At 49.4% G+C, this 72089-nt stretch overlaps 3 protein-coding genes across 10 annotated transcripts in view; 2 read left to right on the forward strand and 1 right to left on the reverse strand.

Annotated features, from left to right (window-relative positions):
• Positions 1 to 13727: 13727 nt before the first annotated feature.
• On the reverse strand, positions 13728 to 24606 carry LOC133357989 (small nuclear ribonucleoprotein-associated protein B'-like). Its single transcript, XM_061576241.1, has 7 exons — positions 24454 to 24606; positions 22027 to 22178; positions 19668 to 19779; positions 18334 to 18486; positions 16954 to 17083; positions 16128 to 16250; positions 13728 to 14233 (listed from the first exon to the last, which is right to left on the reverse strand). Exons 1-7 carry the CDS (start codon positions 24454 to 24456, stop codon positions 14199 to 14201), a joined length of 708 nt encoding a protein of 235 aa, XP_061432225.1. The 5' UTR covers positions 24457 to 24606; the 3' UTR covers positions 13728 to 14198.
• A 1821-nt stretch (positions 24607 to 26427) lies between these two features.
• LOC133357977 (myelin transcription factor 1-like) lies at positions 26428 to 43094 on the forward strand. 8 transcript variants are annotated; one of them, XR_009757001.1, is made up of 5 exons: positions 26428 to 26540; positions 31479 to 31789; positions 33334 to 33583; positions 35717 to 40731; positions 41084 to 43094. XR_009757001.1 is itself a non-coding variant. In XM_061576216.1 (5 exons), exons 2-5 carry the CDS (start codon positions 31499 to 31501, stop codon positions 36067 to 36069), a joined length of 846 nt encoding a protein of 281 aa, XP_061432200.1. In that variant the 5' UTR covers positions 26428 to 26540; positions 31479 to 31498; the 3' UTR covers positions 36070 to 43094. The 8 variants fall into 8 exon arrangements, 7 of the variants coding, with proteins under 7 accessions (XP_061432200.1, XP_061432203.1, XP_061432198.1 ...); XM_061576216.1 differs by having other exon boundaries at positions 35717 to 35807; positions 35856 to 43094; XM_061576219.1 differs by having other exon boundaries at positions 33334 to 33508; positions 35717 to 35807; positions 35856 to 43094.
• Positions 43095 to 61173: 18079 nt separating this feature from the next.
• Positions 61174 to 72089, forward strand: part of LOC133357964 (uncharacterized) — a 34502-nt gene continuing 23586 nt past the window's right edge. Inside the window, exons 1-2 of the mRNA XM_061576190.1 lie at positions 61174 to 61355; positions 65441 to 65498. Coding sequence (XP_061432174.1) covers positions 61257 to 61355; positions 65441 to 65498 — 157 coding nt within the window. The 5' untranslated portion in view covers positions 61174 to 61256. The remainder of the gene's footprint in view (positions 61356 to 65440; positions 65499 to 72089) is intronic.

Here is a 72089-nt window from a genome sequence, read left to right on the forward strand (position 1 = left end):
TACATCTGCAGAACGTGAAGAACCAGTGGCATCTACATCTGCAGAACGTGAAGAACCAGTGGCATCTACATCTGCAGAACGTGAAGAACCAGTGGCATCTACATCTACAGAACGTGAAGAACCAGTGGCATCTACATCTGCAGAACGTGAAGAACCAGTGGCATCTACATCTGCAGAACGTGAAGAACCAGTGGCATCTACATCTGCAGAACGTGAAGAACCAGTGGCATCTACATAGAACGTGAAGAACCAGTGGCATCTACATCTGCAGAACGTGAAGAACCAGTGGCATCTACATCTGCAGAACGTGAAGAACCAGTGGCATCTACATCTGCAGAACGTGAAGAACCAGTGGCATCTACATCTGCAGAACGTGAAGAACCAGTGGCACATCTGCAGAACGTGAAGAACCAGTGGCATCTACATCTACAGAACGTGAAGAACCAGTGGCATCTACATCTGCAGAACGTGAAGAACCAGTGGCATCTACATCTGCAGAACGTGAAGAACCAGTGGCATCTACATCTGCAGAACGTGAAGAACCAGTGGCATCTACATCTGCAGAACGTGAAGAACCAGTGGCATCTACATCTACAGAACGTGAAGAACCAGTGGCATCTACATCTGCAGAACGTGAAGAACCAGTGGCATCTACATCTGCAGAACGTGAAGAACCAGTGGCATCTACATCTGCACGTGAAGAACCAGTGGCATCTACATCTGCAGAACGTGAAGAACCAGTGGCATCTACATCTGCAGAACGTGAAGAACCAGTGGCATCTACATCTGCAGAACGTGAAGAACCAGTGGCATCTACATCTGCAGAACGTGAAGAACCAGTGGCACCTGCAGAACGTGAAGAACCAGTGGCATCTACATCTGCAGAACGTGAAGAACCAGTGGCATCTACATCTGCAGAACGTGAAGAACCAGTGGCATCTACATCTGCAGAACGTGAAGAACCAGTGGCATCTACATCTGCAGAACGTGAAGAACCAGTGGCATCTACATCTACAGAACGTGAAGAACCAGTGGCATCTACATCTGCAGAACGTGAAGAACCAGTGGCATCTACATCTGCAGAACGTGAAGAACCAGTGGCATCTACATCTACAGAACGTGAAGAACCAGTGGCATCTACATCTGCAGAACGTGAAAACCAGTGGCATCTACATCTGCAGAACGTGAAGAACCAGTGGCATCTATCTACATCTGACGAACGTGAAGAACCAGTGGCATCTACATCTGCAGAACGTGAAGAACCAGTGGCATCTACATCTGCAGAACGTGAAGAACCAGTGGCATCTACATCTGCAGAACGTGAAGAACCAGTGGCATCTACATCTACAGAACGTGAAGAACCAGTGGCATCTACATCTGCAGAACGTGAAGAACCGTGCATCTGCAGAACGTGAAGAACCAGTGGCATCTACATCTGCAGAACGTGAAGAACCAGTGGCATCTACATCTGCAGAACGTGAAGAACCAGTGGCATCTACATCTGCAGAACGTGAAGAACCAGTGGCATCTACATCTGCAGAACGTGAAGAACCAGTGGCATCTACATCTGCAGAACGTGAAGAACCAGTGGCATCTACATACAGAACGTGAAGAACCAGTGGCATCTACATCTGCAGAACGTGAAAACCAGTGGCATCTACATCTGCAGAACGTGAAGAACCAGTGGCATCTACATCAGACGTGAAGAACCAGTGGCATCTACATCTGCAGAACGTGAAGAACCAGTGGCATCTACATCTGCAGAACGTGAAGAACCAGTGGCATCTACATCTGCAGAACGTGAAGAACCAGTGGCATCTACATCTGCAGAACGTGAAGAACCAGTGCACCTGCAGAACGTGAAGAACCAGTGGCATCTACATCTGCAGAACGTGAAGAACCAGTGGCATCTACATCTGCAGAACGTGAAGAACCAGTGGCATCTACATCTGCAGAACGTGAAGAACCAGTGGCATCTACATCTGCAGACGGAACCAGTGGCATCTACAGCTCGACGTGAAGAAGCAGTGGCATCTACATCTGCAGAACGTAAGAACCAGTGACATCTACATCTGCAGAACGTGACAACAACCAGTGGCATCTACATCTGCAACAACATTGAAGAACCAGTGGCAATCTGCTACTACAGAACGTGAAGAACCAGTGTGCATCTACATCTACAGAACGTGAAAACCAGTGGCATCTACATCTGCAAACATGAAGAACCAGTGGCATCTGCTACTACAGAACGTGAAGAACCAGTGGCATCTGCTACTACAGAACGTGAAGAACCAGTGGCATCTACATCTACAGAACGTGAAGAACCAGTGGCATCTACATCTACAGACGTGAAGAACCAGTGCATCTACATTTACAGAACACGACGAACCAGTGGCATCTACATCTGCAGAAACATGAAGAACCAGTGGCATCTACATCTATAGGATATTTACAACTTTTAAAGGCCCCCCCCCCCCGTGTTGAGTGTACACGCCGTCCAACACGTTTGGAATCGATGGGAGTAAAGTTGGGACATACGAACAAATCGACTTACGAACAGAACCTCTGCAACCTACCTAGTTCGTAAGTAGAAACGTCCCTGCACAACTTATTTAACGATATGCCCATACATCTATGTATCTATATGCGCGATGATATCTGTCGGAGACAGACGTAAGCTCTTGTGGATTTGTTATTTGACGGCTGTGTCAGATCAATGTTTTAAATCTTTTTTCGAAAGGTGAATCGGGGATAAAAAAGGGGCTTAAACTTCCAAAATGGGTACGAGAGTGAAATTTGAGTTCTGTTCGCAAAAGGGAACGAACAGCAGGCTGATAAAGGCTGCACAAGCGAAGTCGTGGGTTCGCACCCAGAGACACGGGGTAGAGAGGAAGACGCCCCCGTTACAACATCGTAGCGACCTGCTCCATACTGTGTGTGTGTGGATGGCCTTAAAATCATAAGTCATTTTGGGCAATGGGCTTTCTTTCTAAAGCCTTTTTCGTTTGGGCATGAAGAAGGGACATTGCCTAAAACGTCGCCCGCTATACACAGCCGATCATAGGTTGTCCGGCACCGCGCGATTATACAGCTGCTGCCGACGATCGGCACTGTGTAGCGTGACAATAAAAGCAGCTTTCCCTTGAGTTCAGTGTTAAATATAATATACACTACATTATACACTACATTGATATTGTATACACTACATTATACACTACATAAATATTGTATACACTACATTATACACTACATTGATATTGTATACACTATATTATACACTACATAAATATTGTATACACTACATTATACACTACATAAATATAATATACACTACATTATACACTACATACATATTATATACACTACATTATACACTACATAAATATTGTATACACTACATTATACACTACATAAACATTGTATACACTACATTATACACTACATAAATATTGTATACACTACATTATACACTACATTATACACTACATAAATATTGTATACACTACATTATACACTACATGAATATTGTATACACTACATTATACACTACATACATATTGTATACACTACATTATACACTACATTATACACTACATTATACACTACATAAATATTATATACACTACATTATACACTACATAATACACTACTTAAATATAATATACACTACATTATACACTACATTATACACTACATAAATGTTATATACACGACATTATACACTACATTATACACTACATACATATTATATACACTACAATATACACTTCATTCACATTATATACACTACATTATACGCTACATTATACACTACATGAATATTATATACACTACATTATATACTACATAAATATTATATACACTACATTCATATTATATACACTACATTATACACTACATGAATATTATATACACTACATTATACACTACATTCATATTATATACACTACATTATACACTACATTATACACTACATGAATATTGTATACACTACATTATACTCTACATACATATTATATACACTACATTATACACTACATTATATACTACATAAATATTATATACACTACATCATACACTACATTAATACTATATACACTACATTATGCATTGCATAAATATTGTAAACACTACATTATACAATACATAAACATTATATACACTACATTATACACTACATTATATACACTACATTAAGACTATATACACTACATTATATACTACATTAATACTACATACTCTACATTATGAACTGCATACAAATTACTACGTACAATCCAGTCTGGGTCACGGATTCACTCACCTGGATCACTCACTCACCTGGTCACTCACTCACTCACTCACCTGGTCACTCACTCACTCACCTGGGCCACTCACTCACGGACCCACCTCCCACGAGTTTCTTCTCGCTCGACCCAGCCTATGCGATCTTAAAGACGGAGCCGAACCTCGGAGGAACGACACGTAAGGAACTAATGAATAAGTCGGTCAATGAGTGGGTTGATGAATGAGTGAGTGGGTGGGTGAATGAGTGAGTGGGTGAATGAGTGAGTGGGTGAATGAGTGAGTGAATGAGTGAGTGGGTGAATGAGTGAGTTGGTGAATGAGTGAGTGGGTGAATGAGTGAGTGAGTGAGTGGGTGAATGAGTGAGTGAGTGAAAGAGTGAGTGGGTGAATGAGTGAGTGGGTGAATGAGTGAGGGAGTGAATGAGTGAGTTGGTGAATGAGTGGGTGAATGCGTGAGTTGGTGAATGAGTGAGTGGGTGAATAAGTGAGTTGGTGAATGAGTGAGTGAATGAGTGAGTGGGTGAATGAGTGAGTGAATGAGTGAGTGAATAAATGAGTGAGGGAGTGAATGAGTGAGTGGGTGAATGAGTAAGTGGGTGAATGAGTGAGTGAATGAGTGAGTGAGTGAATGAGTGAGTGGGTGAATGAGTGAGTGGGTGAATGAGTGAGTGAGTGAATAAGTGTGTTGGTGAATGAGTGAGTGAATGAGTGAGTGGGTGAATGAGTGAGTGAATGAGTGAGTTGGTGAATGGGTGAGTGAATGAATGAGTGAGTGGGTGAATGAGTGAGTGGGTGAATGAGTGAGTGGGTGAATGAGTGAGTTGGTGAATGAGTAAGTGGGTGAATGAGTGTGTGAGTGAAAGAGTGAGTGGGTGAATGAGTGGGTGAATGAGTGAGGGAGTGAATGAGTGAGTTGGTGAATGGGTGAGTGAGTGAATGAGTGAGTGAGTTAATGCTTCTGCCCAGTCTGCCTGCTCATATCCATCAACTGAACAAATTTAGCGAAATCTCGCAGCGCAGCCCCGCAGGAAACACCACGAACACACCACGCCCCTTACACCTCTACACCACACCCCGTACACCTCTACACCACTACACCTCTACACCACGCCACTTACACCTCTACACCACACCCCGTACACCTCTACACCACACCCCTTACACCTCTACACCACTACACCTCTACACCCCTTACACCTCTACACCGCTACAGCTCTACACCACGCCACTTACACCTCTACACCACACCCCGTACACCTCTACACCCCTTACACCTCTACACCACGCCACTTACACCTCTACACCACGCCACTTACACCTCTACACCACGCCACTTACACCTCTACACCACTACACCTCTACACCACGCTCCTTACACCTCTACACCACGCCACTTACACCTCTACACCACGCCACTTACACCTCTACACCACGCCACTTACACCTCTACACCACTACACCTCTACACCACGCCACTTACACCTCTACACCACGCTCCTTACACCTCTACACCACACCCCTTACACCTCTACACCACTACACCTCTACACCACGCTCCTTAGATCTCTACACCACGCCACTTACACCTCTACACCACACCCCGTACACCTCTACACCCCTTACACCTCTACACCACGCCACTTACACCTCTACACCACGCTCCTTACACCTCTACACCACACCCCGTACACCTCTACACCTCTACACCACTACACCTCTACACCTCTACACCACACCCCGTACACCTGTACACCTCTACACCACTACACCACACCCCTTACACCTCTACACCCCTTACACCTCTACAACCCCTTACACCTCTACACCTCTACACCTCTACACCACACCCCTTACACCTCTACACCCCTTACACCTCTACACCACACCCCTTACACCTCTACACCACGAGCCTTACACCTCTACCCTCTACACCACGTCCCTTACACCTCTACACCACGAGCCTTACACCTCTACACCACGCCCCGTACACCTCTACACCACATCCCTTACACCTCTACACCACGCTCCTTACACCTCTACACCACGCCCCGTACACCTCTACACCACGTCCCTTACACCTCTACACCCCTTACACCTCTACACCACGTCCCTTACACCTCTACACCTCTACACCACGCCCCTTACACCTCTTTTGTTTACTGCAGAGATTCATCTTCTTGGTTCTTTCGGTAAAGTCACGTAGAAGGGAAATAATAAAATAATAATAAAACATTTTAAAATATTTATTTTTAAAGCTTTCGTGACTGCAGGGATTCATATTCTTGGTTCTTTCGGTAAAGTCACATAGAAGGGAAATAATAAAATAATAAAAGTAAAACATAATAAAATAATTCTCACGACGTTCGGCCACAACGCAAGCAGCCGTCCTCAGGTGAAGAACAGGTCTGTCGGAAAGACAGCGTCTCATTCATACGCTGTCTTCCCGACAGACCTGTTCTCATTCAGACGCTGTCTCCCCGACAGACCTGGTCTTCACCTGAGGACGGCTGCTTGCGTTGTGGCCGAAACGTCGTGAGAATTATTTTATTATGTTTTATATTTTTATTCTTTTATTACTTCCCTTCTACGTGACTTTACCGAAAGAACCAAGAAGATGAATCCCTGCAGTCACGAAAGCTTTAAATCGAAATCTATAAACCTTTATTATGAATAATATCGGTCGCGAAAGCCTCACGTTTTAAACATAATATGTGTGATGAAAAAAGAATGGGGCCATGTGAAATTAAACTATGACTAAACTATTTTGTATTTTACCAGGTAAGGCCCGCTTGAGCGAGAGAGATTTGTCTTTTTATATCAGAAGCGACCTGGCGCCAAATGATAGCCCAACGAAGTGGCTTCTCATCATCATCATCACGTGGATGTGCATGGCAGCCGATGTACTCTGAACGCGTGATGTTGAGTTTAAATGTGGAGGGAGAAAAAAAAGTATAACCCGTAAAAACAAAGTTTTTCACTCTAAATCCTTTAAATGCGTGGCGGCTAGAGTCCTCTCGTCCTCTGGCTTGAGATGGCTGCCACCTATGGGTCAGATGATTGTCTGCAGTATTAAACAATTGGTAATTAAATATTTAATTTGTTTTCCCTAAACAGTGTAAAATTTAGGAAAAAAACTTTTCACGAAAATTAATTGTCTCGCACAACGAGTCTGTGTGCAAAATGTCAGCTCGATTGGATCACGGGAAGTGGGTTAAAAAACGACCAAAAGGTTTGCACGGTCATAAGCAAGCAAGCAAGCACGCAAGCACGCAAGCGAACTTAATATAAAGGATTTAAAAACCCGGAGGATCCCGAAGAAAAATCCACGAGACCTCGATTCCGTTTTTCACATTCAGCCACAAAAGTCACATCGCGAAATGTACGAACTATAAAAAAACAAACATTATTTGAAATAATTGCAAGAGCCACTTTATATATATTGTTGCACGTAAATAGTTTAATTAGCAGACATGCAAATGTACTTGCAGACGGCTGGCCCAACCTGATTCTTGGAATTGCTTTGGGAAAAAACACACACATCTGGATTATCGGAAAAGTTGAATCATCGCAACACGAGTTGCCATCCAGTAGAGATCGCGGCGTGAGTTCCACCCTCCTGTCTTCATTTACCTGCTCTGATCTTACTGGGAGGAACCACCTGGTTCCACCAGCCCACAGGGGATTATTGTGTCCGTCCGTCCGTCGTGCATCCAAAAATGGGAGGGGTGGGGCTGGGTGGAGAGGGGAGGGAGGGGTGGGGCTGGGTGGGGAGGGAGGGGAGGGGCTGGGTGGGAAGGGGCTGGGTGCGGAGGGTGGGGCTGGGTGGGGAGGGGAGGGGCTGGGTGGAGAGGGTGGGGAGGCGCTGGGTGGGGAGGGTGGGGCTGGGTGGGGGGTGGGAGGGGTGGGGCTGGGTGGGGAGGGGCTGGTCACCCCGTGGTGCCCTTATAAAACTCAACGTTTCACCTACTCACGCCGGCTTGTGCCCGCCCTCACAGTCGGCCATATTTGCGGAATACACCACGCCGCCGTTGACCCTGGCCATTGACCGAGCAACCCAACGTTCCTACCAGCGTTCAAGCTATCAAGCTATTACTATAGTACTATACTGCCTTAAAACTTTTATGAACGACCGGGTGTTTAAGGTTAGCGATTTGTCGTATTATCTGACTGCATAGCAAATAAAAAATAACTTTACTATGCAAGTTAAAAATGTGTGTTTTAATATTAACGTGTTGTTGGTTTAATTAGAGCCCCTTTTACACATTCCTGCGGAGGGAGCTGGTAGGAACGTCGGGTTGCTCGGTCAATGGCCTGCAGGGTCAACGGCGGCGTGGTGTATTCCGCAAATATGCCCGACTGTGAGGGCGGGCACAAGCCGGCGTGAGTAGGTGAAACGTTGAGTTTTATAAGGGCACCACGGGGTGACCAGCCCCTCCCCACCCAGCCCTTCCCTGCACGACGAACGGACGGACACAATAATCCCCTGTGGGCTGGTGTAACCAGGAGGTTCCTACCAGTATAGCATATTCTACACGAGCTTAGTCCGGCACTGGGTGGTGTGAAATCTCCCGTAAATAAAAAAAAGTCTCGCTCGCTTTCTTTTTATTTCACTTACACGCAACTCCGAACATCTGCGACGTTTTTTATCGTCGTCGATGGGCGTCTTGCGGAGGAAGCAGGAGAAGAAAAAAAGAACCGGCCACGACTCAAAGGTGGTGGGGGAAATCCCCACCACATTCTCGTGACAACGGTGCGGCCCAATTAACGTTTTGCAAAACTTACACTTTTTTTTTCGTGCTAGCTGCATTTCCACGCCCGTTTCAAAGCGGCGACTTCAAACCGGGCACGCATGCGAGCTGCCAACGTTTCGGGGCGGTTCAAGTTCAAGTATTAGGTATAGCCCTCTTCTTGGTTCTTTCGGTAAAGTCACGTAGAATGGAAATAATAAAATAATAAAAATAAAACATAATAGAATATACAATTCTCACGACGTTTCGGTCACAACGCAAGCAGCCGTCCTCAGGTGAAGAACAGGTCTGTCGAGAAGACAAAGTCTGAATGAGGGCGGCTGCTTGCGTTGTGGCCGAAACGTCGTGAGAATGATTTTACGTTTAATTTTTATTATTTTATTATTTCCATTCTACGTGACTTTACCGAAAGAACCAACAAGATGAATCCCTGCAGTCACGAAAGCTTTAAATCGAGAGGTATAGCCCTGTGAGCCATTCGGCTCTTGAATCGAGAGCAACCGCAACAAACAAAAAACAAAAACATGAAAACATCTGAAAGTGACTATGTGACTAAGTGCAAACAGAAAATCCAAGAAAAGACAGCAAAATATTGCAGAAAAAGCACCGTACACCAACACTGTGTGCAGCAGTGTCATAAACGTGCGTGCTATGCAGGAGGCTCGTGAAGGACGCTACTGGGCAGTTGGAGGCAGTCACCCTCCAGCAACAACGGAGGGCGGAGGAGCGACGCTCACAACAGCGAGCGGAGCGCCGGGTGGCTAAAGCACAGCAAGTTTTGCACAGTAGGAAGCACAGGTGGTGCATCAGCCAGTCATCTCAGTCAGTCGACCCGTGGCACCTGCTGGGTCTGCCCCGTGACCTCCTGCTAGCGGGCGTTCGACACTTCACGTGGCAGCCTCAAGGTGCACATGGCCTGGCACAAGCGTCGTGGTGACGTTCACAACGAGCGGACAGCCGGGCGGCTAAGGGGCCGTCCATAAATGACGTCACTCGATATTTATCGATATTTGACCCCCCCCCTCAAATATGACGTCACAAAGCTCTGCCCCCCCCCCAAAACCATATTTCCATTTTGAAAATAAAACATGCTTCAAATCGCTTTAAACTATTGTCATTGTAGTGCGTATATAATGTGGCGCTGCACTCTGATGTTGTAGGAGTGTTGTTATAACAATTAGTGTTGTTATAACAATTCTATATTAATTGAAAGTTGCGCATTTTGATGTGACGTCACATTTCTCAACCCCCCCCCCCCTCGTCATAAATATTTGACCCCCCCCCAGGTGCGTGACGTCATTTAGGGACGTCCCCCAATACGCAAGTTGGCACAGTAATGGGGTACAGGTGGTGCATCTATCATTTATCTCAAGTGAGCCGACTCATGGCACCTGGGTCTGTCCCGAGACCTCCCATCAGCGAGCCGAAGACACTTCACGTGGCCTCAAAGTGCACCTGGCCTGGCACAAGCGCCGTGGTAACCCTCACCGTCACTTAGTGGCGAGTATTGAAGTTAGCACCGTCGGGGGCACAGCTGGTTCATCGGCCAGCCATCTCAGCCAGCCAGCCCATGACACCTGCTGGGTCTGTTACGTGACCTCAAAGTTCACCTGGGCCTAATACAGGCCAGGTTCCAGTGGCGAATGGCTGGTATTGGTAACACATTCCTGCGGAGGGAGCTGGTAGGAACGTCGGGTTGCTCGGTCAATGGCCAGTGTCAACGGCGGCGTGGTGTATTCCGCAAATATGCCCGACTGTGAGGGCGGGCACAAGCCGGCGTGAGTAGGTTAAACGTTGGGTTTTATAAGGGCACCACGGGGTGACCAGCCCCTCACCTCCCAGCCCTACCCCTCCCACCCCACCCAGCCCCTCCCCACCCTTCCCATCGGGCACAAGCCGGCGTGAGTAGGTTAAACGTTGAGTTTTATAAGGGCACCACGGGGTGACCAGCCCCTTCCCACCCAGCCCCTCCCCACCCAGCCCCTCCCCACCCGGCCCCTCCCCACCCAGCCCCAACCCTCCCGCCCCACCCCACCCAGCCCCTCCCCACCCTTCCCCTCCCCACCCTCCCCACCCTTCCCCTCCCCACCCTCCCCACCCGGCACAAGCCGGCGTGAGTAGGTTAAACGGTCCTTCGGAGTGGGCAGATAGGAATTTGATTGGACAGCGCAGCGTTCAGGGGGGGAGGGGGGGGGCAGTTGGATGAGTGGGCGTGTTTACCCTTCCCCCCCCACCCTCCCCGACATCGTCAACCAATCGCGGCCTCGCTCGGTGTTCGGTGAGGAGGTGGATGGGTGGGCGGAATTCCGGATATGCACGACAGACAAATAATCCCTGGTGGGCAGTGTGCAACCCGTTGTTCCTACCTGTAAAACTAAAAGTTAGGGATTGCGAGCTCAACACGAAGCAATACGGCTTTCGCGACCAATATAATTAAGGTGTTTTGGGTTGTGATGATCATTTGGGTAGTGTATTTTTTTAATTAAATCCTTTATATGAAGCTCGCTTGCTTGCGTGCTTGCTTGCTTGCTTTTTGCACACAGACTCGTTGTGCGAGACAATTAATGTTCGTGAAATTTTTTTCCAAAAATTTTACACTTTTTAGGACAAAAATATTACAGTGTTTAGGGAAAACAAATTAAATATTTAATTACCAATTGTTTAATACTGGCAGACAATCATCTGACCCATAGGTGGCAGCCATCTCAAGCCAGAGGACGAGAGGACTCTAGCCGCCACGCATATAAAGGATTTATAGTGAAAAACTTTTACGGGTTATACTTATTTACACGCTTTCTTTTAACTCACTCGGTCTGTTATTGTATCCTCCAATCTTGTAACTCAATTTTAACCCACTTCCCAACATGGTATCGACTGCAAACTTGGTATGCTTGTCATACGGATGACAACACTAGATTCTATCAAAAAAATATTTGTAAACTTTTTTTACGTTATGTTTCGGCTTGGGTCTAATTATCCACGGTCAACAGACATTGGCTGCAATTGCCCACAGTCCCTTACGTTATGGCAAGCTTCGGGGCCACTTCCTGGAGTTGCCAGTACTACTACATTTCATAAAAGCGCGTTTTAAAAAGTTTGTTTTAAATATAACTTTTTTCCCCGTTACGTCTGTTCGTTCTTTAGTTTTTGTACCACGTGAGGGACTGGCGAATTGATGTGCAGCATTGTGAGATGCTATCACACGAATGACGCTTTATAAAATGCAATTATAGATTGTGTAAATGTGTCGTTAAATCCACCACCACGCGACACAATTAGTAAGGTTCGTCACGTGAAAACATTGCAATTCGTTACGAGTTCAGCTCAGCGGCCTCCGTTCGTTTCTCAAGCCGCTTGTCCTGGCGAGAGTCGCGGTGGCAGCGTGTCGAGTCGTGGCGGTCCAGACCTCCCTTTCCCTGGTGACAAAACTTCAGCACGACTACACTATTACTACTTCTACACTGTTATACACTTCTACACTATTATACACTACTCTACTTCTACACTATTATACACTACTCTACACTATTACACACTACTTCTACACTACTACACACTATTACTACTACTTCTACACTACTGCACACAACTTCTACACTATTATACACTACTTCTACACTATTACTACTACTTCTACACTATTACTACTACTACTACACTATTGCACACTACTTCTACACTATTACTACTACTACACTATAAACTACTTCTACACTATACACTACTACTACACACTACTATACTACTACTACTACACACTCCTCGTTCTTCCAGGCGTTCCCAGGGCAGCCGAGCGAGTCCCACAAGCGTTTCCTGGGCTGGCCCCAGGATCTTCACGGCGTGAGATGCCAATGACAGGGAGATGGTCTCCGATGGGACTGGACCTTTGCGATGAACACGCATCGGTGTGTTAAAAAGAGGAATTGTAAATCTTGATGTGAAGCTTTCGTGACTGCAGGAATCCACTCTTTGGTTATTTCGGTAAAGGTGATGACGGACGCTTGTGTTGCACCATAAACGTTGTGATTTTATTTTATACCTACGTGACTTTACCGAAAAACCAAAGAGTATCATAATTTTTCTTGGTTTTTTCGGTAAAGTCACATAGAAGGGAAATATTATTTTGTTTCCCTTCTACGTGACATTACCAAGAGAACCAAGAATATGAATCCTTGCAGTCAGGAAAGCTTTAAATCGAAACTTAAAAAGTATCGTCATTGTAAATGTCGTGGTTTTGCCCTCGTCACTATTAGCAGTGACGTTACAAGCCATGAGGTCACATGACCACCAGCTCACCTGGGAGGTCTTGGCCTGGGCCACAGGGGTGGAATTATCCTTTCGAGTGCTGTAGTTTTCTTGGGGAAGCCTTTTGCACATCGTTTTATATTCATGAGTTTTGGCCTGGGCCACAGGGGTAGAATTCTCCTTGAGTGCTGTAGTTTTTTTGGGGAAGCCTTTTCCACATCGTTTGATATTCATGAGTTTTGGTCTGGGCCACAGGGGTGGAATTCTCCTCGAGTGCCGTAGTTTTTGAGGAAGCCTTTTTCACATCGTTTAAGTTATCATTCCCCTATGTTACAAAGACAAGTCAAGAGGATATGGCAGTAGATGCCTCAGACATTGCTTGCAAAGTCGAAGAACTTGCCCGGGGGAGAAAACAACAACACATGAAGAGTAACAGCCGAGACCAGGTTTCCAGGACACATTTGTGATTTAATTTTTTAAAAAACTCAGGCCACGGGAACAAAATATAAAACTCGCAGGATCGCACGAGCCAACGGAGACAAGACAAACTTTTTGCGACCCAGTAGCCCACACAGAGCCAAACGCAGACGACTCAACGTTCAGGGGCAACAACGTCGCAGACGGCCAAGAAATTCTCAAAAGCGTCGTCCCCGCGGTTTCGCTTACAACTACATTTCCCCCGTAACTTTTTGGAGCAAAAAAACGCGTTTTTTGTCCTCGGGCACAATGACATTTACCTCTCACCACTCGTCAGCTTGTCCGAAACGGAGCGATAAGTTGCAATTCTGGCTACTCACCCCCCCCCCCCCCATGTCGTCTTCACAGCCCACAAATCAACGACTTTCTTCTCACACCCGCCCAGCCCAACGCGGCTCTTTATATAAACAACAAGCAGGATTCTCTCCTTCCGCTGCATCCTTACGGCCGTGGAGGCCTCATGCCAGGCGGGGGCCCTGCAACAGAGAGAACGACGGGCACAGTCAGCGGAGCGAGGCTCAGGGCCGCTCTCCTCACACGCACACAACAACAACATGTGGAAGAAAAAAATTAACCCGTAAAAACAACGTTTTTCACTATAAATCCTTTATATGCGTGGCGGCTAGAGTCCTCTCGTCCTCTGGCTTGAGATGGCTGCCAACTATGGGTCAGATGATTGCCTGCCACCATTAAGCAATTGGTAATTAAATATAATTTTTTTTCCCCTAAAAAGTGTAAAGTTATGGAAAAATTTTCACTAAAAGAAATTGTCACGCACAACGAGTCTGTGTGCACAATGTCAGCTCGATTGGATCACGGGAAGTGGGTTAAAAAACGACCGAAAGATTTGCACGGTCGTAAGCGCGCAAGCAAGCAAGCGAACTTAATATAAAGGATTTAAAAAAACATCCGGTCGACTTCCAGGCCACAGTATTTAGGAACAATTTGTGGTTGTCAACCAGATGCCGAAATGTATTAACACGCTACTGATATTGGTCGGTCAAAAACTGCCTTGTAAGCTTTTAAACATAGTACGATGGCTTTAAGCACTCCCATGATATTAAATCTGTGTGCCTCAATCACACGAATGTGACTACCCTCTACCACTATGGGGACCTCATTTGCCAGTAAAAATATGATAATTGGTTCTTTACCCTTCTATCTGGCAACAAAACTGACACCTTTTTGCAAGGAGTCATGTTTGCATAGACCGCAATACATGCAGTCATAATACAAACAAAAGAACATAACTCTGATAATGTGCACTGGCGTCATCTGGTCCAACCCATATGAGACTAGGCTCGAAGGAAAGCTGTCTCGGGTGTGGACCAATCAACTTCAAGGACAGTGCACATTATCAGAGTTATGTTCTTTTGTTTGTATTATGACTGCATGTATTGCGGTCTATGCAAACATGACTCCTTGCAAAAAGGTGTCAGTTTTGTTGCCAGATAGAAGGGTAAAGAACCAATTATCATACCCTCTACCAGTCTAACGGGAACAGTCGCTTATATCAGAACTGTGCTTGGACGAAAACAAGGCACATAGAGGAGGTTCCGAGTAAGGGGCTATCCATTTAGTACTTACACATGGAGGGGGTTACCCAAATGCGTACGCTTGCGTATGGGGGGGGGTCTACTGACAATGTACACATAGGAAATGGGGGGGGGGGGGTGAAGCCTCGATAATAATTTGTTTCCATTGGCCTTCAAATTAGTTAGTTCGGCGGTGGACTGTTTGCTTTAACACGTTAATATTAGTCATCCTTTATCATTTCTGCGTGGATTAAATATCGGCAGTTCTATAGGATTCGGGCGGGGAAGGGGCGTGCGTCAAGCGTACGTACGCAGGTGGGAGGGGTGTAAAAAGTACGCGTGTGTACAGGGAGGGGGGTCAAGTTGACAGATTTTTGCGTACGTACTAAAAGGATGGCCCCTAAAAACTTTTCACAGAACAGAGGCCTTTAAGAGAACGGTGCCTCTCCCCCTCCACCCCATGTGCTGCTAAAGGACCATTTGCCCAAGACTGTCACCTGTATTTTTATTTTCTAAGGCCGGTGTTATTGGCCAATGTGCCGAGTCGCTGCGAGTCGCGCTCGTAACATCTCCGACATTGCAGCGTCACCAAATAGTTTGTGCTCGTACAAGGGTGTGCTAAAATGAACCTTGTGTGTATATATAGACAATTCGGTTTAAGGAAAATCGCCCCTTGTGTGTGCTCTTCCACTCTTGACTGGCACAGTGCAAAATATCAGCTCTTTAAAATACACAAGCTTAGAACGTGAAATTCATATACGCCGTACAAAGGCATATTTTCACGAGGAAAATTCGGCCAGGCACTGGCCGCGCGCGCAAGGCATGGAAAACTCACCTCTCATGCCGGGCGGTGGGGGTCTCATTCCCGGGGGCATCATTCCCATGGGGCCCCGGCCGGGAGGCATGCCCATTGGGGGGCCCATGGGCGGACGCATGCCCATCGGGGGGCCCATCATCCCTGGGCACACGCGCAGACAAGCCACGACAGGAGCTGCTGGTTAGCAACGCGGTAAATAACACACCCCAAACCCCCCCGCCACTAACGGGGGCAGTCACAAAATAATTTAACCGTTGCGCTCGCACAAACAGGTCAGAAGTGAAATACTCGTTCGACGAATGTTGCACAGATTACTCGGTAATTTGTTAGTACGAGAACTGAAAAACTCATTTCACCGATTTAATAAAAATATTGATTTGAAGAGGTTTTTTTCCCAGCAATTTCTGCTGCGTCCCGCAGACTCGAACATTTTAAACAATTTCACACATTCACAAGTGGCTGGCAGCTTGGTTCTCAGGGTAAAAAGAGGTCCTCACAGAGATCGGATAATACATGCTAAACTTAGGTCATCATTGAACCAGCTGCCACCTATCAACGTCCCAATTCAGAAAGATTAGGAGAATTTAAAATCAACTCTCACTTTACGTAAATGCATTGTTGCTAAGCACTGCCTTGTTTGCAGTCTTGTATGTACGCAGCCAATCGTTCTATTACAAACCTCAAAGTCAAATGAGCACACCACTTTCACGAATCACCATTCTCACGAGGCGCGTGCTCGGACGCGTGAGACAAAGAGCTCAACAATCGGTACAAAAACCGCCGATTGCGTCGCTAAATCGCTTGTCGGGAACCGGGCGTTTTATCTTCCACCGCCGTTACTCACCCATTGGGGGACCTCCACGCCCCATGGGCATGGGGCCTCCGCGTCCGCCAGGAGGTGGTGGGCCCGGGTACTGCTGTGGCGATCCGCTGATGGTGGGGCCCAGAATTCCGCGGCCCTGCGGGGTCATCACCTGGCACGCGCGCAACACGACGCATCGTCACAAAACATGTCGTGGGCGAGCCCTCGGCAAAAATAAGTTTACAGCAGAGGTCGCAGTCGGGTACCCGATACCCATACCCCTACCCGATACCCTGCTACAGGTACCCGTTTGCGACCCGGGTACGGGTAGGCCATGAGTCACTGGTGAGTAACTGTTTGTAATTCATTTCCCAATGTCCTGTCTCTTCTCACAATTCAAGTTCCTAGAATCAACCCACCCGCGCCTGCAACATGGCTTCATCCCAGAGGTCGCAATCGGGTACCCGATACCCGTACCCGGCCGGGTACCCGTTTGCGACCCTGGTGAGGCTGGGTACGGGTAAGGAATCAAAACCCGTTTGCGACCTCTGGTATACAGGTAACCAACGCAAAGAAATAGGGGCAGCTTCCGGGAAACGATGCTTCGATAAGATTTTAGTGTGCATTGCCGGGGCAAGTCCACCGACTTGTGATGCACGCTTCACTTTGAAAGATGCGGGTGATTGTGCGGCTACTGAGGAAGTGGCGCTTTGCTTGGACCACTTCCTCGCACAAACAGGTCGGATGTTAAATACTCGTTCGACGAATGTTGAAAATATTACTAGGCAATTAATTGGGTGAATGGACAACCGAAATTCACTAAGAACACCGATTTAATAAAAATATTGATTTGAGGTTATTTTTCCAGCAATTTCTGCTGCGGTCCACCGACAAAAGATTTTAAACAATGTCACACATTCCCAAGTGGCTGGCAGCTTGGTTCTCAGGGTAAAAAGAGGTCCTCACAGAGATCGGATAATACATGCTAAACTTAGGTCATCATTGAACCAGCTGCCGCCCATCAACGTCCCAATTTATCCGAAACAGAGAATTAAAAATTAACTTTCACTTCATGCAAACGCATTGTTGCCAAGCACTGCCTTGTTTGCAGTCTTGTATGTACGCAGCAATTCCTTTTGCACCATACGCAGCCAATCGTGCTATTACCAACCTCAAAGTCAAATGAGCACATCACTTTCACGAATCACCATTCTCACAGGCGCGAGATCCGACGTGTGTGTGTACCAAGAGCTCAAATAATTGATGCGCGACTGGAATAACATAGCTAAGCCGGCCGAACATATGTTGAACGTCTTTCGCACCGTACACAGCCAACCAACGCTCATCGGAGGTGCGGGGGGGGGTGACGGACAATGTAAGGGACATAGGCGGCGTGACGGCAAACACCACGCGGCCGTTTACCTGCTGGGAAGGGCCTCCGACGCCACGCACCGGCCCGGCCAGGCCGGCGGGGGCCTGTGCCGCGGGGGCACCAGCGGGGACGCCGCGCCCAGCCGCACGGCCCATGCCCGGTCCTCCCATCGCCCCGGGCACCGGCACGCGCGCGATGCCAGACTGCACACGCGGAACAACGCAGGAGGGGTACACAGGTCAACGCTGTGGCACACACACACCATCGTCGTCAGACTGCACACGCGCAACAACGCAGGAGGGGTACACAGGTCAACGCTGTGCCACACACACACCCACAACATCATCATCGTCGGTGACAATTACCAGGGTAAAGTGGACTATACAGTCAACTCTAGATTGTCTGGGGAAATGAGTGGCCCGAACAAAACAAAAAACAGACTACAAAATAAATGCCAGTTTTTTGTACCTACGTAGAATAGGGTTATTTCTAGATTTGAAGTTTTCGTGATTGCAATGATCCATACTGATACTTTTTTTTTTACCCTTTTATCTGGCAACAAAACTGACACTTTTTTCAGTTTTGTTGCCAGATAAAATGTAAAAAAACAAATATCATATTTTGCTACTGGCAAAGGAGGTTCCAATGATGATCCATACTCTTTGGTTCTTACGGTAAAGTCACGGAGGTGTTTTCGCTGTGGTGGTCCCCACCTGATGAAGGACGCTTGTGTTGCGCCCGAAACGTCGTGATTTAATTTAGTCGTTTTCATTTTTATTCAATTTTATTATTTTCACCTACGTGACTTTACCGAAAGAACCAAAGAATATGAATAGGGTTATTGTAAGGTCAGAGAACAGGGATTCTACCGTTTTTCTGTAACGAGGCACCACTACCGATGGTGGATGAGAGGTGCTTTTACAGTCCCTGCCCATTAAGACAGCCCTACGATTTAAATTGCTCACAGACCACTTAATTTAATAGCTCAAAACGGTCTAACGAACAAGTATAACCCGTAAAAACAAAGTTTTTCACTATAAATCCTTTATATGCGTGGCGGCTAGAGTCGCCTGGCTTGAGATGGCTGCCACCTATGGGTCAGATGATTGCATGACAGCATTAAGCAATTGGTAATTAAATATATTTTTGTCCTAAAAAGTGTAACATTTTGGAAAAAAAATTCACGAACATTAATTGTCACGCACAACGAGTCTGTGTGCAAAATGTCAGCTCGATTGGATCACGGGGAGTGGGTTAAAAAAGACTGAAAGATTTGCACGGTCGTAAGCAAGCAAGCAAGCGAACTTAATAAAGGATTTAAAAACATGTTTTTTATTGTTTGTTGAAATGTGCAGAGTAGGGTCCCCGTTGACAATCAACTCACATCCTTAGGTGGGGGCCCCTCCACCGTCATGGAGACCAGAGACTCTCCACGGAGCAGCACCAGACCCAGGACGCGCTTCTCCTCACGCTCTCCTGCCTTGGAGTTCTTGGGCCTAGACGCGGCGTTTCAGGACGGGCAAGCTCAGCAAACGCGACCGACCTGGACCACATTGGCACCCAACCCTCCCCAAACTCGGTCAATGAAATTAGATCGCGGAAGGGGAGGTGGAAAATAAGTATAACCCGTAAAAACAAAGTTTTTCACTATAAATCCTTTATATGCATGGCGGCTAGAGTCCTCTCGTCCTCTGGCTAGAGATGGCTGCCACCTATGGGTCAGATGATTGCCTGCCACCATTAAGCAATTGGTAATTAAGTATAATTTATTTTTTCCTATAAAGTGTAAAATTTTGGAAAAATAATTTTCACGAAATAAAATTGTCACGCACAACGAGTCTGTGTGCAAAATGTCAGCTCGATTGGATCACGGGAAGTGGGTTAAAAAACGACCGAAAGGTTTGCACGGTCGTAAGCAAGCAAGCACGCAAGCAAGCAAGCGAACTTAATATAAAGGATTTAAAAATCCCAACTCAAACGGTTTGCGGCATAATTTACGCACGGGCGCAGACTTTTACTACCAAACGATTTGACGTTTAAGAACGCATGTTTTCGGTGTTGTCTCGAGGTCCTCAGAGTAATCCTGCTTTGTACACAACGTTTCAACACGGAGCTTTTAGCCAAGGTTAATCATCACCGGACCTGAAACAACACTGGCATGCAAAGGGCGACTAAGAAAATCGTTGCACGTAAAGCAAGAGTCTCGAGGCAGGCATGTAACACTCACTCCCCCTCCTGGAGGACTTGCTGAATTGCTACGATTTAACAATATATTTCTCCCCTCTATGCAATATCAACTCGCGATCAGAATTAAGCGAGTGCTCTCCTCTGCTGCCCCTATTCCCTTCTCCCATCCCCATTTGTGCCGTGGATTCCTACCAATTATTTTTAATATAATTCGCATCCGATGAGCCAAATTATTCCCCGTTCCTGCCAGGGCTTCTGCGCTGTACGTTGCGTGCCGTTGCCCGTACACGTGTGCTCCGCACCCGGGACAGCCTTGTACGTGCGCTCGTAGCGAGTGTAACACACCAGTGATATTTGACGCCGAGTGTTATGGGATCACAGAAGCCAGTCAAAGCCACCACTGGTAAATGTTTTAAAAGACGGATAAAAGCAAAGTTCAAATTTGGAAAGAGCCCTTCCAGAGGTCATTAGACATGCAACTGGGCATGCCTGGACAGGCAAACAGGCAACTGGGTATGCCTGGGACGGTGACCAGTCAGTCGCTGTCCAATCGCACAAGCAGGATGAACCAGACAAGTTAATAATTGTGGAGGACCAGCTGGGATTCCTCGTTTCAACTCCTGATGCGTTTCCGCCGTCAAGCGTAGGGAATGCTTGGGGAAAGAGAAGAATGCCCACCACTGTGCCCAAACCAGAACTCCATATCTGGGATGACGAACCCAGTCCACCCACAAGGGGATATGAAACCCCAAACTTATACGACGAGCCCTACGCCATCAGACAAGCAACTCGTCAATTAAAGTGGATTACGTTCTATGATGCACGCATCACCTTAGTGCGAGTAAGAATAGATTAAATGACTCCGTATTTGTGCCCAGTGCAGCCACTGATCGATGAAGACCTCCAAGCCATCGTCAATTCATGGTTCCGCCAGAGAAACCACCGAGTTTCTTGCACCAACGCCAATTGTCGCTTCAACATACACCACAGCTGCCACTCCCAGTAGTGTTCTCGACCAAGGGCTAACAAGGACTGCCCAAGCCAACTTAAATACATTTTAAAAACGGTAAACAAAATATTTTCTTAAAATCGAAACACTCCCACCCACCAACTCGTGACAATTTTCAAGAACCGCAAGGAGGCAAGAGTTGATAATTGTTTTTTTACTCTTCTATCTGGCAACAAAACTGACACCTTTTTTGTTGCCAGATAGATAATTGGTTTTTTACCCTTTTATCTGGCAACAAAACTGACACCTTTTTTGTTGCCAGATAAAAGGGTAAAAAAACAATTATCATATTTTTACTGGCCAATGAGGTTCCCATAGTGAGGCAAGAGTTGTCACATGCCTATTGGCCAACCACAGCCGCCTGCAGCCAAGACTACGGTGGACGGCTGCTTGCGTTGTGGCCGAAACGTCGTGAGAATTATTTTATTATGTTTTATTTTTTATTATTTTATTACTTCCCTTCCACGTGACTTTACCGAAAGAATCAAGAAGAAGACTACGGTGGGCGAGAAAATCCAACCAGACAACAACGCGGCGAGTCTCACACCTTATCTTCCTGAACTCGTCACAGTCGCACAAGATGAGGTTCATGTGTTTGTCGAACGCCTTGAAAGTGCCGATGAAGATGCGCCCGTCCTGCAGGGTACAGCGCATCCTGTAGTCGATGTGCTGCAGCATCTTGCTGCTGCGTCCCACCGTCTTAAGAGGGGCCAGGCACAAACAGAACGAGCAAGGCGCACGGTGTTAACAGTAAACACGCGCGGATAACGAAACGCTTTAAACTAAATCCAGCCAAACACACCCCCCCGTCGTTCGTGCACCGTCCATCTTCATAAACATCCGTCTGCGTTAATGACCACAAGAACACAATGATAGTACTGGGTCCGACAACGTACACTTGTATGCGTACGGCCCTTCTGGCAATTCACTGATGGATGGAAAGCCCCCACAGTACAAATGGGGATTCGCTCCACTGCCCTCTGCTGCTCACAACCTAACCCTGCAGCAGCACACGTTTAAACAAAAATGTATACATTTCGATTTAAAGCTTTCGTGACTGCAGGGATACATCTTCTTGGTTCTTTCGGTAAAGTCACGTAGAAGGGAAATAATAAAATAAAACATAATAAAATACAATTCTCACGACGTTTCGGCTACAACGCAAGCAGCCGTCCTCAGGTGAAGAACAGGTCTGTCGGAAAGACAGCGTCTGAATGTTGAATGTTCATTCAGACGCTGTCTTTCCGACAGACATGTTCTTTCTACGTGACTTTATCGAAAGAACCAAGAAGAAAAAAATGTATGCATGCACTATGTAAGCACAGTCACATTGTTGTTAGCTTCCGCGATTCATTATTTATCCATATGCCTCTGGACCGCTGTTAGACAAAAAAAACTAACGCGGATTTAATGCAACGTCGCACATCTGCGAGTGGCTTGGCCAGCATGGTTCTCAGGTTAATCTTACAAGTCGTCACCGTGATCGGATAATACATGCCAAATTTAAGTCATCATTGAACCAGCGGCCGACCTGTGCTCCAATGAAGGTGGCATTAGCAAGCAACGCGCCTAGAAATCAAATGTAGATAACAGAATAACAATAGGTTTGACCTTTTACGGCAATAAAACTGGTGTTAAGACGTTCAAACGGCAAATAGAAACCAGTTGCAAGGAATCACGTCTGCATTAACCACACACAACTTGTGTTGAACATGTGAACAAACATGCTCTGATAATTATCGATACAATGTCTTTGAAACTGATTGGCCTTCTTTATGATCTGGTATCACCAGTGTCAGAACCAAAGAACACCACAAGGCGAACAGCACAAAGACAATCAATACACGTGTCACATGCTCTGGGTGAGCAGCTACAAAACGGGCCTTTTTTGCCAGTATCAAAGTATGAAAATCAGTTTAAAAGACGATGCATATATTACCAGTGCATGCTTCTATTTGGTGTTTGACCATCTTAACACCTGTTTTATTTCCGGAAAGTGAAAAAACTTATTCTTATTTTTTCATACCTTGAGACTGGCAAAAGGTACATTTTTTACAGAATAGTTTGGCCTTTTTTACAGAATAGTTTTCGCGAGCATTGGTAAAAGTCAAAGACGGTACACGATATCGTAATCAATCGACATGGGTTTTCATCTCGTCTCTGGCACTAATAGATGCGGTACACATATCCACGCCGTATTCCGATAGCTTCTTCCCATGTTCTCCCACACTACTACATCGCCTGATCGTAGCGAAGCAGGATTTTTTATTGAGCCTCCATAACGCTCCGATGGGTAACCAACGCCGTTTTAGGCCACGTCGTTTAAATTTCTGGGTGGGGGGGGGGGTAGCAGCACCAATTATTGAGCAGTGAATTGATAAAGGCGGCAGTAGCAGGCGTTGTTATAAACGAGTTCGGGGATTTTTAAACAAAAAAATCGGAGAAAATTGGCGCCATCACGCGCTTTGTACAAGTGCCATCGCCCGCAACGTTCCAACACCATTTTACGACGCCCAGTTCTTCATTGACGACGTTAAAGAGGCAGCGTTCAAGTGCTTAAACCCTGTCCGAATTTATCGTTTAAATAAAACTTTCAACACAACGTTGCCCCCATTCATTGGGGAGGCATCGCTTAAAAAGCCTGAATTAGGCCCAAGCAATACGAGCCAACGATAGTTTAAACAACAAAAAACCCCGCGGTTTTAAAAATGCCAAAGGTATAAAACCTCCGCAACGAGTAGACGCAAGTAGTTAAAAATCTTTGAACATCTTAAAAAAAAATGTGGAAAACGCGCGAAACGCATCGCCGCATTATTAAAGTCGCGGCCGCATTCGCTAAGCCCGGGACGTTAGGCCTAGCTTCGTGCTATCATCTTCATCTTCCCGCGGGCAGAGGCGCGGCAAATCTACGCCGCGAAATAACAGCGCCGAACGGCAGCGCACAACGGCGGCGATGCAAAGAGTCGTCTCTCACCATGGTGGCGGTGCGGATGGCCCCCCGCGAGTGCGGATTCTTCCTCGGTGAGAGTGAGGCAAAGCCCGGGTAGGGGACGCGCCTCTAATGGCGCCGGCTTCTTCCCTGCTGCCCCCGGGCAGCCGCGCGCAGGATTGTGGGAGGGGGGCGGGAACTTAATTGGTTCCCGGATGTTTGACGTCACGCACTGCATGACGTCATGTTAGCGGTGCTGCTTTTTAACGAAAGAATATGGGGATATTTTGATTTAAAGCTTTCGTGACTGCAGGGATTCATATTCTTGGTTCTTTCGGTAAAGTCACGTAGAAGGGAAGTAATTAAATAATAAAAAATAAACATAATAAAATAATTCTATTTAAAGCTTTCGTGACTGCAGGGATTCATCTTCTTGGTTCTTTCGGTAAAGTCACGTAGAAGGGAAGTAATAAAATAATAAAAAATAAACATAATAAAATAATTATATTTAAAGCTTTCGTGACTGCAGGGATTCATCTTCTTGGTTCTTTCGGTAAAGTCACGTAGAAGGGAAGTAATAAAATAATAAAAAATAAACATAATAAAATAATTCTATTTAAAGCTTTCGTGATTTTTATTTTATTTTTTAAATCCTTTATTTAAATCCTTTATATTAAGTTCGCTTGCTTGCTTGCGTGCTTGCTTGCGTGCTTGCTTAGGACCGTGCAAATCTTTCGCTCGTTTTTTAACCCACTTCCCGTGATCCAATCGAGCTGACATTTTCCACACAGACTCGTTGTGCGAGACAATTAATTTTCGTGAAAATTTTTTTCCAAAATTTTACACTGTTTAGGGAAAACAAATTAAATATTTAATTACCAATTGCTTAATACTGGCAGACAATCATCTGACCCATAGGTGGCAGCCATCTCAAGCCAGAGGACGAGAGGACTCTAGCCGCCACGCATATAAAGGATTTAGAGTGAAAAACTTTGTTTTTACGGGTTTACTTGTATTCATTTCATTTTAAAATTTTATCTACGGTGCTGATTTACCGCAGAAACGTGTGGGTAGCGTAGCCACCACGGCCCGGCTTTGCATGGCGTTGTGTTTCACTTAAAATTAAACAATATAAATATCACAGACGACGTTTCGGGAAAAGACCCGTCTTCATATCACGTACAAATCTCTGTCAACCAATCAGCGAACTCCTTTCAAACGTCCGCAGATCTTCAGCGCCAATCAGCGTCGTCGGTTCATCGTCGTTGCCCCCCCTCCCCTCTCCCCCCACCCCCCTCATGTCGACTTATCAACCAATCGGCAAGCGCCTTTCATTGCCGACGTGCCTCTCCACGTTCAACCAATGGGGTGGCGCCGCCTTTCGATACTCGCCGATTTGGTGGGGTGGGGTGGTTGCGGGTGGTGGGGGGGGGGGATTGGTGGGGGGGATTGGTGGGGGGGATTGGTGGGGGGGTCGGGGGGTTGTTGGGGTTGGGGGGTTGAGGGGGTGTTAGTGGGGTTGAGGGGGGGTTGGGGGGTTAGGGAGGGGGATGGTTGGGGGTCGTGGACGGGGTTGGGGAGGGTGGGGTTGGTGGGGGTGGTTAGTGGGGGGTTAGGAAGGGGCTTGGTGGGGGGGTGGGGGGGTTGGTGTGGGGGTTGGTGGGGGTTGGTGGGGGTGGTTAGTGGGGGATGGGGGAGGGGCTTGGTGGGGGTGGGGGTAGTTAGTGGGGGATGGGGGAGGGGCTTGGTGGGGGGATGGGGGAGGGGCTTGGTGGGGGTGTCGGTGGGGGTGGTTAGTGGGGGTTAGGAAGGGGCTTGGTGGGGGGGGTTGGTGGGGGTAGTTAGTGGGGGATGGGGGAGGGGCTTGGTGGGGGTGGGGGGATGGGGGAGGGGCTTGGTGGGGGTGTCGGTGGGGGTGGGGGGTTGGTGGGGGTAGTTAGTGGGGGATAGGGGAGGGGCTTGGTGGGGGTGGGGGGTTGGTGGGGGTGGTTAGTGGGGGGTGGGGGAGGGGCCTAGTGGGGGTGGGGGAGGGGCTTAGTGGGGGTGGGGGGGGGGTAGTTTCTCCAGCCAATCGGCGGCTCCGTCTCTGGCGCCATATCGCGCGACTCAGGCGAGGCGAAGGCTTCTCGCAGGTGACCGCGTTCGCTCGCTCTGAGGCGGCCACTCTCGCCTCTCAGTTCAAATTCAAACCCCTAACCCCCCTTCGTCTCGACTCAACCTACGTGGGTACCTCTCGTTGCTTTGCTTAGGAAGAGAATGATAAGGGAATGTGTGGGTGGTGGTGAGCTTGTGAGGAATCGTTGCAAATCGCGAAGGATGGTGACCGCTCTGAGGCCTTCATCTAGTGAGGGATAGAGGCATGGGTCATTGTTGTTGTTGCTGTTGTTGTTGCTGTTGTTGTTGTTTCTTCATGTTTTGTGTGGCCAATGTCGTCGACTTAGAATCTCGTGTTCATGAGGCCTGGACAGCAGACGTCGTCTCGGTGTTTGCGTGTCGGGCCTTGCGTCGTTGAACGGTCTCTTCATCATCAGAGCTTTCTTTACGCTGACGATGGCTTTCATGTATATAATCATATATAATCATCATGCTGATGACTATTGACGCTATATACTCGTTAGCTTTTATATACTCGTTACGCTGACGATGGCTTTCATGTAACTATCGGCATGATAGCTTATATATAATCATATATAATCATCATGCTGATGACTATATTGACGCTATATATGTACTCGTTACGCTGACGATGGCTTCAATGTAACTATCTGCATGATAGCTTCTATATAATCATATATAATCATCATGCTGATGACTATATTGACGCTATATACTCTTCACGCTGATGATAGCTTCAATATAATAATGAGCATGATGATGGCTTCCATATAATAATCATGCTGATGACTATATTGACGCTATATACTCGTTACGCTGATGATAGCTTCCATATAATCATCATGCTGATGATTATATTGACGCTATATACTCGTTAGCTTTTATAAAATCGTTACGCTGACGATGGCTTCAATGTAATCATCGGCATGATAGCTTCTATATAATCATCATGCTGATGATTGTATGGAGCTATATACTCGTTACGCTGATGATAGCTTCAATATAATAATAAGCATGATGATGGCTTCCATATAATCATTATGCTGATGACTATATTGACGCTATATACTCGTTACGCTGATGATAGCTTCAATAAAATCATCAGCATGATGGTTTCAGCATGATGATAGCTTCCATAAAATCATGAGCATGCTGAAGATTATATGGAAGCTATCATCAGCGTAACGAGTACATAGTTTCCATATAATCATCAGCATGATGATTTTATGGAAGCTGTCATCAGCGTGACGAGTATATAAAAGCTATAAACAGACCCTACAACTATAATAGGTTTTTTCCCCTTTTATCTGGCAACAAAACGGCTTTGTTTAGATGTTAAAACACCAAACTGAAACCTTTTACAAGGAATCATGTCTACATTAACCATAATACTTGTGGTCATAATGCACACGAAACAAACTCTGGTAATGTATTGGCATTGTCCTTGAAGTCACGTAGGTAAAAAATAAATAATAAAAATATAATTGAAATAATATTAATATTATTATTGACCGAAAAACCTACGAGTGTGAATCCTTGCTGTCACGAAAGCTTCAAATCTAGAATTGTCCTTGAAAGTGATTGGTCCACACCAGAGACCGCTTTCTTTTGAGCCTCGTCTCAAACGGTGTTAGACCAGTGGACGCCTTCTAAAAGGCCTTTTAAAAAGCCCTTTAAAAAGGCCTTTTAACATCTAAACACCTGTTTTGTTGTCAGATAAAAGGGGAAAAAGCTATGATCATATCTTGAAACTAGCAAAGGAGGTCCCATGATGTAGAGACCCTACAACGTACAATGCCCGAGCCACAAACTCGGTAGGATGATTGATGATCTAAAAGCTATAAACGCTCTGCATTGTGTAGCGATGTATCGATCCGTCGATTAAAATCATGCTGATGATAATATGAAAGATTTTATGAAAGCTATCATCAGCAAAGATAATTATGATCATCAGCATGAAGATTCTCATCATCAGCAATGATGTTATCGCCAGAATGCACAGCATTTACAGATTTTCTATATTCAGTATGATTATCAATGTCTGCATGATGAGTATAATATGAAAGATATGAAAGCTATCATAAGCATGGTGATTGCGTTTTCTTGGTTCTTTCGGTAAAGTCACGTAGAAGGAAAATAATTAAATAATAAAAATAAAACATAAAAATAAAGAAATATTATTTTATTATATTTTATATAATATTTTATATTATATTTTATAATGTTTTAGTTTTATTATTTTATTATTTCCCTTCTACGTGACTTTACTGAAAGAACCAAGAAGATGAATCCCTGCAGTCACGAAAGCTTTAAATCGAAAGATGATAGCGTTCATATAATAATTCTAATGATAATCAGACTAATGATTATGTAAAAGCTGTAAACACTGCGCTGTGTAGCGATGTATCGATCCGTCGATCATCGGCATGATTATCATCAGCATGATTATTTGAAAGATTATAAATATCGTGCAAAATCGACAGTGGTGGCGGTGATGATCAATTTCGTTGATAGCAGAAGCAGTGGCGATCATCGCCCCCCCCCCCCCCCCCCAAAACGTACTTCGACATTTTTTTTGGCAGGAATCTACCTGGAGAAGAGAGAGGCTTTCCTTGGGTTTAACCATCGCAATATAAATCGGGAACCTTCGTAGAGGCGCGCACAGATCTCGAAACAAACTTAAGTTGTGTTTGGATGTACGGCCACCGTGTGGGTAGCGGAGGGGAGTACTGTAGAGCAATACCCACTGCGTTGTATGGTACTTCTATTACCGCGCATGTGTTGGGGCAATGTGGTGACAAAAACAATAGCCCGCGGACGTGCAAAGTCGTGGGGGGGAGGGTCCCTCGTAGACAAGTGGACTGTGTAGAGACGACAGTGGTTTTCATGAACAAAGTTGATGTGATTTAACACATTCGTGCGGAGGGAGCTGGTAGGAACGTTGGGTTGCTCGGTCAATGGCCTGCAAGGTCAACGGCGGCGTGGTGTATTCCGCAAATATGCCCGACTGTGAGGGCGGGCACAAGCCGGCGTGAGTAGGTTAAACGTTGAGTTTTATAAGGGCACCACGGGGTGACCAGCCCCTCCCCACCCAGCTCCATTCCTCCCACCCCCCACCCAGCCCTACCCTCCCCACCCAGCCCCTCCCCACCCTCCCCACCCTCCCCACCCAGCCCCTCCCCTCCCCACCCTCCCCACCTAGCCCCTCCCACCGTCCCCACCCAGCCCCTCCCTGCAACCAGGAAGTTCCTACCAGTATAGCACCGTTGGAGCTGTACGAAGACCCTTGTTGCAAAAGGCGTTGGGGGAGGAATGGCCATCGGCTTTGAGTTCTGATTTGGCCCTCGACTTTGACGCAGAGAGAATCCGCATCGAAGTATCGACACGCCGGAGAAAGTTCGATTTTCCCCCTAGGCTGCATACATTCAGAAGCTGATAGCCACCAATTTCCACAGCGGTGCTTGCAAGCATCAAGGCTGTACAGTTATATACATCATGAAGCCTCCTTTGCCAGTAGCAAAATATAATAATAGGTTTTTAACCCTTTTTTCTGGCAACAAAACTGAAACCTTTTTTTTACAAGGAATCATGTTTGCATTAACCACAATACCTGCAGTCAGAATGCAAACAAAACACACACTCTGATAATGTATGCATTGTCCTTGAATGCTTACCTCAAGCCCTCATTACTCTGATAGTGTGTCTTTGAGTTGTGCGCCTTTTTGCGTCTTCTGGTCGAACACCATTTGAGACTAGGCTCTAAGGAAAGCTGTCTCTGGTGTGGACCAATCAATTTCAAGGACAATGCATACATTATCAGAGTGTGTTTTTTGTTTGCATTATGACTGCAGGTATTGTGGATAATGCAAACACGATTCCTTGTAAATAAAGGTTTCAGTTTTATTGCCAGAAAAAAGGGTAAAAAAATCTATTAATATGCTGTACAGTTATTTTCAGCACGTTTGGATCCAGGCCTTTGTACGCCGTGTCCATCCTGGGGGGTTATTTGATAATACAGGCAGCCAGCTCCCCCCCGGCTTACGAACGCACGACTTGCAAATATTCGCACTGACGAACGAGTTTAGCACGAGGTGTTTTATTTTTTTTAACCATCCGATTTGCGAGCCCACTGTTTACAGCGTCACATGCAAATGTGTACAGAATTTCTTCTTACGCGTTTAACAATGCTTCCCTTTGTCGAACGGTTAAACACTGACTGGATGTACATTTAAATACTGTACATGGTTGTGTTCCGACTTGCGTTTGACTTACGAACTGGCCCCAGGAACTGAACACGTAGGGGCCTTGCCCGTACTGTATTGACCTTGCTGTCACTGGTTTGATTTGACAAGAAGGAAGTGAACGTCCGCTTGTGATAAAGAAAACAACTCACCAAGCGATGTTAACCGTGGCTGGGAATCGAACGGAGGTGGCCTTTTCGTCGGAACAAACTTCGCCTTCGCTCGCTAGTTCACGCTGCTCACTCAAGACTCACTTGTTTTTCCCTAGCTCACTCGACGACCCCTTAGTCTGCCCCTCGTAACCTCCACCGTTACCGTTCCCTCTTCATATTGTCATTGCGTGGCTTTCACTCGTTAACCCCATTCATTAAATCCGTTCATCATCATTTACTGTCATCAATTTTGCTTTCACCGAATTGACGCATCGACACAGATTTGCACTCATCGCGCTTCCTCTCATCTATTTCATCTCATCTTCACCATTGCATTCGTACGTTGTACTGTTGTGAATTCTTTGTAAAGCGCCTTGGTTAAGGCGCTTTATAAATTCCCTTTAAGATAAGTTAATTATCACGGTGCAGTGTGCTAGCCACCAATCCGCACAAAGCTCATTAACACAAACGTTCACGAATTCAAACCGAGCGGCGGCCGCTTGGGTGATCGCGGACACGCTGCACGATATCACCGACTGACTTCCCTGACCCTCTGCTACAGCGACACCACAGCAACGAACCATGGCGGCGCCGTCGGAAGAGGAGCTGCCACCTGCGGTGGACGTGGACCCGCGCGGAGACTTTACGGGCTGGCTGGGCGCGCAGGGCGTCAAGCCTGGTCTGGCGCGCACCCTCGCCACGGACCTGGGCATCGCCGACTACGACTGCCTGCTGGCGTGCACCGAGGACGCGGAAGTGCGCTCCGAGCTACTCGCCGTCGCCAAGGAGCGGCTGCCCTTCGCGCACTACGCCATCTTCCGCCGCGTCGTCAACGGAGTGCCACCACGGCGCCAACCGCACCCGGCCGCGAGGGTACGGAGCGACGGTAGAGTCGTCGGTGTGATGGCGAGCCCCCCCCCCCCCCCGCCCCCCCCCCCCCCCCCCCCGTGCATAGCTTGTGGGGAGCCGCGCTGGCTAGCGGACGTTGACTTTCTCGCCTGGTATACAGGAGGTCGTGGGTTTAATCCCGACACTGACGCCTGCTGCGTATTTGCAGTTTGCATGTCTCTCTCTCTCTCCCTGTGGTCATGTAGATTTTTCTCCGGATCCTCTGGTTTTTCCCTCTATATTTAGAATCAACTTGTGTTTAGAGAATTTGGCGGCTGCTGTACATTTCCACATGGTAAGCCACTTCGTTATCATTTGTGATAACCAGGTCACTTCTGAAAAAAACCCAATGGGCCTTACCTGGTAAAATAAAAAAAAGTTGAGTTTTTAGTTTTATAACTCTGTAATGTTGTAGTTTTTGTACTTTTCCTGTTGTTTTTTTACTCCTTGCATTTATGCATTTTGACCTTTTTTCGCACCGCACGTAGCCGACCATGCTCATCAGATGTGCGAATCCCTGCGCTATTGGCATCATGTCGTGAGACGAAATTCTCCGCTCCGATCCCTCGCAGAGCAGTGCAGCTGCTCGTGTTCATGACGTTTAGCAGTCGGTACCCTCCTTGTAAGATATTCATGTACATATTCATGCATACACACGGCAAAGACACGATTGTTGTGTTCGCGATGTTAAGGTTAATCTGAAAAATTTGAATCTGGCCGCAATAGGACATTTTGGATTACTAGAAAAACAAATTTTCGATTGGAATATTAAATCACGAGAGGTGACGTCACTACCACGGCATCGCGTCTGCGCTTATCCTGTCCAGCGGTGTCGCATGGCATCGTCTAACCTGGCTTTCATTCTAGATTTGAAGCTTTCGTGACTGCAAGGATTCATATTCTTAGGTTTTTTTTCCGGTAAAGTCACGTAAGTAAAAAATTTAAATTAATAAAAGTAAAATAAAGTAATAATCACGACGTCTCGGAGGAAACACAAGCTTCCGTCTTCAGGTGGAACCGTCACAGCCACGACAGCTGTATCAAGTAAATGAGAGATTGCAGGAGCTACTTACTTTATACAGCTGTCGTGGCTGTGACGGTTCCACCTGAAGACGGAAGCTTGTGTTGCCTCCGAAACGTGATTTTTATTTTTATTTTACTTTTATAAATTTTAATGTTTTACCTACGTGACTTTACCGAAAAAAACCTAAGAATATGACCTAGCTTTCGTTGGACTTCATTGAATTACTTGTAAATGATCCAAATATAATGCTCGTCCCTAACTCACGCATGCGCTGGTTTGTTCCACATCTGGCGTGTCAGCATACTCGCAGATCGCCCAGAGCACGACAGGTGAAAGCAATCCTGTGTACGCACGTTGAACTTCTTTCGCACCGTACGTTAGCCAACTGCGCTCGGCGGAGGTGCGGGGGAAGGACAACAAAACAAACACACAAATCAAACCCGAGCTGCACAAGTGCGGGGGAGGGGTGAGCGTGCACGTCTGCTGCTGCTGCTGCGTCTTGCAGGGCGCTAGCGCGACGAGCGAGGCGGATATCCGACGCACGCTGGGCACGGTGCAGCAGCTGACGGAGCTGGTTCTGTCCGTGCAGAGGCTCACCTCCCCCGAGGCCTTCCTCAACTCGCTGAGCGCCAGCACGCACGGCCGCGCCAGCAGCAAGCGCAAGGCCGGCTCCAGCACAGGCACGGCGACCGTGATGATGCGGCGGCGGTGCGCGCAACAGTTGGCAGCTCGCGCCTCCCGTTATCCTGTGTCAGGTAACACGCCGCTGGTGGATTTCGCCGAGTAACTGGAATGCGGCGGCAGCGGCTTCTTCTTTTTCGTCGTCGTCGATGAGGGAATTTCTCTCCGCCAGACGGGCGCGTCAAGTTCGTTGTCGCTTAATGTCTCGCGGCGGCGGCGGCGGCGAGATGTTAACTCCCTCGCCCTGGTACGCAGGAGGTCATGGGTGCGGACCACAGACCCTGACGCCTGTTTTATAATTGGACGTTGCGTGGCTCTTCTCTCTCTCCGTGCTCGGGTTAATTTTTCTCCGGGTCCTCCGGTTTTTCCTCCACGTTTAGAATCAAGATCACGCGTTGAGAGTATTTGGCTGCTATAAATGTCCACGTGATGTGAGCCACTTGAGGTATTATTTGTGATAGCCAAGTCGTTTCTGACAAAGAGCTACGTGGCTCAGCGGGCCTTACCTGGTAAAATAAATATAGTTAATATTTTATCGTGAGGTGTGTAATGATTCAGTGATCTCCTTTCACTCCAATCCCACCAGCAATCTGATAAATTGGTACGAATCAAGCTTATGACATGTTCATTTGCATTGATTTTTTTATTGGAAAGTTAAAAAGTTTGGTTTTACAGCGTCTTGCATTTAGTCGCTGTATAAAAGCGAATTGTACGGCGATCATTCATTGATTTAGCATATTATCTTCACATCGTTCGATTAAATAACAAGTCTATTCTCACACGTGCGGTTCCACCCGTGCATTGTGACCAAAACCCTGGCGAGTTTTAGTCGATTGACGGCGTTGCTCTCCACACCTAGTCTCGCACTCTGCCTATGCATTCCAGCCACGGGCCTAAGCCACCTTCGCGTGTTACACGAGACTGGAAAACTTGATCATCTCCATCTCGGCGGCAGAGTGGCGCAGTAATTTCCACTCGTGCCTCGTAGCAAATAGGCCCTGGGTTTTATTCCCGACTTGTGGTTTTCTACCTCTGGATGATATTTGTTCGCGAAAGCCTACGTGTTTAACTGATTTCCTACCGTATCTACAAAAATAATCGCGCGTAAAAAGTTACCAGTATTGCCCATACGTCACAATTCTTAAACATTGGCTACAAATTACTCAAATGGAATTTGCATGTAGAAACATTGCCCCCGACGGCCTAAAACGTGGCAGAACCCTCCTGAAAGCGAGTTGAGACTCGGTGAGCATTTCCTGGGTTGACGAGAGGAAAGATGATCTGGAGCCAACTGCTGCTGCACACACACAACATCAAACAAGGACGTCAATATATCTTATTCTCTGGATGATGAGATGCACTTAATTCGCTCTAATTGAATGCCAACATGTTTAATTCTGAGGGTTGGAATATAACCAAATTAAGTACATCACCAAATTGAATTTTATAGGTTTTGTGTGCAGCAGAGGTCGCAACCGGGTACCCGATACCCGTAGCCTACCTGGCTTACCCGTACCTGGCCGGGTACGGGGGTACGGGTACCCGTTTGCGACCCTGGTGCGGCCTGGTACACGTACAGGTAGACCGTGAGTCACTCATTTCCCAACGTCTTGTCTCTTCTCACAATTCAAGTTCCTAGAATCAATCCACCCGCGCCTGCAACATGGCTTCATCCCAGAGGTCGCAATCGGGTACCCGATACCCGTACCCTACCCGATACCCGGCCAGGTACGGGTAGCCGGGTATCGGGTAGGGTACGGGTACCCGTTTGCGACCCTGGTGCGGCCGGGTACGGGTAAGGAATCAAAACCCGTTTGCGACCTCTGGTGTGCAGTCATTGGTGATCGGGCTCAGACCACTAAGTGATTGCACTTGACAACCTGGTTTAATCGCAGCTCATTTTACGCGAATCTATGGCTCTCTGTGACTCTATGGCTCTCCGTGTAGAGCTATCCGAGTAGTGGACAACCAGACTGAGACCCACTCGCGAGAGCCTGCTTACATAACGGTTGGGCGCCCGAAACCGGGATTCGAACTCGGGAAAACTCGGCGGTGCCGGCTTCGCGCTCAGGCACCCGCCAATGCCGTCGCGGTCCCGTGCCGGTCACCGCGCGCCACGGCAACGTTTTTTTGCCGTTTGTTCGACTCGGGCCCTAACGCTGTCGGCGCTCGCCCCCCCCCCCCCGCTGCTCCGCCTCGCCTGACAGGCGGCGCGAGCGAGCGCTACGAGGACGAGGAGCTGCCCTCGGTCGTCATCAACCACCAGGGCATCGCCGTGTACGAGCGCGGCGGCGGCGACGCCGGCACCGGCGCCGGCGGCGGCCACGGAGCCGGAGCCGGAGCCGGCGCCGGCGGCCAGGTCAACCACGAGGACGGCGAGGACGACGAGAACGAGGAGGAGGAGGACGAGGAGGAGGAGGAAGACGAGGAGGAGGAGGAGGAAGACGACGACATTGCCAACCGCGCCGCCTACGACGCGTACCCGCAGCAGCCGCCGCTCGCCCCCCTGGAGAACACCAACGGGCAGGAGCAGTTGGCGCACAAGCGGCGCAAGCACTGAGCTCTGTCGTCGCGTGCCGACGCTGTCACCCGCCGCCGCCGGTCTCGTCGGTCCCGTACGGTCGCGCTATCTCAGGGTTCCACCTTAAACTCCCCACCCGCCCCCCACTCGCACCCACCCACCCACCCCCACCTGGCCTCTGCCACGTGTTTGTTGGCCGGGTCGTGCCGCGTGTTGTTGTCCAGCAGGATGTCCGGAACCGAAGTTCCCGAAGAAAGATCTCCCTCTCCCCCCCCGCCTCTCCCCCCTCCCCTGGCCACGGGAAAGGCGGAATGTGGGAGGGGCACCGTGCCCAACGACCAATGCGCGGCACCATCCGGAAGAACGCTTCGGAGCGAGAGAGGTCACGTGACGGCACGCACGCTAATCCCCCCGTGGCGGCAGCCGTGTTGAATTTCCGTCGGCGTGCAGACGTCTGGGCCACGGCGTGCCACGGGTGGAGGTGGACGCGCTTTTCATCTCCGCTCCTTGACACCCCACCCCACCCCACCGAGCCCACGTTTGCCATTTTTTTGTATCTCTTTCACTTCACCCACCCATCCCCGTGCGTGCGTGTGTGTGTGCGCGCACCATTCACCGGATTGATTTTACCACTGCGGGAGGGGGGTGAGCGGGGGGTGGTGGAGGACTGGAGTTGAGGGGGGGGGGCGGTTTTTAAGGCAGTCGGTCGTCGGCCGGCGGATTTACCGGAAAATTCGATTATTGTCGTGCGGCCGTTTGTACGAGGCGGTGGCGTCGAGCGATGGGGAGTTCATGTCCTGCCGAATAAAATCCGGGGTTTTGTGGAATTTAGTGTGATGGTGAGAAACGATTGGTCTATGGCAGGCGTGCGGGAAAGTTGCACGGCGTAGCGCGCGGGGCTGTGTGTCCGGCTTGTGGCTGTTTTACCCGCACCTCCCGATTTTCCCTTCCTCCCCCCACCCCCGCACCTCCCCGATTAGCACGCTTTGGCCACGTACGGTGCGTCGGGCCCACCGCTTGGAAACGGCCCGCAGACGACATCCGCCACCGAAGGCCGCCTTGCACTCGGTGGCCTTGGAGCGCAGAATAGTTTTGACCCGGTTGCTACTGACGTTAGCGCCACGCTCTTGTAAGCCGATTGGAAGTCGCCATTCCCACAGTCGTCCATCAGGGCCACCCCCCGCCCTCCCCCCAAAATCACATTCACAGCTTTTGGGCACAATAAAAAACTAAAACAATTCTTCGCGAATATGAAACGGCGGTGAAACTGTCTTCTGCCGGTGACGACTTGCCAGCGATCGCCCTTGAGCAGCCCTGGTTCGCATCGCGGCTTGACGGGTCCGGCACGGTGTCGCCCAGGTTCTCACTCGCGAGGAGTCCGGCGTTGAGGGAGTGGGTGAGCATGCTTTGGCTCTCCAACCCCCCCCTACCCCCTCCACCGCACCCCCTCGCCCCCCCCCCCCACCCCCTTCACCCCCTTCACCGCACCCCCTCGCCCCCCACCGCTCCACCGGACTGCTCCCGCTTCCAACCCATCGTGCGTGCGCAAGTCGATTTGGCCGGATGACGTCGCTGTTAACGTCATTTGGGATATTTTTTTTCTACGCTTTATAATTGCCGGGGGGGGGGGGTGGGGGGGGTGCTTGGATAGGAATAAAACTTTGCTCATGAATTCTCCCGTGACCGCTGCCTGCTGGCCTGTGTATCCGCAAGTTGCTTTCGAAGACGAGGCGTATGTGTAGGAAAGCGTTGTATTAGCCACGCGTTTGTGCATGATCTTCGCCCGACTGGTTTTAAAATTTAACGTGATCCGCTCTGAAGTCGGGGGGGCGGGGGGGGTCTTGTTTTCATGAACAAAAAAAGCGTGTCGTTATTTACCAAGCAAAGCCTCCCCGGGTCTCGAGACGCATTCTTTTGGGGTCCCGCTGCATCGGGTTACTTTGGCAAATCCCGCTAAACGAGCGAGTGACTGCACGCTGCCCATACACAGCCGGGCAGGGAGAGGCGAGCAGAGGGGGGAGTGGGAGGGGAGCGGTTGACTCAACATCCCATCCCATGGAAGCTTTTGGCGCCGTTCTTTTAGGCCGCAGGGGTGAGGGGTGGGGGGCGACACTGCGTGGAGCTGCCGCTGTTACTGCCGCGTGCAGCTAATTGCTGCTCGCCCCACCCAACCCAAACGTGTCGTTCCCAGCGAGTTGCGAGCTTCTCCAGAGCGGCTCCTTTAACACCAACACCCCCCCCCCCCCACAAACGCCCCTCGGCAAATGCCGTGGCGCTCGCCAGAGTCGCCCAGTGATGCAAGTCGTCATCGTGCCGGCGAGCGGGTCCAGCTGAGACGCCCTCTTGTCAGACCGGGGTGGGTCGTTGGGTCGGCTCCACCGTTACGATTGCAGCAGCAGCAGCAGCATCGCCTGCTCAAACCGCAAATGTATCCTCGCCACGATCAATCGCGTTGCAATTACGTTACGAAGCCACCGTCTTCACGATCGCGCGATTTCGTTAGCAATTGGGCACCCACCAGAGGTCGCAACCGAGTACCCGATACCCAATACCCGGCTACCCGTACCCGGCTGGGTACGGGTACCCGTTTGCGACCCTGGTGCGGCCGGGTACGGGTGAGGAATCAAAACCCGTTTGCGACCTCTGGCACCCTCCCCCCCCCGGTATAAGTTCCCACGTTCCTCTGTGTTTGTGTCACCCAGGTTGGAGTTCCCCGCAGCGTGTCGGCTCGCGTGTTGGGGACGATGCGTTGTGGTTTCACAGCCTTTTGTTCGGCGCGTTGGGGAGACGGTGCCGCCGGTCCGAACCGATTTGCGTCCAAGAAACGGGAAAGGGTCAAACGGAGTGAGGTCCGGTATGGGCGGCGGCGGCTCCCAAGACGTCTTGGCCTCAGCCCACACCTCGCTTTGTCGTCGTCGTGGCAATATTTGCATCGGGTCACTAAACCGTAAAAGGTTACAACTCTCAACAACAACAATAATAACACTGGTCAACACACTTTTTTCTGGCATAAGGTATTCCAACGGGTTTAAGGTAATTTTGGGGTGCTGATTCCAAATCTGGAATCAGTTTTTGTCTATCACATCAGGTTTTTGAGATATCAATTATTGCATCTTCAATAAAAACTGCAGAAGAAATATATTAAGTAAATGTGGATATCTGCATAAAATTATATTATAAACCCACTATCCTAAAAACAGCACCATATTTTAACACTAAAGCAGTCACTGACTCGCAACAACTTGCAATCATAAGTGACAGAGTTAATTTCGGGTAAAATCAATGAAAATGGGGTATGCCGATAGCATAAAAATGAGATGTGATAGAGCAAATCTGAGATCAGATTTGGAATCGGCACCCTGAAATTAGTCTAAAACAGCTGCAAAAGTCCAGGCCAGAAAAAAAAGTTTTTTTGTGTTGACCAGTGTTATCAACAGCCCCTTGTCATACTCTTTGGGTCTTTCGGTTAAGCCACGTGGGTAGAAAAGTAATAGATGGCGACGTTTTGAACGCAACGCAAGCGTCCGTCATCAGGCGAAAAATGGTGAGAAAGCTGCTACAAGCAAGAGGTTCATCTTCTTGGTTCTTTCGGTAAAGTCACGTAGAAGGGAAATAATAAAATAATAAAAATAAAACAAAGAACCAAGAAGATGAATCTCTGCAGTCACGAAAGCTTTAAATCGGAAAAAAGCAAGAGGTTGTATAAGTAAATGTAAGGCTAGCAAACAGAAGGCTCGCAAGCGTCAGCTCATCCGAGGGGGGATGGGATGGGAGAGGCTGCCATACCGAGCGAGGGGGTGGGGATGCCGCCGATCCCTCTGTAAATTGTATCCCCATCCGCTCGCTCGCTATGGCAGACCCTCCCATCCCTCTCCCCCCTCGGATTAGCTGACGCTTGCTAGCCTTCTGTTTGCTAGCCTTACAGTTACTTACATAACCCCTTGCTTGCAGCAGCTTTCTCACCGTTTTTCGTCTGATGACGGACGCTTGCGTTGCGCCCGAAACGTCGCGATCCATTATTTTTCTACCCACGTGGCTTAACCGACAGACCCAAAGGGTATGGATTCCTGCAGTCACGAAAGCTTCACATCCAGATAGGCCCTTGTCAATTCGCTGCTGGATAAAGAGTTTCCCCGCGTGGGTCGCCCATGGAAGGTTTGTTTGCTGGTGGGTTTTAAACGAAAATGGGTGTACGAATATTCTTACAGTTCACGCACCGATTGTTGTTGTTTGTTGTTGTACGCTAGAGGCGGTGTTTGCGTTGTTGCCTCTCGCGTGGGAAATGTCCTCGCGAGATCTGAGTCGGGGGGGGGGCATCCGTCCGCTTGTCGGTTACTACCAGAGGTGCATCGCTTTCGTGGTTCCAAAGTCACTGGGGTGGCCAGCAACAGTAAATTTGTTTTAACACGTGGTAGGGCTTTAACGACCAATATTATCCGCAATAGAGGTTTTATTTGCGTTAGATCGCGTAAATATATAAATGTGTCGTTAAACCCGCCACCACCCGACACAGCCAACTAGTAAGGTTTGTCACGTAAACAGAACGTGGCCAATTCGTCACGAGTACAGCACACAGCTTGTGTGTTGGAGAGTAAACCAACTGCAACATTTGCAATCCGAGTACCGATACCTTTTTGCCAGTAATCACAACTAACTACACCATTGGAACCTCATTTGCCAGAAGAAAAAATATGATAATTGGTTTTTTACCCTTTTATCTGGCAACAAAACTGACACCTTTTTTTACAAGGAGTCATGTTTGCATAGACCACAATACCTGCGGTCGTAATGCAAACAAAAAACACAACTCTGATAATGTATGCACTGTCCTTGAAGTTGATTGGTCCACACCCGAGACAGCTTTCCTTAGAGCCTAGTCTCACATGGTGTTGGACCAGATGACGCCAAAAGGCGCACAACTCAAAGGCAGCGCACCATCAGAGTATGAGAGCTCGGGGTAAGCATTTACACCATTGGAACCTCATTTGCCAGAAGAAAAAAATATGCTAATTGGTTTTAAAAAAAAGGTGTCAGTTTTGTTGCCAGATAAAAGGGTAAAAAAACAATTACAACTAACTAACCACAACTAACTAATCACAACTAACTTAACAGCACATCCGTGGTGACCGTCAAGAAGTGAGCGGGGCTGCCGAGATTAGCGGTCGCGAGCAAGGCGGCACGGCCGAGGTTTCGCTTCGCCTATACGCGGGTGCCCGTTCCAGCTCCGGTCCACGTCCGCTGGGCCCGCGGACCGAGAATCGGCATGGGTACGTGGAGCGCGCGCGGTCGGGGCATTGCACCGGCGGGGAGGGGGGGTCATCGTGGTTTTTGTGTACGCGATCGGCTGCTTTGTTATGGGAACCTCATTTGCCAGTAAAAATATGATAATTGGTTTTTTACCCTTCTATCTGGCAACAAAACTGACACCTTTTTACAAGGAGTCATGTTTGCATACCCATGTGAGACTAGGCTCTAAGGAAAGCTGTCTCGGGTGTGGACCAATCAACTTCAAGGACAGTGCATACATTATCAGAGTTATGTCTTTTGTTTGCATTATGACTGCAGGTATTGCGGTCTATGCAAACATGACTCCTTGTAAAAAGGTGTCAGTTTTGTTGCCAGATAGAAGGGTAAAAAAACAATTATCGGCTGCTTTGTGTTTTAGCCGTCGCGCTCCTATTGTGCCGGGCGCGTCTTGTGTAGCGCCGGTTTATTTTTTATTCATTTTTTTGTGGGGGGGGGGGGGGGGGCGTTGCACCGTTCGCCAGATGTTCGCATGGCCTCCCGATATGGGCCCATCGGATTGCGTGAATTGAGAGCCTACGGCCGATGCCGTCGGGACGATCTCCGGCAACCTAAAGCCGGATGTCGAAGGGCCTGGGGTCGCGCTCGGGATAATTAGGAGGGGGTGCTACGTCGTCGTGGGCATTGCAGCCAAATTATTTGTTGTTGTACTGCACCTCCGTTCGCCCGCATCTACGTCTGCTTTGCATTTGACGAGCCCGCGGTTGACAGGGCTGCGCTTGTGCCCGTGTCCACGCGCTGTGATGGTATTGAGGTGGCGTGTGGAGTGTGTTGAACTTCTTTCGCACCGCCGTACGTAGCCAGCCGCGCTAATCGGAGGTTGCGGAGGAATGACAACAAACTGGACACGCGAAGCTGTGTGTTTTTCAGTCTGGATGTGCAAGTGCATAGCCTCCAGTGGCTTCCTAATATCGGAAGGAAGAGCGTTCCAGACGGCCTCCTCATCATCATCACCACCATCAACGTCACACCCCCCACTTCCAAACCATGCAGGTGCCTCCTCAACATCGCCACCATCACCACCACCACCATCATGTGCGTATGCTTAACTTATTTTGCACCGTACGGAGTCAACCATGCTCATCGGAGGTTGCGTGCGAAGGTCAACAAACTGGACACGCAAAGCTCCGTGTTTTTCAATCTGGACGTAGTCTCCACTGGCTTCATAATATCGGAAGGAAGGGCGTTCCAGACGGCCGCATCATCAACATAACTAACACCATCACCACCACCATTTACCTCCACATTCCCATGAAGGTACCACCTCAGCATCACCACCACCACCACTATGTAAGTTGAACATCTGTCGGACTGAACGTAGAGGTGGGGGGAGGAGGACAACCCACTAAACTAAAAGCAGCAAGTTTTCATAGCTCCAGTGGCTTCATAATATCGGAAGGAAGAACGTTCCAGACGGCCGCAGCATCAACGTCACACGCCCCCCCCCCCCACTTGCTCATCATGCAGCTACCACCTCAACACGTATGTAAGTTGAACTTCTGTCGCACCGTACGTAACCAACGTTGCTCCTCGGAGGTTGCGGTGGAAGGACAACGAACTAAACAACAACAACGACATCAAAGCAGTTGTAAAGCAAATGAGTTTGTCAATAACGACGGCGCGATTCGTCTTGACACGAGTAGTTGGCCGCGACGAATCGGGTGTTTTTCGGTCTTAAAAGTGCGTCCGCAAATATTCGGGGGTAACCGGTTCGCGCGTGTAAACGTAGCTAATTAAAGACGCCTCATTTTTAATCACGATTGCCTGCTTTGTGCTCGTCTGAATTTTTTTCGCAAACCGAACGTTTTTGAACCGAGGCGCGGGTCACGCGAATGGCACGTCCGGTGCACGTTCAACTTCTTTCGCGCCGTACGTAGCCAGCCTTGCGAGTTGGAGGTAGCGTGTAGCACGGCCCCACGGCGAACGTGATGGCAGGTGCGGTCATGGGGCCTTGAGTCGGCCTTTAGATGAGCGTCTGGTGGTCGTGTGTCCACATCGGCACTTTGGGGAAGACAAAGGTGACCTGCCGTGGTTACTGGCCACAGCAACTCGGTGTTCCCCCATGTCAGCCTGCTTATAAACTCAAATAAGTAATATAAAAAATACTTTTGTTAAACACGCTTTCATGAAATGTACCGTGCTAGTAATGGAAGAACTCCGCGACTCTAGGAAGTGGCCCCGAAGCTTGCCACAGAGTAAGGGGCCGTGGTGATTTACAGGCAACGTCAGTTGAGCGTGGACAATTAGAGCCAAGCCGAAACGTAACATATCAAAAATAATGTTACAAAAATCAATTTTTATGATAGAATATAGTATTGTCATCAGTATGACATAAGTATACCAAGTTTGCTGTCGATAACACATTGGAAAGTGGGTTAAAATTGAGTTACAATATTTAAGGATATGAAAACAACAACAGAGTGAGTTAATAAAAAGCGTGTAAAAAGAATGTTGAAAAATATTTGATTTTATTTGTTATGATAGAATATAGTATTTTCATCAGTATGACATGCCTATACCAAGTTTACAGTCGATACGACATTGGGAAGACGGTTGAAATTGAGTTTCAAGATTTGAAGTTACGACAACAGTGAGTTAAATAAAAGCGTGTATAATGTTGAAAATTGTTTTAATGATAGAATATGGCATTGTCATCAGTAAGACATAAGTATACCAAGTTTGCAGTCGATACCACATTGGGAAGTGGATTAAAATTGAGTTACAAGATTTGAGGATACGACAACAACAGACAGAGTGAGTTAATAAAAATCGTGTAAACAACTCAATTATTTCACCAGGTAAAGGCACGCTGAACTACGTAGCTGGGTTTTTTTCAGAGCGAACCTGCCCATCACGAACGACAGCTCAACGAAGTGGGTTCGTCATCATCATCATCACGTGGACATCTATAGCAGCCACATTCTTTCAACGCGTGGTGTTGATTCTGAATGTCGAGGGGAAAACCGGAGCACCCGTAGAAAAATCCAGAGAGATGTGCAAACTTGCATTGTGATGTTTGGCCAATGCTACTGTGCACAGCTCCGCCCTGTTTTCACATCCAAGTCCGCAGTAGTTTGCTGTGATGTTGCCGTGCCGAATCCCAAGTGAGTCATTTTGCAGGTACAAATGTTTCCAATGTTGGCCGCATTTTGACCAAGGACCCCGACCCACGGTGGCCTCGTTTCGAGTGAACCAGACGCAGCATTCTACGATTACACCCCCCCCCCCCCCCCCCCCCCTTCGTCGCATTGAGATTACTTACATTCCTTTGGAGTGCTATAAATGTCAAAAATGGATGGGCCACTTTGCTGTGGGTGCGGGTCCTTGCCATCGAAACTAGAGCTGTCATTTGTGGCCAGGTCGCTTCTGAACAATAAGGTAACACCTTAGTGAGCTCTGCCTGGTAGGATGGGTGGGTGTACGTGTTTGGGTGCTTTGTTTACCTTTCTTCTACGTTGCATTCCTATCGTGTTTGTGTCACTTGTTGTTGTAACGTTCTTACCCCGTGCCCCGACTGGACATCGGTGACAAAAGAGCTTGATAGCTTATCGGATTCCTCCTGCAGTCTAAATATATATTCTGATTAATCAGGGCGGCCTGGCCGATTCGAACCGGGAACCCCTTTTGCAAAGAGCGACGAAACGCGCCGCCTAACGCCGTGTCAGAGTCACCCGGTGACTTTTGGCAAAACTTTTTTTATATTTCGGAAACTTTGAGCTTTTGTTTGGACAACTTTCCACTTTGAGGATTTGGCAATACTGTACTGACCTGGGTTCAAGCGTGGAGGAGGAGGGTGGGTGGGTGGGTGGGTGGAGGGTGGTGAGTGGAGGGTGGTGAGTGGAGGGTGAGTGGAGGGTGAGTGGTGGAGGGTGGTGGGTGGGGGAAGTGTGGTAGGTGGTGGAGGAGGGTGGGTGGTGGAGGGTGGTGAGTGGAGGGTGAGTGGAGGGTGAGTGGAGGGTGAGTGGTGGAGGGTGGTGGGTGGGTGAGGGTGGTGGGTGGGTGGAGGAGGGTGGGTGGTGGAGGGTGGTGGGTGGTGGTGGGTGGTGGAGGGTGGTGGGTGAAGGGTGGTAGGTGGTGGAGGAGAGTAGGTGGGTGGAGGAGGGTGGTGGGTGGAGGAGGAGGGTGGGTGATGGAATAGGGTGGGTGGTGGAGGATGGATGAGTGGTGGAGGAGAGTGGGTGGGTGGATGGTAAGGGTGGGTGGATGGTAAGGGTGGGTAGGTGGTGGTGGAGGAAGAGGAGGAGGTGGGTGGGTGGAGGAGGCAGGCGGGTGGAGGAAGAGGAGGTGGGTGGGTGGAGGAGAGTGAGTGGGTGGGTGGATGGTGAGGGAGGGTGGGTGGTGGTAGTGGAGGAAGAGGAGGTGGGTGGGGGTTGAGGGTGGGTGGATGGTGAGGGTGGGTGGATGGTGAGGGTGGGTGGGTAGGTGGTGGTGGAGGAAGAGGAGGAGGTGGGTGGGTGGAGGAGAGTGAGTGGGTGGGTGGGTGGATGGTGTGGGTGGGTGGTGGTGGTGGAGGGTGAAGAGGAGTGTGGGTGTAGGAGGGCAGGTGGGTGGAGGTGACACTGGGTGCGGCTGTGACGAAAGGCGGTGGCGTCGGGGGTGTGTAAGGATAGCTGGCCACGTGTTCTCTCTCTCTACACACGAAGGGGCGAGGCACAAAACCATCGTCACCCGAGGTTTGGCACCGACTGCGAGCGAGCGAGCGAGTTCTCCGTGGCCACCGACCCCGTCAGGTGTTGAGAGTCATCCCATCCAAGGTGTGCAACCTGCCGGTCACCTGAACCAACACAGCCGGCATCTTGAACCCAAGGTACCGGTCACTCGATTGCGTTCGGAACCTTTCCTCGGCGTTCAACTTTTTCTAAGGTCGCCGTTGTACAGGCCGTCTCTGGGTGGGTCATCATCATCACGATCCATGGACAGAAAGCCCTTAGGTGTCCACTGTACATTTCCTAATTTGTTACCACTTTGGGTGGGTGTTGGCATTAATGTGGAAGTTGTAACGTCGGGGACATTCACCCAACTGATAAAAAAGCCATCGTTTTATCAAAACCAAATCATTGGTGTGGGACAGACGCTAACGTGATGTTGGTGTTGCTGTGCTTTGAACGTGCAAGTGTTGTTAACAATCTGACTAATGTTACTCATCACTTTATTTAAGTCGTAACACCCACACCTGTAGATGTTTTTTTTTTAATTCGCGAGCTGTTTTCTCTACTTTTTCTCTCTCTCTCTTCGTGGTCATTCAAGCAAAGTTGTCACCGTGCGTCGTAGGAGATCTCATAGCCCCTGGCTCGCCGGGAGAAGGCGGTACAGCAAATACTTCCACTCCACCTGTTCCATCTGTACGATGGGGATAGAGCGTTGCCCCCTCGCACGCGTTGGGTTTTCTCCGGGTGCTCCGGTTTCCTCCCACGTGTAAGCACTCGTTAGTCATAGATTTGAAGCTTTCGTGACTGCAAGGATTCATACTCTTTGTTTTTTCGGTAAAGTCACGTAGGTAAAAAATGAAATGAAAATGAATAAAAGTAAAATGATAAAAATCACGACGTTTCGGAGGCAACACAAGTCTCCGTCATCAGGTGGGACCGTCACAGCCAGATTTGCTGTATCAAGTTGCTGTATCAAGTGCTGTATCAAGTGATACGGCAACTTGATGCAGCAAATCTGGCTGTGACGGTCCCACCTGATGACGGAGACTTGTGTTGCCTCCGAAACGTCGTGACTTTTATTATTTTATTTGTATTAATTTTAATTTCATTTTTTACTCTCGTTAGTCGGCCGGCAACACCTTCACGATATCTAGAGGATCGCAGAGCTTGGGGAGGAATTTGGCATCGGCCTCCTCGCTCGCCCGTGGTTCTGTCCTACGGGCACCTACGAGTCGTCGTCGCTGTCCGAGAGAGAGCGAACGAGCGAGAGCCTTACAAATGATTAATCGTCCCTTTACCTGTGTAGAGAAGTTCCGACAGACGTACTCGTAGACGCAGGTAAGTTAAGCGCTTCCGCCAGGGTTTATTAAAGCTGTTACAATAATACACAGCAGGGTGCACAACTCCCAGGCGCTAGGGGTCCTACCCTGAGTCCGGGTCCCTGCCGGCTCGCTCCGGTCTCTCTCTCTCGTGTCGGATCGTGGACTCTGCCGACTCCACCGAGCGGAGAGAGAAGCACCTCTACGGCTACCACCGGCTTCTCCCCAGACTCACTCTTCTGCCGACTCCACCGACACACACACAGACACACACACAGACACACACAGACAACAACAACAACAACAACCGCCATTCGCCACTAAGTGGCGGTGACGTCACCACGATGCTTGTGCCAGGCCAAGTGCACCTTGAGGCCACGTGAAGTGTCGAAAGCCCGCTGGCAGGAGGTCACGGGGCAGACCCAGGTGCCACTGGTCGACTGACCGAGATGACCGAGATGACTGGCTGATGCACCACCTGTGCCCCCTACTGTGCCAACTTGCTGTGCTTTAGCCACCCGGCGCTCCGCTCGTTGTTGTGAGCGTCGCTCCTCCGCCCTCCGTTGTTGTTGGAGGGCGACTGCCTCCAACTGCCCAGTAGCGTCCTTCACGAGCCTCCTCCACTGAGGCCGATCTTGACACCGCTGGTACCAGTCATCGGCAAGTCCACTCAGCTCCACGTCCTCCTGTACCACATCACTCCATCTCTTCTCCAGCCCGTGCCGCGCCCGTCTAGCCCCCTCGATCCGGCCGAACAAAAGCTGTTTAGGCATGCGGTGGCTGGGCATGCGGGCTACATGACCCAGCCAACGCAGCCTTGCCTGCCGGAGGAGCTCACTGATGGGACTTTGCCCAGATCTTTCAAGGATTTGTGAGCTCCTCACACAATCCAGCCTGGTTAAACCCAGGATGGATCGTAGGCAGGCCAGCCTAAATGTTTCCAACCGGCGAAGATGCTCCACCAGGGGGGTCCACGTCTCGCAAGCGTAGAGAAGGGAGGGAATGACCGTGGCCGAGAAGACCTGAAGCTTCGTGCGGAGCGACAGACCAGGTAGCTTCCACACAGCGTTACGCAACCGATGAAAAGATATTGCCGCTCGACTGATTCGGAGTGAGACCTCTGCTGATAGACTGGAGCCGGTCATAAGCACACTGCCCAGGTATGGGAAACTCTCCACTCTCTCCACAACTGCCCCATCACCAATTGGGAGTTGTGGGGGTGGAGTGTCCGATGGTACAAAATACCCAGGCAGGTGCTTGGTTTTGGTGGGGCTGATGGTAAGGCCCCACCTCTTAGTGGCACGCTCCAGTCTCAGCAGCAGCGCCTCCAACTCCTCTTCTGAATGAGCAGCTATTACCAAATCATCGGCATACATAACGTGGTTGACCAATAGGGAGCCATCCCTTGATCGCACCCGGGCGTCGATCAGCCTCCCATTATATCTGTACCAAACGGAAATTCCCCCGGTACAGCTATTGAAGGCTTCACGAACTACGCGGTCAAAATAGATGTAAAATAATGTGGGAGCCAGAGGACATCCCTGTCGCACCCCAAGGTGTACAGGGAAAGGCTCCGACTCCCGGCCACGTAGTTTTACCCGGGCCCGCTCACCATCATGAAGGTCCTTAATGATCGTGAGCAGAGGGTCAGGGACTCCGAAAGCACGAAGAACAACCCAGAGTCCAGTCCTACTGATGGTATCATAGGCCTTGACCAGGTCAATAAAGCAGAGATGTAGGTCTTTTTGGAATTCCCTACACCTCTGCTGTAGCAGACGGACAGAAAATATGGCATCTGTGCAGGACCCGCCCTTTCCTGAAACCGCATTGGGGCTCCGCAAGCCCCTCCTCAGCGTGCCTAGCAAGGCGATGTTGAATAATCCTTGCCAGGACCTTACCCGGCACACTGAGGAGTGAGATGCCCCTGTAGTTGTTACAGTCTGTGCGGTCCCCCTTCTTAAAGAGGGGGACCACCAGGGCATCCTTCCAGTCCTGCGGAACCCGTCCAGTGGTCCAGACTGTTGTTATGATGTCATATAGGGCAGTCTGTGCACAAACGCCACCCTCCCTCAGCATTTCGCTTGGGAGATCATCTCTGCCCGGTGCCTTCCCTGGTCTCAGACTCCGGATCGCCCTCAGTACTTCCTCAACAGCTGGAACCTCAGCCAGCCACTCACAGGGGGTGACCTCTTCCAATATTTGAGGCACCGCAGCCTCAGCAGGGTTATCCCCACTTTGTGCCATGATGTTTTCCTGGCTGAGAGAATTTCCCTCCCCCAGGACCTCACAGAAATGCTCAGCAAATCTGCAAACCTGTTCCTGGGGGTCGGAGATTGGATCACCGTTTTTTCCTCTAATGATGGTAATAGGTGTGGCGCTGCAGGTTACTTAGACACAGACACACACAGCAACACACACACAGACACACACACAGACACACACCTCTACGGCTACCACCGGCTTCTCCCCAGACTCGCCACTCGATCCCTCTCTCTACCCACTGGTTCCCTCTTCACCCTGCTTACTTTATCCTTCCCACAGTGACCCCGCTTACGTCACGGGGTATCCCTTAAGTACCCTAGGAGACATGACGTCATCGCACTGAACGGCACACCTGACGTCACGTCCCCATTTTACTCCTCTACACCTGTACCGCATTAATAGTGTAGTTCACGCGGGCAAGAATATTAGCCGGGCTTTCAGGCTGTCTCTCTCTCGCATGGAAATCTACGGCCCCTTCACTTGCAACGTACGGCGTTGTGTTACGATTTAAAGCATTCGTGACTGCAGGGATTCATCTTCTTGGTTCTTTCGGTAAAGTCACGTAGAAGGGAAATAATAAAATAATAAAAATAAATATAATCTTCTTGGTTCTTTCGGTAAAGTCACGTAGAAGGGAAGTAATAAAATAATAAAAATAAAACATAATAAAATAAAATAAGTCCTCAGGTGAGGACGGCTGCTTGCGTTGTGGCCGAAACGTCGTGAGAATTATTTTATTTTATTATTTTGTATTTTTATTATTTTATTACTTCCCTTCTACGTGACTTTACCGAAAGAACCAAGAAGATAAATCCTTGCAGTCACGAAAGCTTTAAATCGAAATAAATATAATATATAATTATTATTTTATTATATGCTATTATTTTATTATGTTTTATTTTTATTATTTTATTACTTCCCTTCTACGTGACTTACCGAAAGAACCAAGAAGATGAATCCCTGCAGTCACGAAAGCTTTAAATCGAAATAAATATAATATATAATTATTATTTTATTATATGCTATTATTTTATTATGTTTTATTTTTATTATTTTATTACTTCCCTTCTACGTGACTTTACCGAAAGAACCAAGAAGATGAATCCCTGCAGTCACGAAAGCTTTAAATCGAAAAAGTATAGGTTCTTGTTTGAACCTTGTGGTCTGCGAAGGGCCGTGGTGATGATCACCCCGTGTTGCGTTCGGAAAGTAGTCGAGGCAGACAGAGGGTTGAAGACGCCATGGTGGATCGAGATGAGTCACAGAATCATAAGCAGCACAACAGGGCGCAACGCCGCCTCGGTATGCGATGCCACAGGCTGTCTGTGATCACCCCCGCGTCTTTCTCCATCACAGCCCTGCGCTAGAACTGCGTCTTGTGGTTTGATGTCACTTTGAGATGAGTCACAGAATCAGAAGCAGACTAACCACAGGGAACAACACCGCATCGTCCTGCGATTCCGCAACTGTCTGTGATCACCCCCGCGTCTTCCTTCATCACAGCTCTGCGGTGGGCTAAAGAAGTCAATTAATTTGTCCTTTGAAAATGTGACACATTTTTTACTGTTTGGCCGTGTCGGGTGGTGGAGGGTTACGACACATTTATAAATAACGCGATCTAAACCCAAAAACCTATATTATGAATAATATTGGTCGCGAAAGCCTGCGTGTTAAATTGTGTTTAGTTTCATCTTCTTGGTTCTTTCGGTAAAGTCACGTAGAAGGGAAGTAATAAAACAATAAAAATAAAACATAATAAAATAAAATAATTCTCACGACGTTTCGGCTACAACGCAAGCAGCCGTCTTCAGGTGAAGAATGAGACACTGCCAAGCTAGGAGCTTATATATAAGCTGGGTTGGAGGTGGAAGAAGAGCGCCTTAACAAAAAGAATGTGCATATCAAGAGGAATTTAGCATATTCATTGAAAATGCGTAGGAGGTGGGCGGGGGGGTTTCAAAGTCATATTATGCCCATGCTTATCCTACCCGCTCCGCACCTTCGATTAATAGCGCGGTCTGCCAATGCATACGGATGATAGCGCCGAAGAAATCATTCGGTTTTTGAATGACTCGGCACATTCTCTCAATAACACTGCCGTGAAAAGGCGAAACAAATAAAATATCACTTCGACCTTTTTAAATCCTTAATATTAAGTTCGCTTGCTTGCTTAGGACCGTGCAAATTTTTCGGTCGTTTTTTAACCCACTTCCCGTGATCCAATCGAGCTGACATTTTGCACACAGGCTCGTTGTGCGTAAAAAAGCATTTTTGTGAAAAAAAATTTCCAAAATTTTACACTGTTTAGGGAAAAATAAATAAATATTTAATTACCAATTGTTTAATACTGCAGACAATCATCTGACCCATAGGTGGCAGCCATCTCAAGCCAGAGGACGAGAGGACTCTAGCCGCCACGCATATAAAGGATTTATAGTGAAAAACTTTGTTTTTACGGGTTTACTTATTAAATCCTTTATATTAAGTTCGCTTGCTTGCTTACGACCGTGCAAATCTTTCGGTCGTTTTTTAACCCACTTCCCGTGATCCAATCGAGCTGACATTTTGCACACAGACTCGTTGTGCGTGACAATTAATGTTCGTGAAAAAAGTTTCAAAAATTTTACACTGTTTATGGAATTTTTTAAAAATATTTAATTACCAATTGTTTAATGCTGCCAGACAATCATCTGACCCATAAGTGGCAGCCATCTCAAGCCAGAAGACGAGAGGACTCTAGCCGCCCCGATGCCACGCATATAAAGGATTTATAGTGAAAAACTTTGTTTTTACGGGTTAATTTTTTTCTTTGTGCCACTGGCCCTTCATTCAGAGCGCACACATCAATGTATGCGCTACGAACAAAGGACATTTGACGAAATGTCGTCGATTAAATATCTATTTTTAAGGGCGCACACTCACGCGCGCTGTTGTGATCGGCGGTGTTGTAAATATACATCTTCATTGTCAAACGCTTCCTGTGCACGACTGCCAATGAAGCAGCCGCAGCAGCAGCAGTAAATATGAACGTTTCGATTTAAAGCTTTCGTGACTGCAGGGATTCATCTTCTTGGTTCTTTCGGTAAAGTCACGTAGTAGGGAAGTAATAAAATAATAAAAATAAAACATAATAAAATAATATAATATAATAATTTAATATAATAATATAATAATATTAAATAAAATATAATAATATTAAATAAAATAATAAAATAAAATAATAAAATAATATAATACTATAATACAATAATATAATAATATAATAAAATTATATAATAAAGTAATATAATATAATGTTTTCTTTTTTATTATTATGTTTTATTTTTTATTACTTCCCTTCTACGTGACTTTACCGAAAGAACCAAGAAGATGAATATGAACGTGTTTGATTTATTTTTAATGAATGCCACGTGTTGACATATGCACGGTGAACTTAATTCGCAACCGTAAGTAAGCCAACCCTTGCTCAACGGAGGTGCGGGCGTGCCAGGGACAACGCGAATCACACAAAGAAGAGGTCACTTGCATACTCGTTGGATCTTTCTGTAAAGTCATGTAGGTATAAAATAAAATTATACTGGTAGGAACCTCCTGGTTATACCAGCCCACAGGGGATTATTGTGTCCGTCGTGCAGGGAGGGGCTGGGTGAGGAGGGGAGGGTGGTGAGGGGCTGGGTGGAGAGGGTGGGGAGGGGCTGGGTGGGGAGGGTGGGGCTGGGTGGGGAGGGGAGGGTGGGGAGGGACTGGGTGGGGAGGGTGGGGAGGGGCTGGGTGGGGAAGGTGGTGAGGGGCTGGGTGGGGAGGGTGGGGCTGGGTGGGGGTGGGGGGGGTGGGGCTGGGTGGAGAGGGGCTGGTCACCCCGTGGTGCCCTTGTAAAACTCAACGTTTAACCTACTCACGCCGGCTTGTGCCCGCCCTCACAGTCGGGCATATTTGCGGAATACGCCACGCCGCCGTTGACCCTGCAGGCCATTGACCGAGCAACCCAACGTTCCTACCAGCTCCCTCCGCAGGAATGTGTATTAAATCACGACGTTTCGGGCGCAACACAAGCGTCCGTCATCAGGTGGGACAACCGCAGCAAGAAGCAATTGCTGAAGTGGGCAAAAGGGCTGCCGTGACAAGAGGCTATAATTTATTTTATTTTACCGAAAGAACCAAGAGTATCGATTCCTGTAGTCACGAAAACTTCAAATCTCGATAAGACACTTCCAGTTAGCCTCGAGTGTCAGCGTGCTGTGGTCAGAAACACCGAAAGGGCGACAAAAAAAAGATTAGACATCAAGGGAAGTTATAAGAAGAGGGTTTTAACCTTTTTCCGGCAGTACAGCAGTTGTGTTAAGATGTTAAAACACCAAACTGAAATCTTTTGCAAGGAATCACGTTTGCATTAACCACAATACTTGTGGTGAACATGCAAACACAAAACAACACGCTCTGGTAGTGTATGATGATGATGCATTGTTTTAGATTTAAAGCTTTCGTGACTGCAAGGATTCATACTCTCTTTGTTTTAGGTAAAGTCACATAGGTTAAAGATAAAATAAAACAAAATAAATGAAAATAAATAATTGAGTTATTTTCACTTATTTTGTTTTATTTTATTTTTTACCTACGTGACTTTACCGAAACAACCAAAGAGTATGATGCATTGTCTTTGAAACTGATTGGTCCACACCAGAGACAGCTTTCTTTAGAGCCTCGTCTCAAACGGCGTTAGACCAGAGAACGACGCCAAACAGGCGAACAGCACAGAGGCAATGTCACTGTGAGGACATTGAGAGCTCGGGGTGAGCAGCTACATCATGGGACCTTAACATCTTAACACAACTGCTTTATTGCCAGAAAGGATAAAACTTATTCTTATGTTGTAATACTGGCAAGGGAGGTCCCTTATCCACAGGGACCACTTTGGGGTTTAATCACGAGCCAGTTTCTGTCAAAAAATCATCGACCACGTGACAAGGATAGTTGCAGCATGCGTGTCGCAACCATTCACCCACCACTCCCTGTCTCTTGCGATTGCAACGACCGATTAAGTCACCCGCTGTTTGAAGTGAATCACGGCGGAGATGTTTGACTCGGATCGAGGGGGTAGAGGGGGTGGTGGTGATGGAGTGATGTGGTACAGGAGGATGTGGGGCTGAGTGGACTTGCCGATGACTGGTACCAGCGGTGTCAAGATCGGCCTCAGTGGAGGAGGCTCGTGAAGGACGCTACTGGGCAGTTAGAGGCAGTCGCCCTCCAAAAACTACGGAGGGCGGAGGAGCGACGCTCACAACAACGAACGGAGCGTCGGGCGGCTAAAGCACAGCGAGTTGGCACAGTAGGGGGGGGCACAGGTGATGCATTGGCCACTCATCTCAGTCAGTTGACCCGTGGCACCTGCTGGGTCTGCCCCGTGACCTCCTGCCAGCGGGCGTTCGACACTTCACGTGGCCTCAACGTGCACCTAGCCTGGCACAAGCGTCGTGGTGACGTCATCGCCACTTAGTGGCGAATGGCGGTTGTCGTTGTTGTTGGTGGTGGTGTATTAAGGGGGGGTAAAAAAAAAAGAATGTCATTATTTCAATTCCCGTGCGCATACAGAGGGAATATGAATTATAATTCATATTTTCTTAACATTTCTGAGAATCTATTAAAGTAAAATATTTATTTCGCGCAAAAGTTTTCATCGTAAATCTGACTCTAATATCATCTAGCTGTCGTGGACAAATATATATTTCTGAACACGTTGCCTCTATTTTATCTGATCTCAGAAACATTAATTGGGACAGACGTACGGACAAACCGGAATAATCATTTATTCTAGATTTGAAGCTTTCGTCATTATATAAACGGAGTGGTAGCTCTTGCAATCTCTCATTTACTTGATACAGCCGTCGTGGCTGTGACGGTTCCACCTGAAGACGGAAGCTTGTGTTGCCTCCGAAACGTCGTGATTTTTATTTTATTTTACTTTTATTAATTTTAATGTTTTACCTACGTGACTTTACCGAAAAAACCTAAGAATACGGAATAATCATGCCTCCGTTGAAAAAAAAAAAACACGCCTTCAAAACACATTAAACGGAAAAAATAGGACGCTAAATATTTTCCAGTTTACCAAAAAAAAAAACTCATCCGAGATCTTCCCTTGTGGGTCCGGGGTGGGTCGTGGACGGTTCGACCTCGGGCGTCCAGTTGCTGGCAGCCCCGAGTCGAGATTCTGCCCCCGGGGGTCCCAGGTGCCCTGGGGTTTGATCCGGGACAGCACGGGACAACGTTTGCGCCGCGTTTTCTTGGCGGCGATGTGTGCGGAGATCTGGCGCCTGGCGTTGGCTGTGCCCAACTTCATTATCGCGGTAGCAGGCAGTGCCGGATGATCCACATGCTACGGGCCACGCACTTTCAAGGGCCCCGCGCTAAATGCTTTCAAGCTGTCAATTCCGGTTCAGTGATTCTGCACTTGCTCTATTACTATAGTACTATACCGCCTTCGACTTTTATGAACGACTGGGTGTTTAAGGTTATCGATTTATCGTAGTATCTTGCTGTATAGCAAGTGAAAAAAAATACAATAACTTTACTACGCAAGTAAAACATTAGTGTTTTAATATGTGCGTGTTTATTTATTTATTTAGGGCCTCTTTATGACGTCATGCTACAGGCCCAGCACTAGCTTAGTCCGGCACTGGCGGTGCCAGCATGCAGCAGTGTGCACACTTTTGGTAACAGACTTCGGCCGACTGAGAAATGTTTCGTTTTATTTTCATCACACGGAAAATCCATTCTCGCCAGTTCAGAATATGTTTGATTTATAGTTCGACTGCAGGAGGAATCCGATGAACTATAAAGCTCTTTTGTCACAGGGCTAAGCGCGTTACAAAGACAAAGACAAAGATCCCCCTTATAGCCTTAACAGACTGTAGGGGCAAGTGCGCCTTTGTCTCCCCAGTGGCGATGTTTACACATCGCACCAGGTACTCATTTAAGGCTGAGTCGACCTAGGGGAGGCCCAGGACCGGTTCAAATAATCGTCACTGGTTAGCCGTGAGCGGGAAATCGAACCCGGGTGGCCAGGTTCATAGCGCAGCGCAACTAACCGCTACACCACCGCTCCCCATAATACAACAACAGTGACACAAACACGATAGGAATGTAACGTAGAGGAAAGGTAAACAAAGCACCCACACACGTACAACAACGAACCCTCCCCTCCCCATCTTACCAGGCAGAGCCTACTAAGGTGTTGACTTATTGTTCAGAAGCGACCTGGCCACAAGTGACAGCTCTAGTTTCGATGGCAAGGACCCGCACCCACAGCAAAGTGGCCCATCCGTTTTTGACATTTATAGCACCCAAAGGAATGTAAATAATCTCAATGCGACGAAGGGGGGGGGGGGTGTAATAGTAGAATGCTGCGTCTGGTTCACTCGAAACGAGGCCACCGTGGGTCGGGGTCCTTGGTCCAAATGCGGCCAACATTGGAAACATTTGTACCTGCAAAATGACTCATAATCAACGTTTTTGGGTTTAGATCGCGTTATTTATAAATGTGTCGTAACCCTCCACCACCCGACACGGCCAATCAGTAAAAAAGTGTCACGTTGACAAAAGACAAATAGTTCACTGCTTTAGCCCACCGGTGTGTTGAAGCGTGCAACCACAACATTTTCAATTTGAGTAGTACGACGTTTCGCTGGTAATTGCATCCAGCATCATCGGGCAATTCGCCAGATGGGGGGGCTAAAGCAGTGAACTATTTGTCTTTTGTCAACGTGACACTTTTTTACTGATTGGCCGTGTCGGGTGGTGGAGGGTTACGACACATTTATAAATAACGCGATCTAAACCCAAAAACGTTGATTATGAATAATATTGGTCGCGAAAGCCTGCTACGTGTCAAATGACTCACTTGGGATTCGGCACGGCAACATCACAGCAAACTACTGCGCACTTTGATGTGAAAACAGGGCGGAGCTGTGCACAGTAGCATTGGCCAAACATCACAATGCAGGTTTGCATGTATTCTAGATTTGAAGCTTTCGTGACTGCAAGGATTCATATTCTTAGGTTAATAAAAAGTGTGCCGTACTTGGCCCTTCCCCTCTCCAACCATTATATAAACGGAGTGGTAGCTCTTGCAATCTCTCATTTACTTGATACAGCTGTCGTGGCTGCGACGGTTCCACCTGAAGACGGAAGCTTGTGTTGCCTCCGAAACGTCGTGATTTTTGTTTTATTTTACTTTTATTATTTTTAATGTTTTACCTACGTAACTTTACCGAAAAACCTAAGAATAGGTTTGCATATCTCTGGATTTTTCTCCGGGTGCTCCAGTTTTCCCCTCCGCATTCAGAATCAACACCACTCGTTGAGAGAATGTGGCTGCTATAGATGTCCACGTGATGATGACGGCAAACTACGGCGCACTTGGCTGTGAAAACATGGCTCTTCGGTGAGGCGTTAACATATTTTTTGAGAAGCGACCTGGCCACAAATGACAGCTAGTTGGGATTCCAACGACCCACAACTAACAACAGACTTACAGGTGGGCTGCAGAGAAGTCCGGCCAGTAGCCAGCCAGAAAACCCGAGGCTTTGATGTTGTCATATATATAGAAATAGCAATGCGATGGGCGTATGCCTCCGATTCTATTTTAAGAGTTCCAGCTCACACACACAAGAGTTGGGCGATGCGATACGCCCAGGGGGCACGGAAACGAAGCTACGATCCTTCACACATTCACTTCAACATTCCGAAACGAAACATTCTGGTGGCGACACGGCGGGGTTTCTTGTCGCAGGAATGTGGAATTTCCACCGCCGGCTTGGCGTTTGGAACAACGAGAACAACACGAGCGCATTCCCGAAGTATGGGGGAGACTGGCAAGATCTCCGTTCTACTCTTGCATATGGTGGCAGCAGCAGCAGCAACAGCAAAATGTTCATGAGCTCAATGCCGATATCGAGATCCGCAGCTGCTAGCCACGACGAGACGGTTTCAGCAGAGAGAGAGAGAGAGAGTTCGTGTCGTGTCGCTCCTCCGTTGCAGGAGCACAGACCACCACAGCGGTTACATTTCGATTTAAATCTTTCGTGACTGCAATGATTCATATTCTTGGTTCTTTCGGTAAAGTCACGTAGAAGGGAAATGATAAAATAATAAAAATATTTAAAAAAAAATTCTCACGACGTTTCGACTGCAACACAAGCAATCATCATCCACATATTTCACACCTGACGATGCTTGCTTGTGTTGCAGTCGAAACGTCGTGAGAATTTTTTATTGTTTTATATTTTTATTATTTTATTATTTCCCTTCTACGTGACTTTACCGAAAGCACCAAAGAGCAGAGTGTGGCTCCGCTCTATAATTGTCCACATTTATCAAGGAGGAGTGCGCTCACGGCCCGCTGTTGACGTCCCGATGATGCGGATGATGGTCACACCACCACCGGCAGTGTCTACGAGGAGGAGGAATGTCCATGCGAGAATGTTTGGAGGGTCTCCATCGAGGCGTTATATTATTTCGTGCGCCCGCGTTGTTCCACCCCCTTTGTCGGCACATCGTTCTTCCAGATCATGTCCACGATTCGTTAAAAAGGAGACGGCGCCATCGCCGAAGGATGGACTTCGCTTGTTTTTTCGATGCTCGCTCAACCTTGTTGACGCCGGGGACACTTTCCGGCTGCCCCCCCAATATACTCCGGTGGTGATGGCAACAATTGATTCTCCGACGCACGGTTGGACGTGTGCGGTCGAGAGCGCGAGAGTCAACTTTGCTCGATGGCGACGATGATGAGTCGACGACGACGACGACGAGAATGAGTCGATGATGTTATTTGTCTTCTTCCTCCCAGGTGCGAGCCGCACACTGCACGTGGCGGAACTTGGCCGCCGCTGCCCTTCTCACTCCCGTCTACCCCTGGGCCCCTGCTCATCTCCATCTACCCCTGGGCCCTGCTCATCTCCATCTACCCCTGGGCCCTGCTCATCTCCATCTACCCCTGGGCCCTGCTCATCCCCATCTACCCCTGGGCCCTGCTCATCCCCATCTACCCCTGGGCCCCTCCTCATCTCCATCTACCCCTGGGCCCTGCTCATCCCCATCTACCCCTGGGCCCTGCTCATCTCCATCTACCCCTGGGCCCTCCTCATCCCCATCTACCCCTGGGCCCTGCTCATCTCCCATCTACCCCTGGGCCCTGCTCATCTCCATCTACCCCTGGGCCCTGCTCATCTCCATCTACCCCTGGGCCCTGCTCATCTCCATCTACCCCTGCGCCCTGCTCATCTCCATCTACCCCTGGGCCCTCCTCATCCCCATCTACCCCTGGGCCCTGCTCATCTCCCATCTACCCCTGGGCTCCTCCTCATCTCCATCTACCCCTGGGCCCTCCTCATCCCCATCTACCCCTGGGCCCTCCTCATCTCCATCTACCCCTGGGCCCTGCTCATCCCCATCTACCCCTGGGCCCTCCTCATCTCCATCTACCCCTGGGCCCTCCTCATCCCCATCTACCCCTGGGCCCTCCTCATCTCCATCTACCCCTGGGCCCTGCTCATCCCCATCTACCCCTGGGCCCTGCTCATCTCCATCTACCCCTGGGCCCTCCTCATCTCCATCTACCCCTGGGCCCTGCTCATCTCCATCTACCCCTGCGCCCTGCTCATCTCCATCTACCCCTGGGCCCTCCTCATCCCCATCTACCCCTGGGCCCTGCTCATCTCCCATCTACCCCTGGGCTCCTCCTCATCTCCATCTACCCCTGGGCCCTCCTCATCCCCATCTACCCCTGGGCCCTCCTCATCTCCATCTACCCCTGGGCCCTCCTCATCCCCATCTACCCCTGGGCCCTGCTCATCTCCCATCTACCCCTGGGCCCTCCTCATCCCCATCTACCCCTGGGCCCTGCTCATCTCCCATCTACCCCTGGGCTCCTCCTCATCTCCATCTACCCCTGGGCCCTCCTCATCCCCATCTACCCCTGGGCCCTGCTCATCCCCATCTACCCCTGGGCCCTGCTCATCTCCATCTACCCCTGGGCCCTCCTCATCTCCATCTACCCCTGGGCCCTGCTCATCTCCATCTACCCCTGGGCTCCTCCTCATCTCCATCTACCCCTGGGCCCTCCTCATCCCCATCTACCCCTGGGCCCTCCTCATCTCCATCTACCCCTGGGCCCTGCTCATCTCCCATCTACCCCTGGGCTCCTCCTCATCTCCATCTACCCCTGGGCCCTCCTCATCCCCATCTACCCCTGGGCCCTCCTCATCCCCATCTACCCCTGGGCCCTCCTCATCTCCATCTACCCCTGGGCCCTGCTCATCCCCATCTACCCCTGGGCCCTCCTCATCTCCATCTACCCCTGGGCCCTCCTCATCCCCATCTACCCCTGGGCCCTCCTCATCTCCATCTACCCCTGGGCCCTGCTCATCCCCATCTACCCCTGGGCCCTGCTCATCTCCATCTACCCCTGGGCCCTCCTCATCTCCATCTACCCCTGGGCCCTGCTCATCTCCATCTACCCCTGGGCCCTCCTCATCCCCATCTACCCCTGGGCCCTGCTCATCTCCCATCTACCCCTGGGCCCTGCTCATCTCCATCTACCCCTGGGCCCTCCTCATCCCCATCTACCCCTGGGCCCTGCTCATCTCCCGTCTACCCCTGGGCCCTGCTCATCTCCCGTCTACCCCTGGGCTCCACGATGGGCAACACGGAGGCGAAGCCGGAAGAGGATGTGCAGGAGCAGCCGCCGGGCATCGTTCTCAACTCGTACCAGCACAACGAGAACCGCAAGCATCTGGTCAGATGCTCGCCGTCACCACTGTCATCATCAACATGCATCATCATCATCACCACCACCACCGTGATCATCATTATCACCACTACCACCACCACCACGATCATCAGTATCATTACCACCACTATCATCATCACCACCACCATCACCACTATCATCAACATCATCACCACCACCGCCAGGATCATCATCATCATCATCACCACCCCACCATCATCACTACCAACAACAACCGCCATTCGCCACAAAGTGGCGGTGACGTCACCACGACGCTTGTGCCAGGCCATGTGCACCTTGAGGCCACGTGAAGTGTCGAACGCCCGCTGGCAGGAGGTCACGGGGCAGACCCAGCAGGTGCCACGGGTCAACTGACTGAGATGAGTGGCCGATGCACCACCTGCCCCCCCTACTGTGCCAACTCGCTGTGCTTTAGCCACCCGGTGCTCCGCTCGTTGTTGTGAGCGTCACTCCTCCGCCCTCTGTTGTTGTTGGAGGTCGACTGCCTCCAACTGCCCAGTAGCGTCCTTCACGAGCCTCCTCCACAAAGGCCGACCTTGACACCACTGGTACCAGTCATCGGCATGTCCACTCAGCTCCACATCCTCCTGAACCACATCACTCCATCTCTTCTCTAGCCCGTGCCGTGCCCGTATAGCCCCCTCGATCCGGCCAAACAAAAGCTGTTTAGGCATGCGGTAGCTGGGCATGCGGGCTACATAGCCCAGCCAACGCAGCCTTGCCTGCCGGAGTAGCTCACCGATGGTACTTTGTCCAGATCTTTCAAGGATTTGTGAGCTCCTCAGACAATCCAGCCTGGTTAAATCCAGGATGGATCGTAGGCAGGCCAGCCTAAATGTTTCCGGCGAAGATGTTCCATTAGGGTGGTCCACGTTTTGCAAGCATAGAGAAGGGAGGCAATAACTGGCCGAGAAGACCTGAAGCTTCGTGTGGAGCGCAAGACCATGTAGCTTCCACACAGCGTTACGCAACCGATGAAAAGATAATGTCGCTCGACTGATTCAGAGTAAGACCTCTGATGTTAAACTGGAGCTGGTCATGAGCACACTGCCCAGGTATGGGAAACTCTTCACTCTCTTCACAACTGCCCTATCACCAATTGGGAGTTGTGGGGGTGGAGTGTCCGATTGTACAAAATACCCAGGCAGGTGCTTTGTTTTGGTGGGGCTGATGGTAAGGCCCCACCTCTTAGTGGTAAGCTCCAGGTTCAGCAGCAGCGCCCCCAACTCCTTCTCTGAGTGAGCAGCAATTACCAGATCATCGGCATTACATAACATGGTTGAGCAATAGGGAGCCATCTCTTGACTGCACCCGGGCATCGAACAGCCTCCCATTGTATCTGTACCAGATGGAAATTCCTCCGGTACAGCTATTGAAGGCTTCATGAACTACGTGGTCGAAATAGATGTTAAATAATGTGGGAGGCAGAGGACATCCCTGTCGCACCCCAAGGTGTACAGGGAATGGCTCTGACTCCCGGCCACGTAGTTTTACCCGGGCCCGCTCACCATCATGAATGTCCTTAATGATCGTGAGCAGAGGGTCAGAGACTCTGAAAGCATGAAGAACAACCCAGAGCCCAGGCCTACTGATGGTATCATAGGCCTTGACCAGCAGATGGACGGAAAATATGGCATCTGTGCAGGACTGCCCTTTCCTGAAACCGCATTGGGGCTCCGCAAGCCTCTCCTCAGCGTGCCTCGCAAGGCGATGTTGAATAATCCATGCCAGGACCTTTTCTGGCACACTGAGGAGGGAGATGCCCCTGTAGTTGTTACAGTCTGTGCGGTCCCCCTTCTTAAAGAGGGGGACCACCGGGGCATTCTTCCAATCCTGCTGAACCCATCCAGTGGTCCAGACTGTTGTTATGATGTCATGTAGGGCAGTCTTTGCACAAACGCCACCCTTCCTCAGCATTTCGCTTGGGAGATCATATCTGCCCGGTGCCTTTCCTGGTCTCAGACTCTGGATCGCCTTCAGTATTTCCTCCACAGATGGCACCTCAGCCAGCCTCTCACAGGGGGTGACTTCTTCTAATGTTTGAGGCACCGCAGCCTCGGGAGGAATATTCCCATTTTGTCCCACGTTGTTTTCCAGGCTGAGAGATTTCCCCTCCCCCAGGACCTCACAGAAATGCTCAGCAAATCTGCAAACCTGTTCCGGGGAGTCGGAGATTGGATCACCATTCTTTCCCCTAATGATGGTAATAGGTGTGGCGCTGCAGGTTACTTTTTTATCGAATTAAAGAGCGATTTGTGATCGCGTGCCATTGAGGCAGACCCCATCTCCTCAGCAACCCGCGACCACCACCCATCCTTGCAGCGCCTCACGGCTCTCCGAACCTCCGAGCGAAGGCTGCGGTAAGCCTCCTCATTCTCCGATGTGGGATGCTGTAGCCGATGAGAGTGGGCCTGTCGCTTTTTCTCAGCCAGCTTGAACACCTCCTCTGTCAGCCAGGGTCTCTGGGGAGGTCTGGACCGTGTACCCAAAGTAGCCATTGCAGCTGCATGAGCCACAGTCCTAAACCTCGCCCATTTCCCCTCGACATCAGGAGGAGTGGGGGACGATGCCAACCCCAGCCGCAAGCGATGATGAAATTCTCGCTTGCAACTTTCATCAGCTAGCTGAGACCATGTCACTAAGGGTTTGAAAGGGGTCCTGGGTGTAAACCCACCACCGGAGTGGAAGAATGGCAGGCGCATCTTACAGATGACAAGTCGATGGTCAGTGGGCAGATCAGCTCCACGGTAGGTCCTGGTGTCAAGGACATGGGCCCACATCCGCTGTTCCGTCACTATGTAGTCCAGCAGATGTTCTTGATTGGACCCAGCATGCATCCATGATGTTGTGTGGATGCGCCGATGCCGGAACAGCGTGTTGGTAATTACAAGCCCATGGGTTGCACAAAAATCTAGCAGCCTCCTGTTGTTGTTATTGAGCTGATCTGGCCCATGCCTTCCAATCACTCCAGGCCAGGTGCCAGCATCATGACCAACTCTGCATTGAAGTCACCCAACAAGATGACTCTAATTCCGAGGGGCAACTAAAGCCAGCACCTGTGACAGGAGGTCATAGAAGGCATCTGACTCATCGGCCTTGCCTGCATCCCTCCGCGGATGTTCGTCTTCAGTGGGGACATAAGTAACCACGACCACCACTCCTCGCCTCTGGTTGATGGGAAGGCGAGCCCAAAGTAGCCTGGGGCTTACAGCTTCCCACACCTCACCGCCACACTCCCACGCTCCCACGCCCCCCTTATTATTTTGTTCAGAAGAAGAGCCACTACCTGTTGTTTGGCAGTCTCCTGCCCCGAGTAGAGGACTGTCCACCCCTCATGGTGGCAGGAGCCAGAGCCGGTCCACCGGACCCCCTGAATGCCACAGAGATCCAGGCGGTACCGTTCCAGCTCCTGACAGAGGAGTGGCAGCCTCTCCTCCGCAGTGAGTGTTCGAACATTCCACGTGGCCACACGTACACGCACACCGTACACTCACATACAGTACACACATACAGTACACACACACGGTACACTACACACAGTACACACACACACAGTACACACATACAGTACACACACAGTACACACACAGTACACACATACAGTACACACACAGTACACATACACAGTACACACAGTACACACAGTACACTACACACAGTACACACAGTACACTACACACAGTACACACACACAGTACACACACAGTACACACACACACAGTACACACACACACACAGTACACACACAGTACACACACACACAGTACACACACACAGTACATACACACACAGGACACACACAGTACACACACACAGTACACACACAGTACACACACAGGACACACATCGATGGGGGGGTGGGGGGCGTTTTTTCATCGATGCTGGGAATTCCTCTCCCATCGATGATTCCTCCCCCCATCGCCCCCATCGATGGGGCGGGGGGGGGGAGGCCTTAATCCAGCAGTGGATCGAGCGTGACTGTTGACGATGACTGTGGTGGGGGTGATGATGATGACGACGATGATCACGACCATCCCTGCTTGCGCGTGCGTCTCTGTTGCTCGTTTCAGGACGTGGCGCACAAAGCCGACTCCAATTCAAAGTCTCCAGCTCATGCCGGCACTACAGGTGAGCCCTGAACTCACTCACTGCTGCTGCTGTGTTCACTCACTAGTACTGTGTTCATTCGCTGCCGTGTGTTCACTCGTGCCCACCGTGGCACCAACAACACCCCTCAGCAAATCACTTGTTGAGCGACGTTCACCGCGAGTTGCTCCTCATACACACGCGCTTCCAGGCACCGGTGAGTCCAGAGGTGGGACAAAGTCATTGTTATGCAAGTCCAAGTCGAGTCTGAAGTCATCAAATTCATGACTCGAGTCTGACTCGAGTCCAAGTCACATGACTCGAGTCCACACCTCTGCCGGTGACTACTAGTGTATAGTAGTGTATAATGTAGTGTACAGCGTAGTGTGCAGCGTAGTTTATGATAGTGTGACATATACCACCAATTATATATTACACCACCCCTGTACATTGTGAAGCATCACCCACACCGAGCCGGCCATCCACACTGCCAATCCACCGCATTCAAATATTGTCTGGGGTTGCCAAACTGGACAGACCGGGCTTTCAAAAAATCAAACGAGGTCCCTTGAATGTTTCGTCAAACGCCCCCGGATTTGCACGGCGTTGTGCAAACTCAGAAAGGGTTCGCAGTGGGGTAGGAGGGGCTGGGTGGGTGGGCTGGGTGGGTGGGGTGGGGGGGCTGGGTGGGTGGGGGAGGGGCTGGGTGGGTGCGGGGAGGGGCTGGGTGGGTGGGTGCGGGGAGGGGCTGGGTGGGTGCGGGGAGGGGCTGGGTGGGTGGGTGGGGGGAGGGTCTGGGTGGGGTGGGAGGGGCTGGGTGGGTGGGGTGGGTGGGTGGGGGGAGGGGCTGGGTGGGGTGGGAGGGGCTGGGTGGGTGGGGTGGGTGGGGGGAGGGGCTGGGTGGGTGCGGGGAGGGGCTGGCTGGGTGGGGTGGGGGGAGGGGCTGGGTGGGGTGGGGGGAGGGGCTGGGTGGGGTGGGGGGAGGGGCTGGGTGGGGTGGGGGGAGGGGCTGGGTGGGGTGCGGGGAGGGGCTGGGTGGATGCGGGGAGGGGCTGGGTGGGTGCGGGGAGGGGCTGTGTTGCCTCCGAAACATCGTGATTTATTATTTTATTTTATTTCCATTATTACTTTTATTAACTTTTAATTTTATTTTTTACCTACGTGACTTTACCGAAAAAACCTAAGAGTATGGGGGTGACGCTCCTTGTGCATTGTAGGAACAATGGAATTAACTCGTCATCCACGAACACGTGGGCGCACACGAACACGTGGGCGCACACGAACACGTGGGCACACACGCGCACGACGGAACTCATTCGGCATCTCCCAACCTCTCTGCACGGGGAGACATGCAACACGTTGCGACATTAGGAAGCAACTCGGAGCTTATGGCACTTTCCAGGAATGTAGAGTGAAAACTGATTTATTTAGAGCTGATTTGTGCGTCTGTTTAGTTTGTTATTCTGCCCCCCGCCCCTCTCTCCGCACCTCCAATTAGCACAGTCGGCTACGTACGGTGCGAAAAAAATTCAACATCCATACATTATTTGGTGACGCTGCTGCGTTGGCAGTGGTGCAACAGCACAAACAACACAAAACAAATAAACCAAACACGTCCCATGTCAAATAATGTAACACTGTGTGGTCCTCCAAGGGTAAAAACAAATATTTCATAGGCGACGTTTCGGGCAATGACCATTCTTCTCGGCATAGAGATGTACGTGTGTGTCTTCTGAAGAGTTGTTTAAGTTCCATGAAGAAGGGACATTGCCTGAAACGTCGCCTTTGTGTGTTGGCGCCATGGTGGCCAGATGTTAACTCCCTCGCCTGGCGTACAGGAGGTCGTGGGTTCCATCCCGAATCTGACGCCTGCTGCTGTGTATTTGGAGTTTGCGTGTCTCTCTCTCTCATCATCATCACGGTGGCTAGGAGATGTTAACTACCTCGCCTGGTGTGCAGGAGGTCGTGGGTTCGATCCCGACCCTGACACCTGCTGTATAGTTGGAGTTTGCGTGTCTCTCTCATCATCATCATCACGGTGGCTAGTAGATGTTAACTACCTCGCCTGGTGTACAGGAGGTCGTGGGTTCGATCCCGACCCTGACGCCTGCTGCTGTATATTTGGAGTTTGCGTGTCTCTCTCATCATCATCATCACGGTGGCTAGGAGATGTTAACTACCTCGCCTGGTGTACAGGAGGTCGTGGGTTCCATCCCGACCCTGACGCCTGCTGTATAGTTGGAGTTTGCGTGTCTCTCTCATCATCATCACAGTGGCTAGGAGATCTTAACTATCTCGCCTGGTCTACAGGAGGTCGTGGTTTTAATCTCGACCCTGACGTCTGCTGCTGTATATTTGGAGTTTGCGTGTCTCTCTCTCCCCGTGGTCGCGTGGATTTTCAACTTGGCTCCACCGGGTTTCCCCTACACATTAATAAGCACGCGTTTAGAGAGCGGGTCTGCTCTAACTGCCCACACGGTGATAAGGGGCCGTCCATAAATGACGTCACGCACCTAGGGGGGGGGGGGGTTAGACATGTGTGACGAGGCGGGGGGGGGGGTGAGAAATGTGACGTCACATCAAAATGCGCAACTTTAAATAAATATAGAAATAGACTTTTTAATAAATGTTTTCTCCTACAACATCGGAGTGCAGCGCTACATTAAATACGCACTACAATGACAATAGTTTAAAGCGATTTGAAGCAGGTTTTATTTTCAAAATGGAAATATGGTTTTGGGGGGGCAGAGCTTTGTGACGTCATATTTGAAGGGGGGGGGGGGGTCTGACTTTTGTGACGCCAGTGAGAATTTTCTCACTCAGTGAGTATTTAATTGTTTTATTTTTATTATTTTATTATTTCCCTTCTACGTGACTTTACCGAAAGAACCAAGAATATGAATCCCTGCAGTCACGAAAGCTTTAAATCAATAACATTATATTTAAATATTTATACATAAACATATTTATATATAAATAAATGTAAATACCTGAGTTGGTAATTTGTTACAAACCGGAATTGTCACCTGAAATGTGTCAACTTGCGCACCGATGTGACCCACAAAGACAAAGATCCCCCGTATAGCCTCTAACAGGCTATTGGGGCAAGTGCTGTGAGCGATGACCAAAGATAAAGATCCCCCGTATAGCCTCTAACAGACTGTTGGGGCAAGTGCTGTTAGCGAATACTAAAGACAAAGATCCCCCGTATAGCCTCTGACAGACTATTGGGGCAAGTGCTGTTAGCGAATACTAAAGACAAAGATCCCCCGTATAGCCTCTAACAGACTGTTGGGGCAAGTGCTGTTAGCGAATACTAAAGACAAAGATCCCCCGTATAGCCTCTGACAGACTATTGGGGCAAGTGCTGCTGGCGAGTAACAAAGACAAAGATCCCCCGTATAGCCTCTGACAGACTATTGGGGCAAGTGCTGCTGGCGAGTAACAAAGACAAAGATCCCCCGTATAGCCTCTGACAGACTATTGGGGCAAGTGCTGCTAGCGAGTAACAAAGACAAAGATCCCCCGTATAGCCTCTAACAGACTGTTGGGGCAAGTGCTGTTAGCGAGTACCAAAGACAAAGATCCCCCGTATAGTCTCTGACAGGCAATTGGGGCAAGTGCTGTTAGCGAGTACCAAAGACAAAGATCCCCCGTATAGCCTCTAACAGACTGTTGGGGCAAGTGCTGTTAGCGAGTACCAAAGACAAAGATCCCCCGTATAGCCTCTAACAGACTGTTGGGGCAAGTGCTGTTAGCGAGTAACAAAGACAAAGATCCCCCGTATAGCCTCTAACAGACTGTTGGGGCAAGTGCTGTTAGCGAGTATCAAAGACAAAGATCCCCCGTATAGTCTCTGACAGGCAATTGGGGCAAGTGCTGTTAGCGAGTACCAAAGACAAAGATCCCCCGTATAGCCTCTAACAGACTGTTGGGGCAAGTGCTGTTAGCGAGTAACAAAGACAAAGATCCCCCGTATAGTCTCTATCAGACTTTTGGGGCAAGTGCTGTTAGCGAGTATCAAAGACAAAGATCTCCCGTATAGTCTCTGACAGGCTATTGGGGCAAGTGCTGTTCGCGAGCACCTATGAAGGTCGGTACTGCACAACTATGTGGGGGTGACCCGGCCGCCTTTGTCTCCCCAGTGGCGACGTTTTTACACACCGCACCAGGTACTCATTTGAGGCCGAGTCGACCTAGGGGAGGCCCAGGAGCCGGGTTCAGATGTATAATTGGCGGGAATTGAACACGCGGGTCGTTGGGTCCGTCGGCGCAGCGCGCTAACCGCTGCGCCACCGCTCCCCACGTAGAAGTTATTTATTTATTATACGATTTGAGGGGGGCGACCCCCCCCCCCCACCCACCCTGCCCCTCCTCCCCTCCACACGTGGTGGGTTTGTCGCTAACCCTCCGCCAAGGACTGTGCGTGACTAAGGGGCCGTCCATAAATGACGTCACGCAGCTAGGCGGGGGGGGGGGTCAGACATTTGTGACGATGTGTGACGAGGGGGGGGGGGGGGGGTGAGAAATGTGACGTCACATAAAAAATGTGCAACTTTAAATAAACATAAACAACACGTTCTACTTAATTAAATTGACTTTTAATAAATGTTTTCTCCTACAACATCAGAGTGCAGCGCCACATTAAATACGCACTACAATGACAACAGTTTAAAGCGATTTGAAGCATGTTTTTTTGGGGGGGGGGGGCAGAGCTTTGTGATGTTATATTTGAGGGGGGGGGTCTGACTTTTTGTGACGCCGTGTGACGATGGGGGGGGGGGGGGGGGTCAAAAATCGTCCAAAATCGCGTGACGTCATTTATGGACGGCCCCCTAATTCGGCCGGAATGCCGCCCCCATTCTGTTTTCCGATCCCGATACGCCACAAAATGAAATCAAAGGGCGCGGAGAGGCGCAGGATCGACGCGAGCTGGACCGCTGCATTGTGTTTTTAATTAAAATCTTGAATTGTTACGATTCCAAAGAACACAGGATGAGATGTTACTATCCTTTGTGCAAGCACTTCCAAGAGTTCACGAACAGTGAGCCTGGTGAAATTTGGGGAGCGCATCGTCAGTAGTGATCCTTTGGTTCCTAGGGTGTTTCGGCCTTTCATACTATACACCCTCCCCAAAGGCGGCCAGCGACAGGGTGATCAATCCTACGCTTGCGTCCCATTCCCAATTAGTCATAGGAGTTGCCTTGTTGTTGATAGCCAACATCCCATCGAAATTGAGAGAAATGAAAATAGTTTGAACCGTTGGGATAGCAACAGGCTTTGTGCTGCTTGGAAGCGAATCGCCGAAAAATTAATTGTTTAAATGCATTGCCTAGTAAGGCAATGGGGATTACCTGTGCACAGACAAACACATTCCTGCGGAGGGAGCTGGTAGGAACGTCGGGTTGCTCGGTCAATGGCCTGCAGGGTCAACGGCGGCGTGGTGTATTCCGCAAATATGGCCGACTGTGAGGGCGGGCACAAGCCGGCGTGAGTAGGTGAAACGTTGAGTTTTATAAGGGCACCACGGGGTGACCAGCCCCTCCCCACCCAGCCCCTCCCCACCCAGCCCCACTTCTCCCACACCCAACCTAGCCCCTCCCCACCCAGCCCCTCCCCACCCTTCCCTCCCCACCCAGCCCCTCCCTCCCCACCCAGCCCCTCCCCACCCTCCCCTCTCCACCCAGCCCCACCCCTCCCATTTTTGGATGCACGACGGACGGACGGACACAATAATCCCCTGTGGGCTGGTGGAACCAGGAGCTTCCTACCAGTATAACAGCTGCTCAGTTGAACACGTAGGCTTTCGCGACCAATATAATTCACAATAAAGGTGTTTGGGTTAGATCTGGCAAATCGCCCGATGATGTTGGATGTAATTACCAGCGAAACGTCATATCCACAACATTGTAAATGTTGTGGATTCACTCTTCAACACACTGGTGGGCTCAAATAGTATACTGCAATCTTGATTTGAAACTTTCAGTGTCTGCAGGAATCCATACTCTTTGGTTCTTTCGGTAAAGTCACATACGTGACCTGCCCCCACCATCCCACCTGCCCCCCCCCACCATGCCACCCCCCACCTGCCACCCCCCCACCTGCACCCCCCCACCTGCCACCCCCCACCTGCCACCCCCACCCCCACCCCCCCACTTGCCACCCCCCCACCTGCCACCCCCCCCACCTGCCACCCCCCTACCTGCCACCCCCCACCTGCCACCCCCCCACCTGCACCCCCCCACCTGCCACCCCCTCACCTGCCACCCCCCCCACCTGCCACCCCCCCCACCTGCCACCCCCCCCACCTGCCACCCCCCCACCATGCCACCCCCCCACCTGCCACCCTCCCCCACCTGCCACCCCCCCACCTCCACCCCCCCACCTGCCACCCCCCCCCCTGCCTGCCACCCCCCCACCTGCCACCCCCCACTTGCCACCCCCACCATTGCCACCCCACCCCCCCCCCCACTTGCCACCCCCCCCCTGCCACCCCCCCACCTGCCACCCCTCCACCTGCCACCCCCCCACTTGCCACCCCCCCACCTGCCACCCCCCCACCTGCCACCCCCCCACCTGCCACCCCCACTCCCACCCCCCCACTTGCCACCCCCCCACCTGCCACCCCCCCAC

The sequence above is a fragment of the Lethenteron reissneri genome, chromosome 60, assembly GCF_015708825.2.
Source record: "Lethenteron reissneri isolate LAM-NWPU_2019-01 chromosome 60, ASM1570882v1, whole genome shotgun sequence".
NCBI lineage: Eukaryota > Metazoa > Chordata > Hyperoartia > Petromyzontiformes > Petromyzontidae > Lethenteron > Lethenteron reissneri.

What these genes read in the sequence shown, in the direction of transcription:
- LOC133357977 (XM_061576214.1), top strand. Translation starts at nt 31,499, where the DNA reads ATGGCGGCGCCGTCGGAAGAGGAGCTGCCACCTGCGGTGGACGTGGAC. An exon ending in AACCGCACCCGGCCGCGAGG is followed by an intron (nt 31,790 to 33,333) that starts GTACGGAGCGAC and finishes TGCGTCTTGCAG; the next exon opens with GGCGCTAGCGCGACGAGCGA. An exon ending in CTCCCGTTATCCTGTGTCAG is followed by an intron (nt 33,584 to 35,716) that starts GTAACACGCCGC and finishes CTCGCCTGACAG; the next exon opens with GCGGCGCGAGCGAGCGCTAC.
- LOC133357989 (XM_061576241.1), bottom strand. An exon ending in AGGGGCCCCCACCTAAGGAT is followed by an intron (nt 18,487 to 19,667) that starts GTGAGTTGATTG and finishes CCGCGTGTGCAG; the next exon opens with TCTGGCATCGCGCGCGTGCC. An exon ending in GCGTGGAGGTCCCCCAATGG is followed by an intron (nt 16,251 to 16,953) that starts GTGAGTAACGGC and finishes GCGTGTGCCCAG; the next exon opens with GGATGATGGGCCCCCCGATG.